A 71,164-nucleotide genomic window follows, 5' to 3' on the forward strand; every position below is an offset into this window, starting at 1 on the left:
GTCAAAGTGGGCAGGGGTGAGGTGGGTTCGGGGGCCAAGTAGGAGCCTGACCAGTTTGTTTTGGGAGGTCTGGAGCCTTGTTTTAAGGGCCTTTGAGGTGCTGTGGTACCAAGAGGTGCATGCATAGTCAAATAAACCTTGTACGAGGGCTCCTGTTAAAGTCTTCAAGGTGTTTTTGTTGACCAGTGATCACAAAATGGTAAATGGTGCATTTATATAGCGCCTTTATCCAAGACGCTTTACAGAGATTGTGCATTACACACAACATCCACATGTCTGCCAGAAATAGTTTCTGAGATCAACAAACTTGACAATCTATGCAAGACCACAAGACATAAACCATCCAGCTAGGCCTGCCCTCTATGATAGAATAGGAGGCTTTCAAAAAAAGAAAGAAAGAAATCAGAAGTTTGCTAATATGCAAAACAGTTTTACAAAATATTATGAAGTAGCATAGTAGGGGGTCCTTGCTTTGTCTAGGAGTCCTTGGCCTGAAACACATTGAATATAGATAGGCTAAAGCCTAATTATCTCCACCTGGCTTGAAGGCAAGAGGGAGATCATGTTTTTGTCCCGCTCTGTGTGACTGTCTATCTGGGGGTAATAATCTCACCAACCAAAGGACGATTCAGTGGCAAATTTATTTTATTTAAAATATCCAAGGAAGAGCATTTTGTTTTTCATGTGTAGTCTATATCTTTTGAGGGGCGCTAGCCCCTCCTATGTCCAGCTTTGTGCGTGCGTGACTGCGTGTGTACCCGATAGCGATGATTTGATTGGTTGAGGGCTTAAAAAGTGAAGATAAAAAGTGAGGACGCCAAAAGTGATTGGCTGGAATGTGGTCATGTATGATGATGTATAATGATAAGAGCGCCCCTCACTTCACACAAGTGTGATTTTTATATATTTTAATTAAAATGTATAATGGAATCAGTAAGTGAGGATGAGAAGCGACCTTGTGCAAGTAGGCTAATTAATCTGGTGTCCGTGAGGTCAGATGTAGAGTTGCTGGCCAGCTACATATATGCAGATCTAGGTGATGATGCCATATATGGAGCGTGTCTTGAGTGTACAGGGTTTGATGAGGTCAGATGATGAGGTCAGATCAACATATGGAATTTCAGAACAGGTCAGCTCAAATATATCATATATGGAGCATATATGATATATGGAGATCCAAGGGTTTGATCAGGTCAGATCAACATATGGAATTAATTCTGTACTGGCCATATATGGAGCAGTGTACAGGGTTTGATGAGGTCAGATCAACATGGAATGACTTCTGTATTGGCCATATATGGAGCAGTCTACAGGGTTTGATGAGGTCAGATCAACATGGAATGAATTCTGTATTGGCCATATATGGAGCGTGTCAAGAGATGTGACGGCCGAAAGATGTTGTTTTGTTCTCGTTTCGAATAGAGTATTACATTTCAGTGGCTCCTGTGCAGATAACAGCGGCTGTGCAAATCGGCGTTGTTAGGCATGCTGCATGCATGCTAATATTTTGTGTTATGTGCGACGTCAGACCAGAGCTCTGGTCAGCCTATGGACGTAGCTTTGGTCAGGCTATAAGGCAGGAGGTGCTGGAGGGGCTCATTTGGGTCTGAATGTCCCTGCACTATTGCATGGTCTATTTATTTATTTTTCTCGGCCGGCACTGGTGCATGCCATAGCTGAGCACCATTTACATTTTTCTGCGCAATAGTCAGTTTATTGGCTGCAGACTAACTAGATCAAGGTGTCAGATGGGCTAATACACAACAATGTGAGTCATGACGTCCCGTCCCCCCCAAATAATGTTTCTGCTCTTTGCGTCCTGACGGCACGACTGGAGACATTATGAGAAGACAAGTTGGACATCGCCACAATGATCTGGTCAATCACAATAATTAGTTAACACCAGAGGCACTTCGGTATACCTGCTTCAGCAAGCCACTCTGCCACCATCATCGGGACAAAGATGTTTGTGTTTGGGGGCCCTGAAGGCATAAGGACCACTACAACAAAATCAAAGAGTGTTTGACACAGAGACTAACCACTGGCTGAGCATGCCTTCTGCTCAGCTTCTTAAAGAAGGGTGTGAGGATCATTCAGAATTTTCTTACAGTAGAGATCATTCAAGCCTTTGCCTACAATGGAGAGCTGTACATATTTGGTGGCTGCAACGATCAGACTTTGAATGTTCTGTGGAAATTCAAACCTTCGCCTGGAAAAAGATCAAGCCCAAAGGGAAAGGTCCATGTAAAAAGTCTGGGATGTGCTGTAGCATGGTGTGAGATCGTATCATCCTCTTTGGAGGATACACACCCCATGTCTACTATACAAAACAAACATGGTGAAGCATTTCATGTCATGAAAGGTGCTATAAAGTTGTATTATTCTTTTATAATAATCTTGCTATCATATCAATGACATTTACATCTTAGACTTAAAACCTACTCTGAAGACATTACGCAAACTAGCAGTTATTGAGTATGGTCTCACCCGTGGGAACTGGCAGCCACGACTACCAAGTGTGCTTGTTGCCGGCGAGCCCACTAGAAAAACCACAAAAAAACAAAAACCACAAAAAAAAGAAAAAAGCAAGCCCACTAAAAAGACAAAAAAGTTCTCACAACTAAATAACAGCTTGGCTGCCCTAAAATCTTAAAATCATTGTCAAATCTGTCACAGACACAAAATTATACTTTGTTGCATGATGGTGTTGCTCGCTGAAAATACTGGATTTTTACTCAGATATAAATCCATTTTTGGTGAACTTACAAGGGTATACCAGAGACAAATGCTAATTGGTCCTGCTGCCTTTCCTGGAGTCACCTCTTCATTGGATACAACCATACAACTCCCAGTATTCCATGCATATGAAGACAGAATTGAGAACCAGACTGGTTGTGAGTTCTGTGCTATCCTGACAAAATGGATGGCATGGAATCAAAACTATATACTGTCAGACATTGCCAAATGTCTTTGTGCAAGGCACATCAAACTTCTGCCCCCCTTCAAATAAACCTGAGAATTTGTTTTTTGCACTTGACTTTTATTTCCATATTCATCCATCATGTAATCAAGGCAAATGAACACAGTCAACACGCACACACACACACACACACACACACACACACACACACACACATGCACACACTGACACACTCACACTGACACACACACACTGACACACACACACACACACACACACACACGCACGCACGCACGCACACACAATTTATAATTTATAATACAATGATCGCATTTCATAATAAACAAAATTGCATCAACCAAATAAAAAGAGAAAATATATTTGTGTAGGAAGCTTTGTATGCATGGGAGTACTGTAGGTAAGATATGCAAAAGCATTGCCTTGTATAAACTGATAATGAAGTAAGCTTCTGATATATTATGGAAATTTTGGTCACTGCAGAGCTCCCTGGTTATGTATACTTTAACATTAAAATATATATCTATATATACATAGCTAAAGTTGAGCGCAAACACGGATAAGGGACCCAAAGTCAACAGCTATGTCATGCCAAACCCGCCATCCTCACCACTGCACCGCCGTCCTACCCACTGCACTCACACGGCAGTGACGTCACTAACTTACCCTCCGCGTCGTTCCAGATCTATCTCCTCTGATCGCCGAGCCTCAACACCACCCGCGGAACAATGGTCATTGCACTACCACCAAAGTCGCCTCCCTTCCACACTCACGCCGGCAATGCATTTCTTTACTACAAACACTATCGCCACAAGCACCCACACCCCCGCACGCACACACACTCACACACACACACGCTACTTGCACACAAACTCGCTTACAATTCGCGGACCTGGCAACACTACATCCGGCGACCTCAAAACCTACTCTAGCGAGGCCTTTAACCTTGAACTGGTGAATATGGATTGGTCTGTTGAGCTCAGGAGCACACTAGTCGAAGAAGCATGGCTTGGCTTCAAAACCAAATTTACATCAGTACTAAACATCATGGCTCCTTTGAGAACCATCATGGTCAAAACCGGCTCGGAGCCATGGATGAATTCGGACAGACTGCAATGAAAGCCAGAGACAAAACATGCTCTGAACTTCTTAAATGCAAGTCCAAGCATATAGCCAAGCGCTTCGACAGTGATCTCCTAAAAACCCAACGAAACAAGCTCAAAAAGCATTGTAACTACCATGACCAAATCCGCAAGAAGAAACTTTATCAATGATAAAGCAGAGGAAAACAAAAACAATCCTCGGGAGCTCTGGACGCTACTAAACAACCAACTAGGCTGCGGTCAGAAACTAAAAACCAGGTTTACAAACATAAACATCAAATCGAACGACACCCGGGCCTCATCACTGACAAGCTTGACGTAGCCAACTACTTAAACATTACAAACATTGCAACAACGCTGGTTAACAAACTGCCCTCCTACTCTGGGCCCTTTGGTGTAGAGAACATCAAAGCCATTTTAAACTAGCGGAGGTAGGCTACTTAAAAATGAAATTACCTACCTAGGTTCCATCCTGGAGGCAAATCTTTCTGGTGATAAAATGGCCAGCAACGTAATCAAAAAGGTCAACCAAAGAACAAGATTACTATACAGGATCTCCTCACTGGTCGACAAAAACACCTTGAAGACCCTATTGGGAGCCCTCGTACAAGGTTTCTTCGACTATGCTTGCACCTCTTGGTACCACAGCACCTCTAAGGCCCTTAAAACAAGGCTCCAGACAAGGCTCCAAAACAAACTGGTCAGGCTACTACTTGGCCTCCCTCCCCGAACCCACCTCACCCCTGCCCACTTTGACAGGCTGGAATGGCTTAGGGTTGACGACAGAGTACAGCGTCTTGCAATGGGTCAGGTGCACAAGATTCGATACACCACCAAGATACCCATGTACCTGTCTAAATACTTCCTTAATGTCAGCGAAGTCCACACCCACAACTCCAGAGGGAGCTCAACAAACCATGTGCAACCCAGATTTGCCACAAACAAGGGACTAAATTAATTTTGTTCCTATGCGGAACGCCCTACCAAAGGGCACCTACGGACGGGTGCAATTCGAAACTGGCCCCCGTAAAATATGAATCCCCCACCCACCCCTGTTCCCCCTCACTGTATATATTTTCTTTTCCCTTTTTACCTCCTTTATGACGATGATTTCCTGTTTTTTGGCTATATAGAAGTGTACATATTGATGTCTCTAAATGTTATGATGAATTGAACAAGGTGGACCCTCTTGTAAACAAGTGTGCTTTATTAGGTCGTCCACTCACAATTAACAGTTTTTTGTTAATTGTCAATTGTGCTTGAAATGTACTGTAATTCTGCAAACTGTTAATCAATCAATCAATCAATCAATCAATCAATCAATCAATCAATCAATCAATCAATCAATCCAGTTGGTTGACTTGAGAATCTTGTTTGCTTGAGAAAAAAAAAAGACTAGTCGGCAGAGTGACCATAGGTCGTGACTCGTCACGTGGTGGTCACTCATTGGTCCTGTTGTCTTGGAGTTGCGGATGATCTTCATTGGATACGATTCACGAACTTCAAGTCCCAGCATTCCATGCGCATGAAAACAACGTTGAGGTGGCGGGTAGGTGACTAAACTACTACAATGAAAACATAATATACACGGTCTATATATTTATCCATTTATTAAACATCTCAAGACACACTTGAGACGTACTGAATTGTGTGGAAAACTCATGCATAACGATTTTGCGTGTAAAGCTTTTGCACATTTAGCTTTACACGTGTGTGCTCTAGCGAGCTAGCGAGCTAGCTTAACTGTATGTTTTGATCAGCAAAGTTTGCAAATATGAAAGAATGTCACATAGGTTGCATCAATTCTGATTTTAATATTGGTTATGACGTGTTCCTATAATTCATGCCCTCCTCTCCTCACTCAGAAATGAGAAAAGGCTGGGAATTAGTGATTTTCAGCATTCTGATTGTTTCATTCATTGATTGATTTATTAACAGTTTGCAGAATTACAGTACATTTCAAGTACAACTCAATACAAAAACCGTTAACAGTGAGTGGACGACGCCATAAAGCATTACACTTGTTTACAATAGGGCCCACCATTTTCAATTCATCAAAACATAGGCCTACGAATATACACAACAATAGAGGGTATGCGCGTGCCATCTTCATCATACCAGGAAGTTATGCGGGAATGCCTACCGAGTGGCAAAAAACTACTTCCTGGCCTTGACAGCCCATACATCCTAACAGAAAAGTCCTATTTCATTGCATGAAATGACTTTAAACAACATTAAATTATCTTTGTCAGAAATTGTCACTCGATCTGCCATTCACTATATGCATGCGCATACCCTCTATATAGTCAAAAGGAATCATAGGAGGTAAAAAGGGAAAAGAAACATACAGTGAGGTGGAACAGGGGTGGGTGGGGGATTCAGATTTTACGGGGGCCAGTTTCGAATTGCAGCGTAGGTGCCCTTTGAGAGCAGTTTTGAAGGAGTCAAGGGATTCGCATGTCTTAATGTTAATGTTGGTAGGGCGTTCCACATTTTTGGTGGCATAGGATCTAAATGAATTTAGTCCCTTGTTTGTGCTGAATCTGGGTTGCACATGGTTTGTTGAACTCCCTCTGGTGTTGTGGGTGTGGACTTCGTTGACATTAAGGAAGTATTTAGACAGGTACATGGGTATCTTGGTGGTGTAGCGGATCTTGTGGACCAGTCACCAGACCCATTGCAAGGTGCTGTACTCTGTCGTCAACCCTAAGTCATTCCAGCCTGTCAAAGTGGGCAGGGGTGAGGTGGGTTTGGGGAGTGAAGCCAAGTAGTAGCCTGACCAGTTTGTTTTGGGAAGTCTGGAGCCTTGTTTTTAGGGCCTTAGAGGTGCTGTACACCAGGAGGTGCAAGCGTAGTCGAAGAAACCTTGTACGAGGGCTCCTGTTGGGGTCTTCAATGTGTTTTTGTTGACCAGTGGGGAGATCCTGTATAGGAATCTTGTTCTTTCTGGTGATAAAATGGCCACCAACGTAATCAAAAAGGTCAACCAAAAGACAAATGTACTCTTCCCTCATTATCATCCCATTATAAAAAATGTAGTGTTGCAAATTGTGGCCAATCAATCATCCGTGTAGAAACGTATGTTTGTATATAACGTGTATAATCTATATATCATTTTTAGGGATACCTTTATGTATACAGGTAATGCATTGAGACCTGTCCTGAGGTCTCATTCTGAAGAGTGACCTGGTAATAATATACATTGTTCCTTACAGAACCAATAACAAGCAACGCTATATGATGCAGTTGTGAAGAAGAGAGGGTGTATGACTGCTATCCAACATCCAGTCACTTCGCCATAGAAGACACAATGCCTTACCACTGTGTGGCTTACGGATGTGGGAAAACGGTGGAAGATGGTGTAACTCTGTACAAATTCCCCAAAGACCCAGAGGAGTTCCGAAAATGGGAGAAACAGGTGCAGCGGACCCGCAGCCACTGGGCCGCCACATCCAGGTCTCACTTGTGCAGTGATCATTTTGGCAGGGAGTACTTTGACCTTAAGCAGCCTTATTCCATGCTCAAAGCAGTGGCTGCTTCCGGGACCTTGAGGCTGAAGTCTGGGGCTGTACCAACAGTGTTCATCCGACCCGCCTGCTCCACCTGTAATGGAGTGGGCTGCATCGAGTGCCTGCCTCCGATTCAAAGAAAGCTCATAGCATTGGACCAGACGGAATCCAATCCCGCAGTAAGTCATTGTTTCAGAGAGAGAGTGCGATGAGTACTTATTTTAAAATTGGGTTGCAGTGTTTACTATACGAGTCTGTCCTTTTCTTGTTATTTTACTGTCTGAGCTAGCCCCAAATGGAACCTTTCCCTCCGCTCATACTGTATCTCCAAAAGGTAACGGTCAGTGCCCCCCAACGCTCTTCCAAGAACATGCAGGTGGAAAATCCAATTCAACATCTGCCCAGGGGAGGCAGTAATGTTGCCTCTGCGGCCACAACTTGTGTAATGTCTGTGTATAGTGGAAAATATGTGCTGCTTCTGAAGCGCGGCGGAATGGTAAGGCGGTGGGAACTCATCTACAGTATGAGCGGAGGGAGAGGTTCCATATGGGGCTATGTGATTGAGTATTAAAATTAACAGTTTTTTTTTTTAAGCCTCGTACAAAGCCAACTCGAGTTGTGACAAATCATGACAACAAACGGGCCGAATAAATAATTAGTAGAAAACGCTTTTTTTGTTGTTTTTCTTCTTTGTAATTATTTGTTCGGCCCAAAATGTTGTTTGTTGTCATGATTTGTCACAACTCGAGTTGGCTTTGTCCGCGGCGTAAACCTCTTGAAATAAATACTTTTTGAAAAGCCTATGGAGAAAATGAACGGGGTCTCACGTCGTCATGAAAGTGGGCGGGACTGTGACGCTCTATAGTGCTTAATTTGTGCCTTGTCGCATAGGCTTTTATCCCTTGGCTCTCCTACACTGTCTTCCTCCCAGCTCCTACGGTCACCTTTAATAATAATATTGAAACAAAAATCCAATCTAACCCTAGATCAAAGTTGGGGGTTTAGAAGGAGTTACACATGCACCCTTAACAAAATAACACACAGCACTATAGACCGATTCCGTAGCGCGTTCATGGTCGCAGCCTACGTATTTCCTGTAGGCGGACTCGACGTAGCTGCGGGGATAAAACCCTCACCAGGCGCACCTCTTCCACTACAGTGAACGGCAGAGTGACTGATGTTAGTTTGCCTCAAACTTTACTCCTTTACCTGCTTTTTTACTAACACTAACATTACAAAGATGCCCAGAACATCGAGATGAACCTTTGTAGTTTATGGCTGCTCCAACAGTAGTGGCAACATAAAAAATAAAATAAAACGGAATGTCTAATAGCCACCGCGGTGGCTGAGACCAGAGCCATTGAGTAATGGTTCAGACAAAGCAGGGAAAGATACATATCGCCAGTCTTACCCAATACCAAATCTTTCTGTTTTATGAACACAAGGCTGCTGTATTTTATACCTCATACTAAGCATTTAAAGTATGAGGTATAAAGTACACTGGCGTTATGTATCTTTCACTGCTTCGTCTCAACCATTACTCAATGGCTCTGGTCTCAGCTACCGCGGTGGATATTAGACATTCCGTTTTATTTAATTTTTTATGTTGCCACTACTGTTGGAGCAGCCATAAACTACACAGGTTCATCTCGATGTTCTGGGCATCTTTGTAATGTTAGTGTTAGTAAAAAAAGCAGGTAAAGGAGTAAAGTTTGAGGCAAACTAACATCAGTCACTCTGCCGTTCACTGTAGTGGAAGAGGTGCGCCTGGTGAGGGTTTTATCCCCGCAGCTACGTCGAGTCCGCCTACAGGAAATACGTAGGCTGCGACCATGAGACCAGCTACGGAATCGGTCTATAGCAGGACTCCAGACCTTTTTGTTGGTTGCACTGGTGCGCCAAACATTGTCAAATGTAGATGCACCCGCAATCCCGCATATCATTTATAATGGATGCACCCCCATATACAGTACACACACACACAGACCTGGTAAATGTAAGGTGCAACCAATGGCCATTTTCTGTTGCATTGGACATAATATTTTGGTTGCATGCATGTACGCCCAAAATGGGTCTGCATAGACTCAACCATTCCTCACACTCTAACCATATTTATATGTTTTTGTCTCAACAGAGCGATGATGACGTGGCCCCGTTGGAGTTAGATGAGGCTGAGCTAGGAGGCGAGGAAGTCGGCGAGGAAAAAATATATTTTCAGTCTCGAAAAAAGGTCAAGGAAGACAGACCAGGTAAGGAGCAAATGTCAACAGGGGAGCAAGAACTTGAGTTTACACTACCAGGTACTGGTAAATATGCCTGTACTAGTATATGTATAGTAACTGGTAGTATAGGTACACTACATATATACTATAACATTGATTAGACCATTCCAGGTCCATTATTGTTAAATATATTTTTACATGGTGGCTATATAAGTGTGCAGCCTTTTCTTCACTTTTGACTTATTGTTTGCTGTAGTATAATATTGATAACATGATGCATAAAGTTTAAGGTTACAATGTTATAATGCACATGAGCGAACAGCCCGACTCAACCCATATGATGTGAAATCCAGGTAGAGAATGAAACCTAACACAGATGCATTCACTCCCTGCTCACATGCTTGGTGTGCTTGTTCACCCATTTTGGGCGGGAACTCCTTTTGGTGAAAAATTGTGAAAATATTTATTTAGACGTTTTTTTTTTAATTTTGAGGTCAGGCCAAAATGGGTGAAGAGCAAAATGGCTTCTGTGTGAATATGGTCAATCCTTGGTGCTACCATTCTTTTTGTGCTCCAGCTGTGTGCGAGATGTGTGGTACCGCTGGGAACACTGGTACATTCTTCTCCAAGACCAAACGCTTCTGCAGTGTCTCCTGCTCACGCTCCTATTCCTCCAATTCTAAGAAGTCCTCCGTACTGGCACGTCTACAGGTCAGAGAAATGGAGACGCAGGTCATCACAAATAATGGAGGGGGAGGGAAATTAATAATTTATAAATCAATGAATTTAATTTAACTCTTTTACTTCCTATCTCTAATATGTTCTCAACTGGGATCACAATTGTTCATTGGTCAAGAAATAATTAACCAATAATATTCAATTACAAAATATTTCTCTATTAAAGTGGTTCTTTCAATATCTTTCAATATAAAAATGTATCTAATAAGTTGTACCTTCCGATACTCTTTCCATGAGTGCTTTGCCCGTATTCCTCTACTACTGTGGCCTCAATCTAAACTTCCCCTCTGTCCCATTAACTACTTAATCCCTATTTTATACTATGCATATGACAATGCTACCTGCTAGCTTGTAGATTTTTTGAAAAATCTTCCAAAAAAATGAATTGTTTGATGACATCCCCAAAATAGGAACGAGGTAATGCGGCTGAGCGATACGACTTCAAATTGATATCACAATTATTTCAAACGTTTGCCTCAATTATGATTGAATATATGAATATATTATTATTTTTGAAAATGGCAGATGTACTACTTGCTCATTAATTGCCTTTGTCTCCCCAGGGAAAGCCCCCATCAAAGAAAGCAACAGTGCTGCCCAAGGTGCCGGTGGCCAAGGCCCTTCCCATCACTGGACCCGGTGGTGAGAGCACACACACACACACACACACACACACACACACACAGTCACACACACACACACACAGTCACACACACACACACACACATTTTCACTACTATTTGTGCGAGATAATGATCACATTTATAATCTTTCTTTACTTTGGAGTTTGGACTACGGTTGCATGATTGAAAATTTGTGCTGGCGGTGAACATTATAATGTATTATAGATGTGGTAGGTGTTGTATGGTGTTATGATATCACTAGCTATGCAGCTCCTTTTTCGGAAATTTACCGCTGATTTCAAAGCCTTCCATGGAATTCTCGACCATCCGCAGAATAGTAGAATGTCCGTGGAATAGTTTACTCCCGGGATACTATATACTAGGTACTATAATAGGGATTTGTACATGGTGAAGTGTCTTACAACACTTGATTTATGTCCTGAGGGGACATAAATACGCCCTCTAAAGGGTTATTTCTGAAACAGAATCTGTGTAAATGGTTCCTACTGAAACTGAATCCATGTCCTGAGTCCTGACAATGACAAATTGACAATGCTAAAGCAGAAAAGAATAAATATTACACCCACATTAAGTATCCTCTAGTGTCTAGTCTAAACTGTAGTTACTGTGGGCAGGGTTTGAATGACAACCTTTGCAACCAAATCAAATACTTAAAACATGAATAATAATAATCGATCCCCAAAAACGATTATTGGAATCTTTGATTATTATTCATGAAAAATAGATACAATAAAAAATGAAATAGCTTGATAACTGGTCATTTTAGGTTAAATAAATGAATGTCTGCGGAATATTAACTAAGCTGCGGAATCAAGGATTGTTGTCCGCTGAATTAGGAATGTTTGCCGCGGAATCGAGACTTTTTTCCGCGGATTCATGTGGGGACTATCTAGTATAGTAAACTATACTAGAAAATATTTAGTCATGTAGCAAATGTATTCCCTGTCAGAACATTTCTACATTTTGACTTATGACCCACCAGTTGAGAAACGCTGAGTTTTTATCCTTTTAGTCTTTTGTTTTTGCATTTAGATTTAGATTAGAGTGTGTAGTGAGACAGGAAACCTAGGGAATAGAGGGGGGAGACATGCAAGATGGATTTTACCCTGGGTCCTCACGACTCACAAGGAGTATGGTCAGTGTACTAACTGACACTGATCCACCAGGCAGGCACCGCTGAAACCCTTGAGTTTATTCAATACAGGCATATTTGCCCATCTTCTCTGACTGTCAGTAGTATAGCTTCATGAGGTATTTGGTTGTTTAACCTTGTCTAACCCTGTGTGGCATGTTGTTAATTTGAAACTACATTTCTATTCTAACCTCAGGCTTTGATTGGGGGTCCTACCTGGACAGGGAAACATCTGTGGCTGCTTCTGTCTCCTGCTTCAGACATGTGAGTTGGAACTGGGAGGAGATTCTTTATCCTCTCTTTATTAGCCATTGCTGTGTGTTCTTATATGAGCAATTCCTGTTAATTATTTATTTTATTTTATTTTTTGTTTCTTTTTACCCCTTTTTTCACCCCAACTTGGTCGTTGTGCTAATTGATTATTCCCCCATTTCTGTGTTGTCACTGCTGTTGTATCCTACTGACTCACCTACCAGTGAGGAGCCCCAACAGTGAGGGCATAGACTAGAGCAGGGGTCGGCAACCCAAGATGTTGAATGAGCCATTTTCGACAAAAAAAAAAAATTCAAAATCTATCTGGAGCCGCAAAAATGTAAGCCTTAAAATGCTTATATAATGAAGACAAAAGGGCTGCAAGTGGATATTAGCCTATCTATCAAAATAAAAAGTGCGCTATGGTTTAACTTTCATTACGGGCACGTTCGGAAATAGCGCACTGAGCGCACTGTGCAATGCAAACTAATATAGGCGAGTGCGCTTCCGTAATTGTTGTTGTTTTATTTATTGTTTGATAAGTTTGTCACTGCAGATTTAGCCATGGTGCGTCATGGCAACTGCAGCCTGTTTTACGCAATCGCTACATTTACATTGTAAACGTGTACATAAACATTCAAATTCCAAATATAAAGTACTCGCCACGTGTGCCACTGGTGTTAAAATGTTGCTGGTACAGCGATTAGCATTGCTGCATCCCGCGTTGTTTAATAAAAAGCATTTTTATCCGAGCTGTTATTTTGCCATTGGCTTTCAACTACGCGCCCCCAACCGGTGTGCAACTGTGGATTTCCCAACCCCGTTTGAGAAAAGTAGCCGGGGCGCTCGGATAAAAATGCTTTTTATTAAACAACGCGGGATGCAGCAATGCTAATCACTGTACCAGCAAATTTCTAACCCCCGTGGCACATGTGGCGAGGACCTTATATTTGAAATCGGAATGTTTATATACACGTTTGGACTGCGATTGCGAAAACAGGCTGCTGTTGCGTCATGGGCTACTGCAGATCAAGCATACAGGAAATCCATCTGCATTGGCTGTGAAGGCATAAGCGTCTGTCCACGAATTGTTAAATCCTCTGTTTTCGTCTGCTATCTTTCTTTTTCTCCCTGTAGAAGCCATAGCGTAGCAGGCACCAGCCTCACACACCCACCGGTTTGTTTATAATAGTGTCTGGCGCGCAGCATGCGTCGCATGCTATGACGCGAATTTTAGTTGACATTATTGAAACTTAATATTTATTCTACACATTTTTACAAATTTGGGAAACTTAAGAATGTTTCTGTCACGTTTTGCCTCCTACAGAAACCATAAATGAAAAATAAAAATGTGAAAAAATAAACTTTATACATTTTCATCGATTTTTTTGTAATGCTACAGAGAGCCACCAGGGGAGTGCTCTAGAGCCGCATGCGGCTCTAGAGCCGCCGGTTGCCGACCCCTGGACTAGAGCCTATGTCCTATCCCTCCCAACACTTGACAGGGAGTTTGTTTGTACAGACGCTCGACAAAGCCGGATGCTCCACGTTGAATTTGAACCCACAACCTCTGCGATGGTGGGCAGCTACTTTACCACTGCACTACCGGAGCGCCACCCCATTGTTAACTCATTCTGACCGGGCACCCATTTTGGTGTCAGCATCATGTTATGCTTTAGCTATTTAAAAATAGCAGATCTACAAGCTCATATCGCGCCACCGAGTGGCGCGATACGAGCTTGTAGGTCTGCTATTTTTGAAAAATCGAAGAGCGACTGACATTTTTAGAATCTGATCTCAGGTCAGAATGGGTTAATCAGACCAGTGTGTGTCCAGTGGAAACCTCGTATGAATCTGATCTCAGGTCAGAATGGGTTAATACTTGTAGGATCACAGGAACATTGACTGAGCACTATCTGCACACATAGAGTCCAAAGAGTCCTTGTATTATTGGTGCATTAGGTAACTTCTATAGTTGCCCATGTCACTCTGGATAAGCCGATGAGAATCACTGTATTGTAAAATGTGCCAAACATTTAACTGAAACAATCTTCAATTCCAGCATTAAACGCAGCCGATATCCCTGACTAAAAGGGTTTTTCTCTGACTCTTCCCTTCCTGCAGGCTCCCCTGTGTGCCCAGTGGGATGATATCACTGTAGGGATGAAGGTGGAGGTGCTGAACACCAACGCAGTCCTGCCCAGTAAAGTCTACTGGATCGCCACTGTCATTCAGTTAGCAGGTCTGTACTGTACACCTCATTCATTCATTGAGCCATTATAGCAAAGTAGCACTTCTTAAGAAGTGACGGTTTACATCCATACATACAGAAATTTAATTATTGGTGTCACCCTGGTCTACCTCTCTGTCCTTGTCTCCAGGATACAAAGCTCTGTTAAGGTATGAAGGCTTTGATTACGACAGCAGCCATGATTTCTGGTGCAGCCTTGGTTCAGGGGAATTGTACCCAATCGGTTGGTGTGCAATGACCAGCAAGTTGCTGGTTCCACCTCAAGGTGAGTATTCACTGATATGCCCATGTGTGGAGATCTCTGTCAGTCTTTGTCCCTTTTCTGCCCATATATGGATATCTCGTTACCTTGTATGTGTATTTGCCCCTTTAGCATGCATTTTATAATCTGAATCACCTTGAAACAAGCAAAGAAACCATGAAAAGGAAATTTCTCTATAGATGTGCAGCAGTACATCCCTGATTGGAAGGAGTATCTGATGAAGAAACTGGTTGGAGCCTTCACTCTACCCGTCGACTTCTACATGAAGGTAGGCATGAGTTTATTTTATTTATTTATTTGTGAGGGGCGCTAGGCCCTCCTATTTCCAGCTTTTGGTGTGTGCACAAACCTTGTACTACACAAAGTAAAAATAAATGCGGAGCGCCCCCTAGTGGTCCTTGGAACAATTTTAAAAAGGAAAACATTTTTAGAGAGCTAATGAAAGTTACAGGTATGGTGTGTGAGATTATCATAATGACTGTAATCATTAATCATATTCAAGGGCTTTTGGAGAGAAATGAGACAGTCACTTTAGACTGTGTGTGTGTGTGTGTGTGTATGTGTGTGCATGCGCAATCATGTTTATGCTCTGTCTGTAGCATATACTTGTATAGACTTATATCACCCTTTGCTCAGTGTTTGAACTCAACATGCATTTTGAGAACTCACAAATTTGCGTGCACACTGTGCGGCCCCACACACAATCATTCTACAGTTGTGGCCCCCGGCCTAATCTAGTTTAATACCCCTGGTGTATGATGATAAGAGCGTCCCTCACTTCACACGGGTGTGATATTTTTATATATATATATATAATATATACCTGTACCTTCCTAGTTATTTGTATGTATGTATATGTGACGTATACATTGCACTTTCCTGTATGTCATGGACTGATGATGTATATTAACATTCTTACCCAACTCCTTATATTTTTACACTGCTTCCTAACTGTACTGTTATCTATTGTATTGATATATAATATTGATTGTATTGTATTGATGTCATATTCAACCATAGGCCTTAATATTGCCTATAGTTTTTAAGGGGTGCTAGCCCCTTCTATAAACAGCTTTTGTCCCCACACGTCTCAAGATTTGCCATTGACCACAGTAAGAGAATTCCGGTCAAATGTCCGCTAAAGTTTGTCCCCGCCCGTCAAGATTTGCCATTGACGATGAACGGAGAAATGGCGCCAGAATTATTTTGTTATTAAAACCCTCTGGCGTCTCACATTTTCTTTTAAAATGCAAATTTTGGTCATGGGTGGTATGGCCGACTTCGTACTGTAGCCTAGGGGATATTATGTTATTTTAACAGGCTTAAAAACACATCTTGCAGACAGAGAGAGCTTTTCAACCGAAAGCCAACTATTAGGGAATTTGAGCACTGATGCCACACAATGTGGGACGCCTGAAAAGTCTACGAAATGAGGGACTGTCCCACGCAAAGGGTCTGGTCATAGTTTGCAGATAGTTTATGAACTAATTTCACACTGAAAAGTATCAGTTGGTCATTTGTGCAATAATGCCCTTATCCCTACAGTTGGCAGAGAGCATGAAGTGCTCATTCAAGCCAGGCTTGCGGGTGGAAGTGGTGGACAACAAGCACATTGCCCGGACGCGAGTGGCCTTGGTGGACAAGGTGATCGGGGGCCGCCTTCGCCTGCTGTATGAGGACGCAAATCCTGATGGACCAGAGAAAGTCACCCCAGATTTCTGGTGCCACATGTGGAGCCCGCTCCTCCACCCGATCTGCTGGTCCAATAAAGTGGGACACACCATTAAAGCCCCAGGTTTGAAGCCATACACTTTTGTTAGCCAAAGTACAAATGTTTCAACACTAGGGGAAAATAAATAAAGAGAGAATAGAAAAGAAAGACGACAGGGAATCTGAGGCATAACGTTTTCAAGTGACCTTGATGAATGATTTTCTACTTTTCTACAACTAAGGCACCCACATCCACACAGCAATTCAACCCTGCATCGTCATGTCATAATGGTATTTTATTCTTATCTTCCAGCTAAGAGAACAGAAAGTGGTCTGTCTCGGAAGGGTCCGCCAGACACATTTGCCATGCTGTTTAAAAGGGTAAAGTGAAGATCCCCAATTCCCCATTGAAGATACAAGACTAAGCCCAAGCTCTTAATATGATACAACTAAGTATAAATCGGGTGTTAGTTGTCATGAAGAGAAGGTCACAGGATAAGTGGTTGTATCGTCTCTGCTCCACAGCCCAGGGTGGTGTACATGGCAGGAGGATTCTTTGAGGAGGGAATGAAACTAGAGGCTATAGACCCCCTCAACCTAGTTAGCATCGTTGTGGCTTCTGTACACAAGGTAAGAGACCCCTGCCATTATTTGCCTCGCATTGGCTTGATTGTGTGAGTTGTGACACTCTTGTCCTCCTTGTCTGTCCTGTCCGTCTGTCTCTCAGGTGTTGTTGGACGGCTATCTGATGGTCAGCATAGATGGTGCTGATCCAAAAAACGGTGGCGACAAATTTTGTTACCACGCCTCCTCTCATGCCATCCTGCCCACTGGCTACTGCCAGAAGAAGAAAATTCCCCTCACAGTACCGCCAGGTACTGTACACCCCCATTTGTAAAATGATTGTAGATTTCAATAGCTAAATTATAACATAATGTTTAAAACACCAAAATGGGTTTAAAAAACTAACAAAACAAGGGTGTAAGAATGTTGTCTTGGCGTGGCTTCCATCGGCATCTCTGACCAGGGACGGATTAACCCCTACGAGGGCCCCTGGGCCGGTAATATTTGCAGGGCCCCCTATAGCGCGTATGACATTTTCATCATCTTTTTATTTTTTATAACTTACATTTTTATTGGTTTTTAAGACAAGACAGAAAAAACGAACTTACAATACATATAACACCACAAACGTACAAAAAATAAAAAACAGAAAATGAAAAAAAAAATAAAAAAAATAAAACAGGCATCGATATTGCGTTTCAAATTTGTTACATACATTTTTCTAGGCATTTACAATTGTCTCTCATTCCCCTATACCAGGGGTCGGCAACCGGCGGCTCAAGAGCCGCTTGCGGCTCTTGAGCACTCCCCTAGTGGCTCCCTGTAGCATTACAAAAGAATCTATGAAAATGTATAATGTTTATTTTTTCACATTTTTATTTTTCATTTATGGTTTCTGTAGGAGGCCAAACGTGACAGAAACATTCTTAAGTTTCCCAATTTTGTAAAAAGTGTGTAGAATAAATATTATGATGGATTGCCTGTATGCTTAATCTGCAGTATAGCCCTGAAACATGACTGTCAGTCATGACGCAACAGCAGCCTGTTTTACGCAATCGCAGTCCAAACGTGTATATAAACATTCCGATTTAAAATATAAAGTCCTCGCCACATGTGCCACGGGAGTTAGAAATGTGCTGGTACAGCGATTAGCATTGCTGCATCCCGCGTTGTTTAATAAAAAGCATTTTTATCCGAGCGCCCCTTTTCTCAAACGGGGTTGGGAAACAGTTGCACACCGGGTGGGGGCGCGTAGTTGAAAGCCAATGGCCAGTAAATAACTGCTCGGATAAAAATGCTTTTTATTAAACAACGCGGGATGCAGCAATGCTAATCGCTGTACCAGCAACATTCTAACACCCGTGGCACATGTGGCGAGGACTTTATATTTGGAATCTGAATGTTTATGTACACGTTTACAATGTAAATGTAGCGATTGCGTAAAACAGGCTGCAGTTGCCATGACGCACCATGGCTAAATCTGCAGTGACAAACTATCAAACAATAAATAAAACGTGGCAAGCCATTCACAGACGGTGACTATATGAAGGAGTCATATAGACGTTTTATTATCTCCCGGGTTGCAACGAAACAGCAAAGCAGCAGCCAGCAGTGGTGGAGTTTAATTAGCTGCGATCCACTTCTTAAAAGTTTGCTCCCTTCTGCCTTCCCACACACTTGTGTGGAAAACATGGAATGCTCTTCCAGACAATTATGTGAACATGAAGAAACTCGCATTTGGAGTATTATCCATCTTTGGATCAACGTACTTTTGTGAGCAGATATTCTCAAACATGAACTACATTAAATCCAAATACCGCACACGCCTCACCGATGAGAGCTTGCAGTCGTGTGTGAAGATTAAAGTGACATTTTACATGCCCAATGTTGAGAAGCTCTCCAGCGATGTCCACACACAGAAATCACATTAAACGGGTAAGAACACAATGCAAAAAACATGGCATAATAATGGAGGGTGCGTTGACTGCGTTCGGAAATGCGCACCGGGAGCGCACTCGCCTATTAGTTTGCATTGCACAGTGCGCTATTTCCGAACGGGCTTGAACCATAGCGCACTTTTTATTTTGATAGATAGGCTAATATCCACTTGCAGCCCTGTTGTCTTCATTATATAAGCATTTTAAGGCTTACATTTTTTTTGCGGCTCCAGATAGATTTTGAATTAATTTTTTTGGTCGAAAATGGCTCATTCAACATCTTGGGTTGCCGACCCCTGCCCTATACCCTTAAATATTGTCCATTTATACCATTTGTCCTCCATTTTTTCTTCTTGTAGCCTCAGACGGTGTGTCAGTTTCTCCATAAAATGCATCTCCTGAATTAAGTCCTCCCATTGTCCCTGTGTTGGAGGTTCCATCTGTCCCCATTTTCTTGTGACAGCTTTCTTTGCTGCCGCCAGTAAAATGTTTACCAAATATCTATCCTCTCCTCGAATCTTACCCCCCATCAAGTTTCCTAAATACAAAACATCACACTTCATAGGCACCTCATATCCCAATATCTTTTGTATCTGCTCATGTATCATTTTCCAAAACTCATCCATTTTGGGACATTTCCAAAACACATGTGAGTGATCCACATTCGCATCCCCACAACCTCTCCAACATTGTATCTGTTGCTTCAACTGCTTACTCTTGATTTTTGGTTTAGTTCTGCTTCCCATTTATTTTTAATGTATTCCGTTGAATGACTGCCACTCATCAGAGTTGTATATATTGCTGATATAATTCGAATCTTATTCCCCTTGTATATATTTTTAATGATTTGGACAATACCATTCACTTCTATGGAGGGCCTCCCTTTGACTTCCTTAGTGTAATAATCCATTAGTTGTAAATACCTGAAGAAATCATGTTTATCCAACATGTATTTAACACTCAAATCTGTGAAACTCTCCAATGCCCCATTTTTTCATCATCTTTTTAACCTACATTTAACAAAATCAACAGCCAATGAAGGGCCCCTGGAGCCCTTTTCAGGGTGTCAAACCTAGTACCTCACGGTCCAATTTCCCCGAAGGGCCCCTGGGACACGGCCCCACTGATCCAATGGCTAATTTGTCCCTGTCTCTGACATATTATATTGATGATGCCAGCCTTGCCCAAACATTATGAATACACGAAAAATTCAAGGGGGTGACAAATTTCTACCACCAGGTTATGACTCTGAGACGTTCACCTGGGACAAATATCTGCAGGAAGCCGGAGCTAAAGCTGCACCAGCACGGCTATTCAACACTGTAAGTTGACATTGTCCTAACCAGTAATTTTCCTAAAAAGAAATAACAAATTATTATTATTAATTACTATCTGATTGTATCATCAGGACTACCCAGGACATGGCTTCTCCCCCAACATGAAGCTGGAGGCGTCTGACCTCATGGAGCCGCGGTTGGTGTGTGTGGCCACCGTGAGGCGCTGTGTGGGCCGCCTGCTTCTCATTCACTTTGATGGCTGGGATGAGGAGTTTGACCAGTGGGTGGACCACCAGTCCCCAGACATCTACCCTGTTGGCTGGTGTGATGTCACCGGTTACCAACTCCAACCGCCTTACCCACCTGGTAAGGGTCTTTATAGTGGTTCTACAGCGGTACAGAGCCTACTAACAATATAACAAGGGTCTGATGTACCCTCTATTAACAAAGCACACAGTTACCTCTGTTAATCCAGAGGCCTTTACTATAAAGCCTCTCCTCTCTTCACTGTACTTACCTTAGTCCAGCACCAGACAGGAACTGGATGTGCGCTAGCCACCTACCTTTTTTACTATAAAGCCCTCATACTGTATAAGTGCAGTTCTGGGCTGGCATGACTGAAATTCCCATGCTGATATCTGACTGTAGTCTCCATCCTTGCCTTTAGTGTATACAGTACACAAATACACAAGATCTGATGGTTTATTCTATTTCATATATTTACATGGTTGGCTTTAACTGAGCAGGTTAATGGTTGTTGTGGGTGTTGATCATATCTCACCCACTACTCTAAATTCATTAGAAATCACCCAGCCCTCTATTAATGATATTATGGTGTTTATCATAAAACAGTTCTTACTATCTCACAACCACCAGTTACACCCCATTGAAGCAACCAATGGAAAGATAACAGTTTCAACTTTCCAGAGATGGAGAACTACAGTACAATATCCCAACCCCCTATGGTATTGTCAACTTAATATTTTTTCTATATAAAACTGACAGATTCTTTGTTCCCTCTCTAAGACGCAGCAGAGAACCAGGCAGTGCGCCCCAAGAAATCAAAGCCTAACGTGTATAAGGGAAAGAAGAGTAAGTTCTTCCGCCTCAAAAGCTTTTTGTAGTGTACTAAACTTTGCACTGTTGTGTCAATTCCATACATACACTACTAGAAAACCACAATATCCGTACAAGGTGTACATATTACACTACTGTTTTGATCACGACGGAGGCGTGGCTTTCACTAGTAGTGTATGTACAGAATTGCCAATCCGTGTTATTTCACCGTGTTTGGGTGAGATCGGTTTGACATTATTTACGATTCTGTGCTATTGGGTTACAACTCGGACAACGTTCGCAACGGCAACTCGCTCAGTGGTGGTTCAAGTTCGCATGAGACGGCGACCTTCCATCGCGGTCGATCGTGAGGATTTCAGTGTAATAAAATACTTTTGGGTTTTCTAGTAGTGTATGTATGAAATTGCCATTCCGTTATAAGAGAGCTGAACCAGAAGGCAAAGCTCGATCTACTTGCCAGTCTTCATGACCAAAAGAACAGGATTGCGGATACAAGCGGCTGAAATGGGTTTTCTCGGGAGGTTGGCAAGCATCTCCCTTGAGGGTGAGCAGGGAACAAACTTAACGTTTTGGCTTGCCAGTCAAAGTGGCTGGTAGGTTTGAAAGTCTACCAGCCAGGCAGATTTATTCCTGGTCATTTTGTGCAAAAGTGTCGCTTTAGGTAGAATCACAGACGGACAGCGGAAGACAATTAAATTAAAAAATCTCCTAATTTCTTTACACGTTAGTGGTTGGTAATGTTTTCGTTATTTATCAGCCAAAGAGAAGATGTACTCGCAAAGTTCGGTTGATGTTAATTTAGTTGGAGACGGAGAATGAGACTCGAGTAGAGCCGCTGCTCCTTTATGTAGTAAGGAGACAGTTGAGGTGGTTTGGGCATCTAGTAAGGATGCCCCCTCGTCGCCTCCCCTGGGAGGTTTTCACACCCAGCTGGAAGGAGGTCATGGAACAGACCGAGGACCAGGTAGGGCGGGCAATATTTCCCCTGGAATTCCTCAGAGTCCTGTTGATGGCTGTGAAAGAATAGAAAGGAAACTACTCTCCCTCAATGAATGACTAATGTCTCTCTACTCGTCTTGTTCCGCCACTCAAGGGAAAAGGAGGGAGAAGAGAATGGGCCTTGCTAACCGCATCGAACAACAGTCTGACGAGGATCACGGTTCGTGCCAGACTCCAGACCTCCAGCATCGCGGCGGCCTATCTGCACCTCCAGAACCCAGCCTGGTTGTACCCAAGACAGAGCCAGAAGAGCAGGAGAGTAAGTAGAATGAAACAATGACAGTGTTTTTGTGGCATTAGTCACGAATGTTCTTTTCTTTGTCCATATCGTCACTGTCGGACAAAAACCTTGTATGTCCAAAACGGTTACTTTCTAGGAATGTTAAAAAAAGAACCTGTGTTCCAATGGATCCAATATAGTTATTTATTCGCAAGCTCTTTTTAACAACTATCTTTTCAATGGTTAAATATTTATAAAACCCACCGACTTTCAAACTGGCGTCCCTATTGTCAACGAATATTCCATATTCAATTTTTTTACATTAAAAGTAAAAGAAATAAGATTTTAAAACAAGATATTAATAATCGCAATCATGATTTTTGCAGATTACTTACTGGTTGACTTCAAATTACGCCCCTACCTTGCTCACAGCACAGAATAGAAAGCTGCACTGAATGCACACAACACGGGAATCACACCTCACTTTAAGCTAAAAAACTTAAAAACTGTAGTTGTCCTTCAGGGGTAAAACTCACTTCATTTCTTAGTATGCCTCAATGTTGTTTAATCAAAACCATTACAACATTGTAAACTATGCTAAATCTGACTGATTAGAAATTGGTTGGATTATAATTTCACGTTTCATGCCAAGAAAAGATTGACGCTCAGTGCATCACAGATGCATGTACGTTCTCCGTAACTTAAATTTGTTATTAAAATGAGGCTATAGAATAAGATATAAAGCAGAAATCCTTCATTTTTATCTCGTCAGAGCCTCAGAGGAGCATGTTTCTCAGCACCAATCACTGCGCAAACAGAGAGAAGGGGTCTGCTGCCTTAAAAGTGTTATACAATATTTCATATTAAAAAACATGTTCGAATATAATCTAATGGGTTGGTTGTTCTATGAAGAATATTCGACTGCCAGACAGTGATATTAAACAAAGTTTTAGTCATAGACTGAAACCACCTCTCCCATCCCGTCCCTCCAGTCGTTGCTGTGCAGGTGAAGGTGGAGGAGTTGGAGGTGGAGTGCCCTATCTCTGCTCCGTACATTCCCATCGCTCCACTGCCTCTGGCCACTGTGAAGCAGGAGAGCCAAGCGGAGGCACAGTCCAAGACAGGGGAATACGAGGCAATGGAACAGGGAAAGGCGGATGGCCAAATGAAGGAAGAGAGTGACACGAAGGCTAGCGACTTAGTGGGAGGAAGAGCGTGCTTGACGAAAGAGGAGACTGCAAACGAGAGAGACGCAGAGCCGAGCGGAAATGAGGACAACGTCGACTTAAAGCAGAGACAGAAGTTGGACCAAGAAGAGGAGACCAGAAGCACCCAGAGCACCCTGGAAAAGAAGTTGGACGCAGGAGAAGAGGGAGGGGCCGGCACGGGGTGGCTGGAAGTGCAAAGAGACGAACGGAAGACTGGAGAAAATATGGAGCCGACTGCAGGGCAAAGTGTGACAGAGCGAGAGCAGAGAGTGGAAGATGTTCATATGACAGAGCGGGGACGGGAGGAGAGGGAGGTCCAACGTGGACAGAGGGAGGGATACACGACAGATGTAAGCAGGACAGACAAGTTGACAGAGCAGAAACAGAATCTCGACCAAGAAGTGGAGACCAGGAGCATCGAGAGCCCTGCGGAAAAGACGTTGGACGCAGGGGACGGTACTGAGAGGGCAGAAGGGCAAAGCAACGAGCAGGAGGCCACAGCAGATGTGGAGCCGACTGCACAGCAAAGTGTGGCGAGCAGAGAACAGAGAGTGGAGGATGTTCATATAACGGAGCAGGGTAGGGAGGAGAGCAAGGCAAGCGAAGCCCACCACAGTGAAACATTAGGAGACGGACATGGTCATGGGACAGACCAGAGCGGGACAGACTTGATGGAGCAGAACCAGATGGATGTAAATGACACAAAGAAGCAGCAAGAGGAAGCAGAAGCAATGGAACACTGACATTTTGCCTGATGCACAAGTCTGAAAGTTTAAAAGAGTATAGATCTTGATTGTAATTAAGGACACTACGGACATTCTTCTGTTGTATTATGTTTATTCCTTCTTATTCTTTTACATCACGGTATGATAATGGTAAATATATTAACCATTGATTAAAATACTGTACCAACGCTGTTGATTTGAAAGATGCTTGAAATTACATTCACAAAACCAGTAAATGTAATACTTTCTGTAGAAGAAGAGGCTATCCATTGACTATATTCACACGGTGGCCATTTTGCTCTGGCGTCGTATTTGCACGTTGGGAGAAGTGCCACCGCCGAGGTGCCCAAGTATGACTTGAAATGGCTACTGCGTGAATATGGTGAATAGTCAATCATGGGCCCTTTTTTAAACTAGCTCCTCACCACTCGGCCTACACACTTCCAACCAAGAGTGTAGGGCGAGTGGCGAGGAGCTGATTTCAAAAAGGGGGATAGTGTAGTGGTTAAGGTAAGTTAGCCTGAAGCTGTAGATGCCTCAGAAGTAAATCATGTTCCCTAGAAATGCCTAAAAGGTAATATATCGTAAGAGACCATTCGGTTGATCATAATGAGATGTATTTCTAAACGACTATAAGCTGGTGACTTCTATCACCAAAGCCAATTGACCATTCTCTTTGGCAAGATCCAAGAGCCTGCTTGAATGAAGCAGCTCATGTGGTTGTATTTTCAGCTGTAACTGCATGGCTAATTGCATGAAGGTAAAGCAGTGCATAATTGTAGAATACCTGATCTGGATAAATAGTTTTGATTCCGCCCCCCCCCCATCTCTTCCACACACCACATACTAATGAGAAAACAAAGAGAATGACTTATCAGTCAACTTTGTTTGCCTTTTAAAGAGGCATACATGTTAAGTTTTCTTGGCTGGCGGGTTTAACAACGGAAATGTAATAAAAAGCAGAGCTCAATGTGTGAATGAAACTTATCTCAGGCGGAGCTGTGCACAGTTCACTGATCTTTGGTACAGAATCCAGAGGGTGCCCACTCACCCCCCCCCCCCCCCCCCACAGAGCACCCGCATCGAATGTTCTCAACCGATAATCACCAGTAGGTTACTTATCAAGACTATCTTATCGACCTACTGCATGTAGTCTGGGAGACTACTGGCTGTGATTAGGAAACACAGAAGTGACTGCGCTGCTCCGTGCTTGCGCTTAGGTTTGTCGTTCTCAGTAGGCTCCCAGCATGAGCAGTAGATCGATAAGATCGTCTTGATAAGTAACCTACTGGTGATTATCTGTTTATTTTCACTCGAAACCGCTACACAGAGGCAGTTTCAAGCTGTCTTGCTTCTATTTGCTGGTTTCTTGGTGGTCAGGGTGTGACTCTTGCGAGGCTTGGCTTTCACTTTGAGCATTTTGGTGTGATGAGGGCCATTGAGATGTGCTGGCTTAGGCTTTGTGGACTTGGGCGCCTTGGGGATCTTTGGGGCAGGCAGGACGGGGGCGGAGGGGAGACTCTCACCCCCAGGGCAGGCCTTGAAGATGTGGACATCCTTGACCCTGCGACCCCGGAGCTCAGGAGGGTTGGCACAGGTGGCGCGCACCTTCAGGTTGACTTTCTCTATCCACCTGGAATAAAACATACCAAGTTACATTGTTCCAACAATACGAATACTTTATTGAAACAGGAAAGGCCACCAGAGGGCACAAATTGGAAAGGAGAGGAAAATGGGGGGGGAAACTAGTGCAATAATACAAAATACTTGCCATCCCTATTTTGTGTGTGTGTCATTGTCAAAGATCTTTACCAAAGTGTGATCTGCAAGCTCACATGTCATGTTCGCTTGCAGATTGGCAATAATTGTTTTTTGATGTTCACAATATCATCACTATTGGGGGTCCTTGGTGTGTAGTCTTCTGCAAATAGAATGTGTACTATGTCTGTTTTAAGGCTGCAAAATTATGACCAGAGAACCCGCCCACTCATCTGCTCCAAAAGTTTATTATTGAGACGTTTTGAGCCAAGGCTCTTCATCTGGTCAAAAAGACCAGATGAAGAGCCTTGGCTCGAAACGTCAATAATTCTCTTCTCTTTTTCTGATGTCACTTTTGAACCCAGCAGCACCTCCATTAAGTGATATGCGTATCTTACTAGTTTCTGCAAAATTATGACCGACATAAATATCGTGATTATCAATCAGAATTATTAGTTTGATTTCGGGGGAAATATCTAGCATCTTGAGTATTTTATATCACCACCTGAAGGAAATTCAATTGTTTCAGTAGTATATCCTCCTACACTCATACATGTGTCTTACATGCGTAGTGGCAGCAGGGGGCAGTCACAAAGCAGGGGGTTTTCAGCCAGGTTGATGACCTCCAGAGAGGTCAGGGGGTGTAGATCTGGTATCTCCTCTAGCTGGTTCCCTTCGAGGAAGAGACTCCTCAGACTGGGACCCAGCCCTGCCAGGGCATCCTTAGACATCTGAGGTGGCAGAGGGGAAATGGTACAGCATGCTACAGGAATGATGTTTGTAGGCCATTGCAGAAATGACCTTTGCCGCTGTTAACCACAGACCTTACTTGCTATTCTGCATACAACAAAACCCCTATGGGTTAAAAAAGAATCGGCGACCTGGTGAAGGACCTCATTGTACGGACTACGTCACGTGAAGCTTGGCCAATCAAATCAGATGTTACCTTTGTGAAGCAAGCCACCCACCCACATGGCATTTATTTTTGAGGGGCACTAGCCCCTCCTATATACAGGTTTAATGTTTGTTTTTCCTTAAACAAACATTAAAAACGCCATTGACATGGACAGAGTTTAATGTTTGTTTTGTCTGATAATTACGTCATAAAAGATGTATATATAGCGCCCCCTGCATATGCAGGGCAGGCAGATGAAGTCTGGCTAAGGCTAAGGCTGATTAGCAGCCTAGGTGCCCGGACGTCTACGGCTCTACGCCAGCCTCCTGCATTTCAAGAGGTTGCAGTTGCCGTACATTTCTTTACATTTAGTTCAAAGTCTTTACATTCTTCCAAACTAAATAAGCTTAGCTTATTTATTTTTTGATTAATAAGTCACGTAAATTGATCCTTTCTCCTGGGTTTATTCATTATCTTGTGAACAGCATTCCCTCTCTCAAGCAGTTTTTCAATGGGCTAAACATGCCAGACACCAGTATGGTCCTGCCAGAAACTGTGTTGAATCTTGACACTATTTGAGAAGCACATCCAAACATGGTCCCCTCACCTTCTCCAACCCCATGTTGTTCAGATACAGCTCCTTCAGTGATCCAGCTAATGGCAGGAAAGCATTGGCGGGCACCCATCGGATGGGGTTCCCCGACAGCCTCAGGTCCCCAAGGTTCCCTGCTTTACCCAGAGCCTCCGTTGGCAGCTCTTTCAGCTTGTTCCCTCCCAGGTGGAGTGTGTCGAGGTCGGTGGCCTGGTCCAAAGCCCTGTGGGCCACCGCGCTGATAGCATTACCGGTGAGGTAGAGGCCCCTGAGACCCTCCGCCCCAGCCAGGGTCCCGGCCTCCAGCCTGGTAATGGCGTTGTTCTCCAGGTGGATGGCTAGCAGGCCGGGTAGCAGGTTGAAGGCTCCCTTAGGGAAGCTGGTGAAGCGATTCTTCTCCAGGTGGAGGTAGGTCAGCTGGGGGAGACCTGGGGATTGTGTTTGTGTGTGTGTGTGTGTGTGTGTTTGTGAGATTCAGTTTGACAAAGGCCTAAATGTAGCTCCTCTCATCTGAGAATTTCATCTTTGTATGTACATATCTATATCTATGAATCACTAAGTAAATATTGATCTAGCCTATCCATTTGTTAGATGGATGAATTGTATGAAGTACCTTTGAAGGCATCAGGGCTGAGGGAGGTGAGGTCATTCTCTGATAGATACAGGTAGACCAGCCCCTTCATGCCGCTGAAGGCTCCGCCTTCCACCTCCACGATCTTGCAACGCTGTAGATGGAGCGACACCACCTGCGTGAGGCCAGGGAAGTTGTTGCTGGACAGATAGTGGAAGTTGTTGCTGCGCAGATCCAGGAGTCGCGTGCTGGGAGAGAAGCCACGCGGCACCTTCGTGTGGCCACGGTTTTCGCAGGACGAATGGTGTGTCTCACCCTGGGGGAAGAGGCAGATAAGGAGCAGAGAGAGAGAGAGAGATCATTTATATCAAAGCCAATTTTATACCAAATATTATTTATATATTGTGACATTCGTGCAGGAACTGTAGGATAACCAATTAACTTCTGTATCGTTACTATACATTTAACAAAGTTGTATTTCTTCAGCACTTACCTCACAGGCACAGTTGGCGGGACACTTGACCTTGTTTTCGGGCTCTCTAGTAGGCGGGGGCGTGTTCCTGGTGGCCTCTTCAAACTCTGCCTTCAACATGGCCTCGTGGCTCTGGCAGCGCAGGTCTCCAGGGTAGAGGGACTCTATGCTTTCTCCGGACAAATGGCCCGGTCCTCCGCAGGCCCCGATCAGCTTCACCTTACCAGCGATAGCCCACTCCCTGTGGGTGGGACGGTGGGTAGAGGAAGAAAATCAAATCGTGTAGATCTTGGGATGCGCATGGGAATGGTGTGGCATCCAAATCTGGGCACGGTTTCAGCCCCGATCAGATATCCATTGACTTCCATTATATAGTTGTGTAAAAATTTAAAACAATATATAAAATACTTCTGTGTACTACTAGCAGTGTGCACAAAGAAATTGGCACTGATCGGTCCAGATTTTGAGAGTATCTCCACATATCCAGACAGAAAACTAGAGCCACACTGTAAAAAGACACAACAAATGCCTTAATTTGTCAGTATCACTGAATGGTTTGATGAATGACACTTTGTATAAAGTTTTTATACAACAGAACTCGGATCAAAACACACAAACAAACCACTTTGACGCTTTGTGAACATGTATATGATCGATTTGCACAATTTTTTGTGAATATTTTAATATTTTCAGAAAACACGCCCCAAAATACGGACAGCAGGTTTAAGAACTGAATTGGTCTCGTTAGTGACCCATGCCAACGGGTGTCAGAACACCACCTGAGGGGGCGCATGTAGCAGTTGCAGTAGATGGGGTTGCCCGCCAGGTTGAGGCGCGTCAGCTTGGGTGATCCGGCGGAGAACGGCTGAACAACACGCAGCTGGTTGTGGCTGATATCCAGGTGGGTGAGGCTGGGAGACATGGCTACGGCCGTGCTGTCCAGGTCCTGGAGGGACATGTGGTCCATTAGGAGATGAGTGAGCTTGGCCATGGACACCACCTCCTCCCCCAGGTAGGTCATAGGGTTGTAGCTCATCTCCAGGCGGGTGACCTCTGGCAGTCTGGATGACACGAGAGGAAGGAGGAGAGCTGAGGTCGGTTCTAAAAAAAAGTGTCTTCTAAATCCAAACGGTTTTCTGTAACTATGTTTCTATATCAGTGGTTCTCAAACTTTCATGTCAAGGACCCCCAGAATTATATGTAATTGGCCACCGACCCCCATCTGAAAATATGTTGTTCCAGGGACCCCCCAAAAGCAAAGATATGAGTTAAAGGGGCATACCACTCATTTTCACCATTAATATACCTTTGAGTTGTTGTGAGGAAATAATAATAAAAAAGTCCCCCCATTCTGTGTTTCCTAGAACTGTAGGTCTCAAAAAAAAATTAACATGGTGAATCACATCTTGATGACATCATCAAGATGTGATTCACCATGTAAATCTCACCTGTGTGAAGTGAGGGGCACTCTTATCATCATACATCATCGTAGATCATCTCATTCCGTCCAATCACAATTTGCTTTTGTCTTCAATGTTTGCGTTTACACAAACTCAAAACTGGCCGTTCATTGTCAATGGGATTCAATGTTTGTGTTTGCACAAACACTCAAAACTGGCCATTCATTGTCAACACACTCAAAACTATTGCCCCTCAAAAAACCACAAGAGTCAAATAACTTATACTCCAGTACCATGTATAAGGCCTTATTTATGAACTTAACTTGACTTGACTCAACAGCCCAGGCTTGACCGCACAGCAGCATACCTGGTCATGGTCTCTGTAGGGAAGAACTGCAGCTCATTGTGGTCCAGACTTAGTCTGGTCAGTGTGAAGAGACCAGCGAAGGCCTCTATGTCCAGGTAGTTCAGAGAGTTGTGGCTAAGACGCAGCCACTTGATGTTCTGCATACCCTGGAAAAGTATTTTGCAATAAATGTCATATTATTATTTGTAAATATTATCAGAATCAGAATCTTTAAAACAACATTTTACAAGTAAAAAAAGTGTCACAGTTCCCATCGTGTTATTTTTCCAAGAAAACAAAGAAAGAGATCAAGGTTCCACACACAAACAGCACACTCGTAGGGTCTCTCTAGCAACTGCTGTGTACTGTGCAATATTAGTGATGACCTGACGAAGATGTAACTTACACATCGAAACGTTGTCACTTTTTATTTGCACCCTGTTATAATAAACCAAGGGCCTAAATCGTCTGAGCTGCTCCAGTGCCTTCTTGTTCGCATGTTATCTGTCCTGCTTCTGAGATGCACCAGACTGGCCTGCTATAGGCTAGAGGCGCGGTTGGAACTCCCTTCTACATATATATTGGTGACTCTGTCTCTATCTTTCTAGTATATGCATGAACTGCGTTCACGCTATACATTTGTGCTTGTAGTAGGTGTATGTGTGAGTGTGAGAATACCTGGAAGGCCATGTTGGGTATATAAACCAGCCGGTTGTGTGTGAGGGAAAGCAGGTTGAGAGAGCCCAGCTGAGCGAAAGCTCCAGTCTTGATCTCCTCCACGCGGTTTCGATCGATCATCAGCTGCTTCAGGGCCGACAGGCCGTCAAACGATTCCTGCACACCACAGAAACAAAGAGTTATTATGATTAGTTTAGTGGCTTGAATCCCACTCAGTCAGTGCCATCAGCATGCCTCCCACCACCACGTGTAGCTCCTGTCACTCTCCACTGTTTAGGATATAATTTAGGTATCGCAAAGCGAAGACAATTTCCAGAACAGCATCTTGTAGGAATAATATTCTTTATAAATGAACTCATCAATGATATAATAAAATTGTATAGTGAAGATGAGAGAAAGAGAGATGGAGCAGGTCTCACCAATGAGGTGCTCAGAGAGAGAGAGAGAGTTTGTATTGATCCAACCTGGTAGAGAATCTCTATGTTGTTGTTGGCCAGGTTGAGAAAGACCAGGCGTCCCAGGCTGCGGAAGGCTCCTTCCTTCACGGTGCGTATGTTGCAGCGTTGCAAGGTCAGGTGAGTCAGGTAGGGGGTGTGTTTAAATGCCCCCGTGGGAAGCTCCAGGATGTCATTGCCCCTCAGGTCCAGCTTTACAGTGATCTGTTAGCAACAGACACATTAGTATATTGGTTAAATAAAACCATAAGTGCTCCTATAGTCTAGGCCCAAAAGATTGTGATCTACCAGTAGATCACTAAGGTTGTGCAGGTAGACCACATGGGATGGCCTAAAAAATGTGTAATTTAATTACATTTAAACTTGATTGACTTCAAAAGGAGCCTGCGGCGTCTCAAACCCACAATGAAATAGGCCTACTTGCTTTTCAAGAGGGTTGCACACAAATGTGAGTAGTATTACTGTTGAGTAATTATACAAAACCCTACAAATTCCATTTCCTTTTTGGTGAGTCGATCTTGTTGACCTGGTCATTTTGAAAGTCAAAAAAGTGTGGCCACCCCTGGTCTAGGCCAAATCCTGACAGAACAACTCCTTGATTCTAATCTACACTATGCTCTCTCCATAACTAGGGAAAAGTGGGAATCGACTGTCCACACAGTAAAATCCTGAGTGTTAATTTAACCCAGATAAAAAATAAAATAAGGAGAAAGTAGATGTCCATTTAGCTGCTGGAAGATTTTAAACAGAGTATTACTTTGTACAATTGGATTGTACCACCCACCCCTTTTCCCCCTCACTGTATGTTTCTATTCTCTTTTTACCTCCTTTATGATGAATTCCTGTTCTGTTCTTTGACTATATAGAAGTGTCTATTTGTATGTCTCTAAATGTTTTGATGAATTGATCAAGGAAGGTGGACCCTCTTGTAAACAAGTGTAATGCTTAATTGGGTCGTCCACTCACAGTTAACAGTCTTTGTATTGAGTTTGTGCTTGAAATGTAGTAGCCTACTGTAATTCTGCAAACTGTTAATAAATATTTCAATCAATCAAAAAGTCTAAGAAAACAAATGACCACATATTTGAAGTTAATTATCTTGTGAAAAAGGTTCATATGAAACATAACCTCATCTATTGTTGGAGGAACTTCGGTCAGGTTTTTGTTGACGCAGGTGACCGTGAGCTGGATCGGGTCGCAGACGCACTGCTTGGGGCACTTGGCCAGATACGCTCCGGGCACGAAGAAGAGCAGAGCCAGTAGCGGCCAGTAGAGGGCGTCGAGAGAGACCTTGGAATACATCTGAGAGAAGAACCCATTCACAAATCAACGAGTCACTCTCCATCTTATGTCTTAACTCTTCCCCATTTAATGTGTAGCATATAGCCTATACTACAGCAGCACTGTAAAGGTGCCTGCCACTGTGTATAGGCTAAATTTTAATTTATGCTCCTGCTAGTCGATACAAAAATAAATCTCAATACAAATCCCAGATTTTGTTACGGGTTGTGATTTTGGCAAGATCAATGGAATGCGTTATGTCCACATTCGTTAGAGGCTAGTAGTCAGAGTCTGATAATTATAACACCACACCGAGACGGAAGCTTGAAAAGCTTCATGCAGTTCCACACTGCTTCAAAATGCATGCATTAAAAAAATAAAATAAAAAAGAGATAGACGTGATATATGGGCCGAGGGAGAAGACTAAAGTTAACTCTTCTTTACTTTAAAGACAAGCTAATCTAAAATGGTTTATATTCACGTGCATGCATGGTGCCCCTGTGCACAGACAGCACTGCAGTCAACTTAGGCTAGTATATAAATACCCCAGATAAAAGATCCCAGATGAAAAGTCGAATCGATCCAATTCAACCCTTTTCAAGATAAAACTCAACAAATGCTCATATTTCTAAATCGGTTTCTGCTATTAAAGCGTTATTTGTTTATTTGGTATCTCGGACGACTGAGCGCAGAGAGAGGAAATGTTAGTATGTTTTTGTTTATATTATACGAAAGAAAGAGGCAAAGAAACTGGAGACGGTGGAATTTCCTATAGGGCAAAGCCCGCGTGTCAGTGTCCCTCGGGGACCAACAGTTAGACCGCAGTGGAGCTGGCACGCTGTGCGCGCACAAAGACGCACAGTGTATTCGTGTCGGGCACCATCCGGAGTAGCGACTCATGGAGTGTCCTGTAAATAAACCCCAGGAATGGTAAGTGACTTAAGGCTACTTTACCTCGCAATGGCTGTAACCATATACCTGCCGTAATTCGCATTACATTCTGATTACATTAAACGTTGACATTGCCGAATGCAAATGCGGTGCGTAAAATAGATATAGCATAGAAACGGTCGCGTTTTTGTGTAAGGACTGGAGTCGACCACGATGGAAATAAGTCATCTAACACATGCACCTTTATTGTGTGTATATCCTCTTATTGTTTTAAATGTATGCTGTTAATAGCCTAGCCTATAGAGGCCTATACTTTTCAAAGAAACTAAAATTATTTGCGCACTTTTGATTTTCACGTTCCCCTAAAATGTATAACATATACATATCCAGTTTTCTGTCAATTCGGTTACATGCATATAACCGTCAACTTCTAGATTTAGGTCTACTAGTAGGCTACACAAAGAAGGCCTACTGCTACATTCTAATTTACGCGTTGAAGCACTCACTTTGCACCGGTCTCGGTTGTTCTGTCCTCCGGCTGTTTGCTACTTGTCCGTAGATTCTCTCACGGTCTCTGCCTCTCCGACGCTCTTCCCCTGGTTGTCCCCCATCTAAAACAAACTCAGCTTATCCCTTTCATTCAGTCTGCCCGACCCCCCGTCTTTCTCTTCACTTCTGCTGAGTTCCAAGAGCGCGCGTTATTAAAACAATGACCTGGGCCGAGTCATGACATAAAATGCCTGCATCTAAACCTCCATAACATTAAACATCGTTGATTAATCAACCACCACTGCACCAGTGTTGGAAAGTAACTAAAGTAACATTACTTTCAGAAATATAATATAACTTTTTTCCAGACGCCTACTACTTTCACAATTTGATTAATAATATTACATTTGATTTACTATTTTCACGTCTAGATGCAGACTCCAGAGCCGATACAGAAACGGGCAGTCATAGAAATGTGTTATCCTTATGTTCACTGTGCATTAGATTGCATTGAAATGCACTGGCAGGCAGGCACATTTTGGCCTCATTATGGCCTTGGCCTTATTGGCCTAGCTCTAGCTGCACTTTGTTTGGAGCTAACTGCTTTAATAAAAGGAAGTTGTTCAAAGATTATGTTTCATTATCAGTTTGAGCCCAGGTAGTAAAGCCCAGTAAAAGTCTTAGTGTTCGTTTAATTCAAATGAGTGTATATAGGCAATAGGCTATAACCAAATGGACCTATATCATGTCATGTGTAGCCTATACAGTATACACTTTTCAGAGTTAAATAAATAATGAGGATTTTACAATGTATAGGCTGCTGAAAAGGGGGAAATAAATTCAAAGTAAGACTTTTGGGCACAAAAGATGCAATACTGGGGGTGAGAAAACAAAGTAATAAGGAAAGTATAAATAAGTTACAGTAAAGTAATATTACTTTTTTAAAGTATAACTAGTAATAGGTAGGCTAATATATTACCGTTTTAGATTACTTTTCCAACACTGTCTTAAACCACTGATTTGAAGAAACAGCATTTTTATGATTAGTAGCCAATATGCACTCACACAGGCGTCAATGACATACGAAGAAAAATGAATGGCTACTGTATTTTGGGGGCGAGCGTTTTTGTATTCTTTGTTAATAAGTGTTATGTATGGATATAAATACAATCCATCCAATGTTATTAATTCATAGACGTATAGACTAGATTAAATATTCAGATTTCAAAGTATATTCCTTTTCCTATTTTCCCTATATTCTAAAACATATGAACAATATGAGAGATGGCTGGCATTGGTTGGGGCTGTGGTTCTTGAGGGCCCAAACTATACTGAATGGTTTTCATTATAACTATTAACTATCATTATACTGCTAATGGACATTTATATCTGAGACACCATGCAGGTGGATGTCATTGCGGAGCAGCATAGCTGAATGGTGAGAGCCTCAGTTGTCGGATTCCTTGGCCAGTGAATGTGTCGAATATGACGTGGGTCAAAGTGTCCTTGAGCAAGACACCTAAACCCTAACTGCTCCACACCCTAAACGGGCAGTGATCAGCTGGGTTAAGCTGAGACCTAATTTCCCTCGCCGGAGCAAGTATAGGTCAATATTGTTATTTAACCAGTTATGGAATTAGTTTCATTCCAAAACATTCAATCTCACATTTTGATAAATAATGTCTACCTTATTTATCAGTCTTGTCTTCTGAACTGTAATTTTAACAAAAATGTCCTTTCTAATGTGTTTATTTTGCCACCTTGATGTCTTAATGCTTTAATTGTTGTGTGAAGCAATTTGAAATGCCTTGTGTTAAAAATGACTTGACTCATTATAAAAATCCATTTTGTTCTGGGAAGGAATAATTTACCCATTTGCTGTTGCATACAAAAACATACACATTTTGTATTGGCCCTTTGGCCATGGGCACTGCAGTGTAATGACTGTGTATAGTGCAGGACAATGCGCACACATACTGTACATTCAGGTCCATACCGGTAGGAGGGAATGCTCATGCATGCAACTCATTCCTGCTCACAGTCTGATGCACTGAGCGTTCTGACCCAGCTGAACCCTGCCCAATGACCAACAATAATATGGGTTTGATTTGACTGACAGGCCCGCAAAAATGCATCCTCTTTCCCCATCTTGAAAATGTTACATTGACCTCACTAGTAGACATATACAACTTTGCGAAGTCCATCATTAAATGGAATGCTTCTCTAGTCTAGCCTGAAATGCAAAGCAAATACAGTGCTTTATTTCAAAATCAAACTGCAACCAATTAAAAAAAGTCTTCTAAATGCTTTTAGTTATCGTTTATGAATAATATGAAGACAAAGTTATCCTCGTGTTGGCAATGACTATTGTTAGACACTTTTTCTTCCAAAATATGTTTATTGGAATTTTTAACAAACAAACATTCTCCATGGGGAGTCGAATACAGTCACTTCACAAAAAATAAAACAAAAAAAGCATGTCATCAGAAAATAAAGAACTGCAACATAAATCAGTGCCCCCCCCCAAAAAAAAACAGTCCTCTATCTATACATTACAATAAATGTACACGCCCCCAAATAGCCTGCCTTCTATCGCAATGATTCACAAGCATAGCTAGCCCTGTATGTCAAACTTTTTATATATATTTTCCCGTTTTGTACAAAAATATAAATATTTAAAAGCAGAGAATCCAGGTTTCTTTAATGTGCCTTTAAATGAGCGTCAATCCGCTGCTTATGTCCCCCATCCCTTTTTCAAGTGTAAAGGGCTGTTTACACCAAGCATTCTAATTATAATAATAACAAGGGATGTGCGGCGCCGATGTGAATTTTTTGGCCAATACCAAGAACCGATAATATCAACATTGATGTTATGGCCTATAACCGATATTATCTATATAAAAACAAGTTCAAATTGTGTCCTTTCTGAAAAACACATGTAAACACTGAATTTGAAAAAGCAATGCCTCTTTATTCCAAAAGTGATGCAATATAAGATGAAAACAATGGCTACGTTTACATGAAGGGTGATCATTCCGAATAAATACTTCCGAATAAAATACATCCGATGTAATGTTTTTTGCCACGAGTTTACATGGGAAATGGTCATTCCGAATGAGTGTTTATATGGAGAAGTGATAGAAGACATGATACATGTTAATTCACGTGAAACTACGCCATCTGTTGGAAACATAAAATATAGGCAGTTCATTCATTGTGACTTTCAGACGAAAGACGACACTTTGAAATCCCATAATTTCATTCCGCAGTAGTTTTGAGGCTGCTGCTTGGATAAGGACGGACATACTATGTTTACCGTCTTTTTATGTGTAGCCTACTTTATTATCTACAGCACGGCCAGGGCACGCAACACACTGATTATTATTGTATCGGGTCGCTCGTTATTTTTGAGAGAGAGAGAGAGAGAGAGAGAGAGAGTGTGAGAGAGAGACCGTTGAACACACACACACACACACACAAAATGCACGAAATAACGCGCTCTATGTGCAAACTCCTCGGCGCGCCTTGGATATGAGGCTTATGAGCGCCTTGGAGTTGGAGCGCAATGGAAATGAGCATGCTCAGAAAGACCAGAATTAATTTACATCCGAAGCAGTGTATACATGAGTCCAATTTTCTTTCAATCGCATTGAACATCGGAGTAATCCGGCCAGTGACATCGGAATGGTTTTTAGATCGCATCGAGCGTTTTCATTCGGATGTAAGTTTTTGTAGGTGTTTACATAACAACGTTTAATAGGATTGAACTTCTATTCGGAATGAAAAGGGGATTTAACTGCTCATGTAAACGTAGCCAATGTATGAGTTTTACAAACTTTGGCCCATATCCAAACAAATCGAGAGAGAAGCCGATAAACACAGATCTGAGGAAGCACACCAGCAATACTGGTGTGTAGATTTTGTATTCTTAATCGGAATTTAAACAATTTACTGTAAACATACTATTTTATTTTTAAATATTCCAACTTCACTTTGTCTTAGTTATATTTTTGGTGTGGCTTCCACTTCAGTTAGAAGGATATTTAAAACTTTATATCCACTTTTCATCCAGGCTAGTCACTTGCATCTCGGAGCAGTTTTCCCCAGCAACCACCCTGCCTTTCTCCTGTCACAACCAATTACCACTATGGAAATAAGCTTGTTCCGAGCTTTCTTGTGTTTATCGTTTTGACTATTGTTGTGCATCTGTCATAAACTGTACATGCAATTTGTCAATACAAATTTCAATCAATCAATTTAGTGCTTGGTGTGAATAGGCCTTAAAGCTTCCATTTCTTTGTTGGGAGACAAATCACGCAGTGTCCGTCAGTGCAGTGTGTGTGTGCGTGTATGTGTGTGTTGGGGGGGTGTAGTACTGGCAGTGGTTGAGACTGGTGGTGAGGTGTACATGGACTCAGTATTCTGGAGAGCACCTTTTCTCCAGGGCCAACTGCAGGCGCTGTGTGGCGCCACCACCTGACTTCAGAGCCTTGTAATTCCTGGCACAAAATGACAAGAAGTGACATCATCATGTCATCACAGTCACACGAGAAATACTTCCACAGGCATAGGTATTGATTGCTTGAGTTAAGCTGTATTCCATTCAAGGTTTCAGTTAGCCGGTATATGCCGGCCATTGAGTGACTGTTAAATATATACCATTGCTGGCCACCGTGGATGGTTGAAAAATGCTATTTTAATAAAGTAACATAATAATCAAATACGTAGTTTACAACCGTTAAAATCACGTTTCTATGAGAATACATTGACTGGTGAATTGTCATTCATTGCTGCTACCCAACATTTGCAGCACTTGGGAATTATTGGGAAACAAAATAATTGTCTCAGAGACTTTCAACAAGTCAGCAAAACACTTTAAAGGACTTATAAGTTACTTACTTGGAGAGGAAGGTGTGTAACAGTGAGGCATGGTCCTGGGGGAAGTATTCCTGTTGGACGGCATGTTCCAGACACAACAGATGGCCTGGGACCACAAACAACTTCCTGCCATTCCCCTCACCCTGAGAAACACAATCATCAACACACAGGGTCGGTAGGTCGGTTAGCGCTTGAGGATCTACAAATAGAAATATACTATACACATTACATTGTGCCAGGTGCATGCAGGGCTGCAGCTCTGTTTTTTAAGTTTATATATATATATATATATTTTTTTAGATATATGCGTTTTTTTGTAATAGTTTGTCACACAGCGCTGTCATGTAAAAGACTGGATACTTTCTCAAGTTTGGAAATGTTTCCAAAATAGGAATACTACTATACTATATTTAGGATACTAAATGATCGAGTATATTTCAGAATTGAATAGTTCAATTAACTGTTGCACCCCTAGTTGCATGTATACCTTGAGCAGCCCTGTCAGAACCATTAGGCTGGAGAGGAAGCAGTAGGATTGGACGGCTGAACCAGAAAAGAGCCTCTCAAACACTGCGTCTATGGGACAGAGACAAACAGCAATGCATGGGTTAAAGTGCAGGTTAACTGTCAGTTCAGTTCTAACAGTGGTCTGTTATTTTACAGTGGCTATAATTCACTCTGGATAAGAGTACTAGCTCATTAACAAAAATTGCAAAAACAACTGACAAACTGAATTGTGACACAAAGTGTAGCATGTATTCGTTCTCCATTTACCAATGGTTTCTAGAACCACTTTCTTGGTCTCTGGCTCTTCACTGTAAACAGAGGATATCTTCAGAAGGATGTCTGCTGCCTTGTCTGTGTCCGACACTTCCACCTGAGAAGAGAAAATCTAAATAAGACATACGCACTAAGAAACGAAGGGAATATGGACAAAGCGTTCCCCGGGTCTAACATGGACGTAAAATGAAGCCTGTTATTCCTGCACTGTAAGTCGCCATCTTTCTAGATCCGTTTTGGCCCAGCTGGCCATTGGCTGGCTCCGTTTTGGCCCAGCTGGCCATTGGCTGGCCCAGACAACGAGGCGGGACTTCCCCCCTTCTTCTCCGTTGGTTTTTATTTTGACTCGAGTGGGAGGGGAATCCCGATCATAGACTGTAACGGTAGCCACGCCCCTCAGAACATACACGACTTTATGGTCATTTTTTTAATTAATGGGACCATAATTTTCCAAAAAGAATATTATGACATTAGAAATGAGACTTTAAACTAGTGACTGGAAGCAGAAAGTATTCATGACCATGTTTATTAAGGTAATACAATCTAGGTGAAGTTGGGCCCAAATACATGGACTTCTATGGGGCTATGGGTTTTTCTGGGTCCAATGACAGCGCCACAACAGGCCATATGAACTATGATTTCCTTAGTGGCTTCACAAAATATCTGTCTGACTGCCCCCCTGTTCCCACACGATATGCTGCTCTTCTCTCTTTTTAATATTTTAACTAAAAGTGAAACTAAACGTTTTTGCCCATACAGGGAGTTACTAAAAGGAGTACCAGGGCACACTTTTCATAGCCTAAAAATCTGAGGGCACACCTAGATGTACGGTGTGTGTGTGTGTGCGTGTATATGGGTGGGTGACGTGACATGGTGTCCCTGGCTGTCCTTAGTGTCACTCATGTATAAATAAGAAATATATTTGTCAAAAACCTTCTGAATATTGTGCAGGACATTATGGTCCATGTGAACATACTCAAGATTAAAACATTTCATTCCTCATTTCTTCAGAATTGTCAACCAAACACAGCAAAACTCATATGGTGCGACTGTCCTGGCCTTGTTTCTCAAAGTAGGAACTTAAATAAAACTAAGGAAAAAAATGCTAAAATTCTTTTAAAAAATTCATAAATATAATATAGATGTCTATTTGTGAGCCTAATCTCACTTCTGATCAAAAATATTTTGTCCCCCAAACCAAAATCATATTGTGTGACACCATTTTGGGAAATTTCAACAGGCAATTGTTTACACACCCATTGGGATAGAGAGGTACTTCTTCAGTAAGGCTGTTCAGCACTTGCATTACAATAGCATGACAGGTGTCTGTGGTGAATTATCATTTTAACATTTTCATAAAATACGATCTTGTTGGAACGCTGACAAATGCGACTCTTCCAAGTGTCTGTGGGTGTGACACCTTTTTCATTAAAAAAGCTTAAGGTATTAGATTTTTTGGTCATAATTACATGTAAATGTAAAGGACAGGAACAAACTGCAGGTTGAAAAGACCCTCAGCTCTGAACTCGGTAGAATCTGCACCTGGCTCGCTGATAACAAACTATCCTTACACCTGGGAAAAACTGAATCCATCCTCTTCGGATCAAATAGTAAACTCAGCAAGGCAGATGGCTTCTTGGTTAGAGTGGGTGACAATATTATCACACGAAAAGATCAAATTACCTACCTAGGTTCCATCCTGGAGGCTAATCTTTCCGGTGATAAAATGGCCACCAACGTAATCAAAAAAGTCAATCAAAGAACAAGATTCCTTTACAGGATCTCCTCACTGGTCAGCAAAAACACCTTGAAGACCTTAACAGGAGCCCTCGTACAAGGTTTCTTTGACTATGCATCCACCTCTTGGTACCACAGCACCTCAAAGGCCCTTAAAACAAGGCTCCAGACCTCCCAAAACAAACTGGTCAGGCTCCTACTTGGCCTCACCCCCCGAACCCACCTCACCCCTGCCCACTTTGACAGGCTGGGATGGCTTAGGGTCGTCGACAGAGTACAGCATCTTGCAATGGGTCTGGTCCACAAGATTCGATACACCACCAAGATACCCATGTACCTGTCTAAATACTTCCTTAATGTAAACGAAGTCCACACCCACAACACCAGAGGGAGTGCAACAAACCATGTACAACCCAGATTCGGCACAAACAAGGGACTAAATTATTTTCGCTCCTATGCCACCAAAATGTGGAACGCCCTACCAACAGTCATTAAGACATGTGAATCCCTTGACTCCTTCAAAACCGCTCTCAAAGGGCACCTACGGATGGCTGCAATTCGAAACTGGCCTCTGTAAAATCTGAATCCCCCCCACCCCCTTTTACCTCACTGTATATTGTATCTTTTCCCTTTTTTGCTTCCCATTATGATGAATTACTGTTCTGTTCTTTAGCTACATAGAAATGTCTATTTGTATGTCTCTAAATGTTTGTATGTCTTTAAATGTTTTGATGAATTGAACAATGTGGACCCTGTTGTAAACAAGTGTAATGCTTAATTGGGTCGTCCACTCACAGTTGACAGTCTTTGTATTGAGTTTGTGCTTAAAATGTACTGTAAATTCTACAAACTGTTAATAAATATATAATATATATAAATAAATATATTGATATTTCAATCAATCAATCAGACATGCAGTCCTGCTCTGTAACAAGCGACTGCTCCCGTCTCACACTAAAGTGTCACTGACAGACGGAAGCGCCATGACTGTTCGGTGAGGCGCCTAGTCTACGCCCTATATGCTAACGTAACGTTAGCGTCATAAACTGCACTTGACTCTTGAAGCCTGGTCATTATAACGATAGTAAATAGATAATATAGAAACGTAGTAAATAGATAATATAATGCATAGAAAATAGACAATATAGAAAATATGGCAGCCAAAGCCATATTTGTGAAATGGGGAATCGACGTCATCCACTGACGTCATCCGTTGATGTGGCCAGTATTTAAAACATCTGGAAACGTTAAGTAGTTTGAATTGAGTTTGAATCGGTCGAGTGCGGTCATTTTTACTGAGGAAGATCGAGGACCGTCTCATTGGCAGAGGAGCTAAACATCTTCTTTGCAACGTCACACCCAAACGTCCACAGCAGCTTCACCTTCACAGTGAAGGAGCACTAGGTGAGGGCGTACGCTGCGGGCCATCAACCCGAAGAAGGTGGCGGGTCCTTCACCAGGATCTTCAACCAGTCCCTCGCCCAGTCCACTGTCCCACTCTGTCTGAAATGTCTTGTATATCAGGCGCAACAAAGGTTCAAGTTCTTGACAAAATTTCAGATCTACAAAAAGTAGAATTTGCAAAGGACCAAGAGCCGAGGTACGGAATGAAACTACTGAGGTTTGTAGTGGAAAGGCTGCTTCACATCGACAATGATGTGATTACAATACTACGAAAAGATTTCAACCCAGAAGATGATGACTATGGAGCGCATGAGTATTTCAATAGCGATCGTATTGTGAAACCATACAAGAAACATAAGTCTACAATCTACAATTTGGGAAATCTAAATTATTCCAAAGCTATAAAGCTACCAAAGTGTGTGAGGAAGTTCTATGACTTGACCCTAAAGGAAAAAATTAAAAGTGCTTCGTAAATTAAAATGTCCTTAGAGGAGTACAGGCTGATGTCAAACACCGATAGGCTACTACTCGTAGTCCCAAAAGGACAGATTGGTAATGTTATAACTGTGGATTCCGTGTATGTAACACAGCACGTGTATGATTCAAAACTTTTCGATTTCAATAAGAGTTACCGCCTCTCGACCAATTTGTTAAAATGGATTCAAGAAAACTGATAATGGCACGGTGGCACAGTTGGTAGTGCTGTCGCCTCACATCAGTGCCCATACCCGAAGGCGGGGTTGGCGAAAGGGCCTTTCTGTGTGGAGTTTGCATGTTCTCCCCGTGTCCCCTAGGGTAGGTACCCTCACATGTTCTCCCCGTGTCCCCTAGGGTAGGTACCCTCACAAAAAACATGCAGTAATCCTGGTCACTAAACTGCCTCCCCCTGGCTAGCCAAGGGCGCCTGATGGAGGGGAAAGGAACTGGTCTCTATACTGCCTCCCCCTGGCCAGCCGGGGCGCCTGATGGAGGGGAAAGGAACTGGTCTCTATACTGCCTCCCCCTGGCCAGCCGGGGCGCCTGATGGAGGGGAAAGGAAGTGGTTGGAATAACGTGTTCCTTCCACGCGCTACGTCCAACCAGGGAAACTCCCCCCTGTCAGGTGTAAAGGAGCAACTTGGACACTCAGGCATGCAGGAAGCATGAGTTCAAGTCCGTTGCTCTCCCCTTGTCCCCCATATATGGGGACTAGGTTGCTCTCCCCTTGTCCCCCATATATGGGGACTAGGTTGGTCTCCCCTTGTCCCCCATATATGGGGACTAGGTTGCTCTCCCCTTGACCCCCATATATGGGGACTAGGTTGGGTTGGGAGAGGAGAGATACATGTGACACTCCTGTTCTACGTGTCAGCACCACTTCGACACATCATGCATGCCTTGTTGTGGCTTGAGGGTGGTTCCAGGGTGTGGAGTGTTGGGTATCTTAGCAATTCCGAATGCGCTGTCCCATTGGTCATGTGCTCGCGTCATGAACCGATCCAGACCCCTGCAGGTCTGTAAATATTCCCTGACCCGACATTAGAATACGTAACGATGTCCGTCCCGTATCCGTTAATTGCAAGATTCGTGACAGGCTGCAGGCAGTTGAGAGTTGGGACGATAGCACTGCTCCTTCAGTGTCGTTGTTGCTGAAGATTCAGGCGCAGTGTCTTGCAGAACCCTTCCTGATACCGGTTGGACCTCCGCTTGCTGTTCGACCGCTTGCTCACACTGTGTGCTGAGACGAGGAAGTAAGTCTAAGATGCACAGCTCATCCAGGCGACAGTCCTTTTCCCCATCTTCTTCACATTCCGCTCCTCCACAAAGGAGGATATGATGATCTCCCAGCATGCAACAGCACATCCCATGTCTCCCAGATGGGTGTTTCCCCTTGGGCTCAAGCTTCTTCCAGGAGAATGTCTCTGGATTGAACTTCCACAAATCCTCGAAGACGTCCTAAAAACTCCATCTGCGACCACCAAATATGTAGAGTTCTCCATTGTAGGCAAAGGCTGAATGTTTTGTGCGTCCTTCTGGACGAAGCTGTGTAGAAGACTGTGAGAGATGTTCTGGACGAATCCAGCAGTCAGACTCTGTGTCAAACACTCTGATGTCATTGTACATTTCGCCCCGACGTTTGTAATCTTTTGGTTCTTCATATTTGCTAGGCGTAAGGCTGTCTTTTCCGTATTTGCTAATCCTCTTCCACCATTCTTCACAAGACTCCTCCTCCTTCACCACCTCCTCCTCCTCATCATTATCATCATCATCATCATCATCATCCTCCTCCTTCTCCTCCTCCTCATCCAAATCCTCGTTAAAACTCTCATCGACGTCCGCACTCCGATATCCCCCAAATACAAACATCTTTGTCCCAATGATGGTGGCAGTGTGATATTGTGAAGTTGGTGGATTAAAATATCCTCTGGTGGAAACTACAGACCAGGCCTTGTAGGCCGTGTTGAATTTATAGATCCTAGAGGATAGGTGGCCAAATATTCTATTTGTCCATTTGATGAGCGTTCCATAAATATACATGGTGCCCATCGAGACGCATGCTGAATGACCTTCCATTTCGTCTGGAGCATTCCCTTGAGCCAAAGTCATGGACCATGTGAGTTCATCAACATCAAAGGCATGAACTGTCTTGTCAAAGTCATTTGTGTATGTGAATCCTCCCCAGAGGTATATTGTCCTGTCTATAAGCACAGCTGTGTGGTGGATGCGATTGGAGGGAGCGTCGCTCTCCACTTTTCCTAATGACCATGTCCACTTGTCCAAAGACTTGTCTTTGATTTCCAGGACATGCACATCCATCGGTCCCATCTCCACATGTCCTCCCTTTTGCTTTTCCTTATCCTGATGACTTCCTCCAAAGAGGAACACCTTGTACCCCGTTGTCACGGCTGCACCGAAGGAGAACCTCTTCACGTCTCCATCCCAATGTTGCACCCAGTGCAGCATCGTGAGCACCACCTTGGATCAAAATGGAATCCCTCGATTTCTTCCCGTTTCCCACGGTCTTGTAGAAAAGATCTTTCTGGATTCTTTGCTTATTAGAGGTGGGGGGGAACTCGCTGTGCAAGAACTACTCTACTCCAATCTTGAGATTATGACCAAACTAGTTTGACGGACTGAGTTTTCCTGGGCGCATTACACCTTCTTATATAGTCTATTGTGATGTCACGAAAATCTCCACCAAATCCGGTGTTGTGATGTCACGTGAATTTTGACCAATCCAGTGTTGTGATGTGAATCTTCACCAATCCGGTGTTGTGATGTCATGTGAAGCTTTCGGGTGTGGTTGGCCAATCAGGCCTGTATGATAAAGGGGTGTCTGGGTACTCCAGTTGATTCTGTGTCCAAAATCACACTTGTGTGAAGTGAGGGGCACAGCGAGGGCAGTATTTATATCAACCAGATGACATCTTACGTTGTCATTTACTGCCCTAAACAAACATTAAAGTCCATAGACTTGGCTGGCGACCGGTTACTTTTCATTAGGCTCTAAGCAAACCTTTTAAAAGGAAAGCCTGGGGGGGGGCTAGCGGCTACCACCTCTCAGGGGGGGAGGGGGGAGGGGCTAGTGGATAGCGCCTCTCAGGGGGGGAGGGGCTAGCACAGGATTCCCCAATTAATTTTCCTCAAGGGCCATATTTTGACTAGGGTACCAGGCTGGGGGCCGAGTCGGCACGCACGAGGTCGAGGTCTTGCCCTGAAAATCAATTATCAGGGCAAGACCCCATTTGAAAAGGACCCCCTGGGTAGGTTGTCGGTCTATTGACAGTAGGACCAATAGTATGTCTAAACTAAAGTCTGTATACCCGTCTATTTTATGTCATGATGATGTACGATGATAAGAGCTCCCCTCACGTCACACGGGTGTGATTTGTATTGAGCTCAAAACATTGTCCCTCACCTCACTCATATCACCTCATCTGAGTGAGCCTCAATTTCTTGAAAAATGCAGCTAAGATTGCGTGCACAAAGTTTTGTGATTTGGATGAGATCACAACGCTGCCTATAGCGACGGGTGAAGCGACCAGGTAGCGACTTCTCGTGTTCTCGTGATTGGAGGGTTTAACCCATTCTGACCTGAGATCAGATTCATACGAGGTTTCCACTGGGACACACACTGGTCTGATTAATACATAAATGCGATAATTCTCGAGTTTGGCATATATTGTGTTAAGAAACGTATCATTCATTTATTACGTTTTCATACCGATTTGTTATTGGCATTTGAGTGGCATTACTGTAAATATATTGTGTAATTCACCCCCCCCCCCCTTTTTTTCCCTCACAGTTCTGCTCGGTCTATACAAGGTGTTACAAACATAGAGAGAGAGAGAGAGAGAGAGAGAGAGAGAGACAGTAGAGCATGAGAACGGCATACTGATTTTGACTCAGTGCTGACATCAGACTGATGTGGTAAAACCCATTTACGGATAAATACAATTGGCCTGGTCATCATGACAAAGCCCCCCCGCGACCTGACTACGGATAAGCGGTTGAAGATGGATCATGACAAAGCAACGTATAACAGGTTGTCTGCTCAAGGGTAGGATGTATAGAGTCGGCTAAGCATCCTGGTTACGTTCTAATTGGACACCACAGCAGCGGGTTCTAACCTAGGCAGCCAGCACTAGTGCGAGCTATTTTTCATATAGGCCTAGAGTATTTTAAAGAGTGGTTGAGAGAAAAAGAGCCACTGGCAGGCTGACAGACAGACAGACAGACATGTACTGCTGGCCGGTGCCCATGAACAGAGGTCCAGTGCAGTCAAATGCTTGCTTGCTTGTGCCGCCGTGCCAGCAGGGGACAAGGTGTACCTCTTTGGAGGGCTCTTTGACGGGAAGAGCTACGACGTGGATCAGACCGATGTGCACGTCTTCGACTCTGTGTCCTCGCGCTGGACGAAGTTTCCTCCGGTGACGAGTGGAAAGAGGGAAGGACGTCCCCTTGAGGTTCCCCCTGCGCTCTGGCGCCACACAGCCGTTCTGATTGAACATAGAGTCTACGTCTGGGGAGGTGCGGTGAATTGCAAGATAATAGAGGATGCCAGCACCATGGACTCCTACAGGGGGGTCTTCTGGGACAATGACGTTCTTCATGCATTTGACGTCGACGGCCACAGATGGTCGAAAGCACAACATTTCTGGGACTGTTCCGGGGGCAAGGGTCGGCCACTCGGCCTGTGTCTCTGGGAAGGTCATGTTTATCTATGGAGGAGGGAACGCCGGGCTCACCGGATACAATAAAGACATCTACAAGATGGTCACCACCACAATGGTCTGGTCTTTATGAATGAAATGTTTCTTTAAGATGGTCACCACCACAATGGTCTGGTCTTTATGAATGAAATGTTTCTTTAAGATGGTCACCACCACAATGGTCTGGTCTTTATGAATGAAATGTTTCTTTAAGATGGTCACCACCACAATGGTCTGGTCTTTATGAATGAAATGTTTCTTTAAGATGGTCACCACCACAATGGTCTGGTCTTTATGAATGAAATGTTTCTTTAAGATGGTCACCACCACAATGGTCTGGTCTTTATGAATGAAATGTTTCTTTAAGATGGTCACCACCACAATGGTCTGGTCTTTATGGATGAAATGTTTCTTTAAGATGGTCACCACCACAATGGTCTGGTCTTTATGAATGAAATGTTTCTTTAAGATGGTCACCACCACAATGCTCTGGTCTTTATGAATGAAATGTTTCTTTAAGATGGTCACCACCACAATGGTCTGGTCTTTATGAATGAAATGTTTCTTTAAGATGGTCACCACCACAATGGTCTGGTCTTTATGAATGAAATGTTTCTTTAAGATGGTCACCACCACAATGGTCTGGTCTTTATGAATGAAATGTTTCTTTAAGATGGTCACCACCACAATGGTCTGGTCTTTATGAATGAAATGTTTCTTTAAGATGGTCACCACCACAATGGTCTGGTCTTTATGAATGAAATGTTTCTTTAAGATGGTCACCACCACAATGGTCTGGTCTTTATCAATGAAATGTTTCTTTAAGATGGTCACCACCACAATGGTCTGGTCTTTATCAATGAAATGTTTCTTTAAGATGGTCACCACCACAATGGTCTGGTCTTTATGAATGAAATGTCTCTTTAAGATGGTCACCACCACAATGGTCTGGTCTTTATGAATGAAATGTTTCTTTAAGATGGTCACCACCACAATGGTCTGCTCTTTATGAATGAAATGTTTCTTTAAGATGGTCACCACCACAATGGTCTGCTCTTTATGAATGAAATGTTTCTTTAAGATGGTCACCACCACAATGGTCTGGTCTTTATGAATGAAATGTTTCTTTAAGATGGTCACCACCACAATGGTCTGCTCTTTATGAATGAAATGTTTCTTTAGATGGTCACCACCACAATGGTCTGGTCTTTATGAATGAAATGTTTCTTTAAGATGGTCACCACCACAATGGTCTGGTCTTTATGAATGAAATGTTTCTTTAAGATGGTCACCACCACAATGGTCTGGTCTTTATGAATGAAATGTTTCTTTAAGATGGTCACCACCACAATGGTCTGGTCTTTATGAATGAAATGTTTCTTTAACACTAGCAAGGCTGAAAAAAAATCACTCCTACTCAGTCTGACTATATCGGCCCATTCGACCGCTCTCCCCCTTTATCCCCCGCACCCCCGCACCACTCGTTCACACCTCTTCAGCTGGAGACGTCATTGTTGCCTACACGCACTCACTTTTATTTGTATTTTCTTCCCTCTCTTATGAATACATTATTATACACCCAATGAAAATGTACACTTCACGGATTATATAGGCCATTTGGAATTAGGACAATCGGTAGAAAATTGGCCGAGAATAGCACAATAGCACATTAATTGTTGCCTAAATGTACGCACTTTTCTGAAAATGGTTAATCTGCAAGCTGCCCGACATTTCCTTTTCAACTTGATATGTTTCGTAGAGAGGGCATACACAAGCCAGAATTCCGTAGTTTACATGGTATTTTGAATTTTTTTAAATGAGCAAAAAATAAGCGAGTTATGTAAAGAGGGGTGGAGGGAAAAAGGCGATTATTTGGCACAATCAATCAAATATATATTAATTACATCGCGTAGCCTATAATGTTTCCCCCTCTATATAAAAATGACAATATATAACTCTAATGTCGTATTTCGTCATGTATGTGAACTATAGGCTGCTTGTAATACTGTTGGTCAAAGTAACTAGTAGTTGGACAGGCTAAATATAATAGTAGGCTATAAGCCCGTTTTCAGCTAAATGCGGAAATGTCCAGGCTAAAAAACTTATCGAACGGGAGTCGTGTTAATATTTATTTACTCGTCATTGTCATGTTCACTCCAAATCAGCAAGTATTATGTAATAAATCAATTAATTTCGTGGCTTTTTGTTCTCTTTTCTCCAGGCTCATATACCCGCATCGAGATGAGCTAGCTCTGCGACAGCCGTGCTGTTTTCAATTAAATTACTTGCAGTATAATATTAATAAATACTACATCCTATATATATTGTTTGTAGGCTTACATAAACTATGCAATATGCATGTAGAAAAACATTTGAATGATTAGACAGACAAACAATATATATAGGATGTAGTATTTATTAATATTATACTGCAAGTAATTTAAGAACAAAAAGCCACGAAATTAATTGATTTATTACATAATACTTGCTGATTTGGAGTGAACATGACAATGACGAGTAAATAAATATTAACACGACTCCCGTTCGATAAGTTTTTTAGCCTGGACATTTCCGCATTTAGCTGAAAACGGGCTTATAGCCTACTATTATATTTAGCCTGCCCAACTACTAGTTACTTTGACCAACAGTATTACAAGCAGCCTATAGTTCACATACATGACGAAATACGACATTAGAGTTATATATTGTCATTTTTATATAGAGGGGGAAACATTATAGGCTACGCGATGTAATTAATATATATTTGATTGATTGTGCCAAATAATCGCCTTTTTCCCTCCACCCCTCTTTACATAACTCGCTTATTTTTTGCTCATTTTAAAAAATTCAAAATACCATGTAAACTACGGAATTCTGGCTTGTGTATGCCCTCTCTACGAAACATATCAAGTTGAAAAGGAAATGTCGGGCAGCTTGCAGATTAACCATTTTCAGAAAAGTGCGTACATTTAGGCAACAATTAATGTGCTATTGTGCTATTCTCGGCCAATTTTCTACCGATTGTTCTAATTCCAAATGGCCTATATAATCCGTGAAGTGTACATTTTCATTGGGTGTACAATAATGTATTCATAAGAGAGGGAAGAAAATAAAAATAAAAGTGAGTGCGTGTAGGCAACAATGACGTCTCCAGCTGAAGAGGTGTGAACGAGTGGTGCGGGGGTGGGGGGATAAAGGGGGAGAGCGGTCGAATGGGCCGATATAGTCAGACTGAGTAAGAGATATATGCCTAAAATCATATTTACAAAACGTTTCAAATGGGGAAAAAAACAGAGATGATTTCAATCGAATATTTAGACAAAGTCATGCAAGGGGAACTTTCTCTGGACTCCATGGGCTGAGAAAATAAACATTGAAATCTCAAATTCGGTCAGAACGGCTGCTCAGACTTCCTAGTGTTAAACATTTGTTTTAAACATTTTCACCTAAAATCTGCAACTATCCACAATAAATTGTGTTTAATTTCGTTTTATTCAGTCATTGCCATGTTATTCAATGTTAAAGCAATTTTCCTGTTGCTGTTTTTCCTGAGTAATTGTTTAATCAATCTGTAAAGTTCAGTACTCACTAATAAGTAGGTTAAAACACAGTTTGCTTTGAAAAATGAAGATATGATCATACGGTGTGACACTAAATAATTTGGTGTGACGTTCCAAATAGTGAAAAAATCATACCTTTATTAATGATGAAACCATTAATGTTTATGGATTACATAGCAAATATTCTAAGGAAGAGTCACAAATATTTGTGTAATTTTAGAGAAAGTTTTGTCACAATAAATGCAAAATATATTGAAAGACCGATAACATGGGCCTCACATTGAGTGTTGATTACGAAAATAATATACAGATTTAATACATTTTCACAAAACTATAGTGGATCACAGGTTAGTTATGATAAAGGACTTTGATAAAGTGAGCAACTTAAGAAAGTTGTACTCCATTTTCATTTTATAAACAATTATTGTCATGTCACACCATATGACGATTTTAGGCACAAGTACAACAAAATGCTGAATAAATTCTGATTCCAATAAAATATCTAAAAACAAAATATGTTTCCATAAAGATGAGAGTGAGTAGAACAAAAGTAAATCATTTTTATTCCTGTTATTTAAAGGTTTTAAAAAAACACTTTTTTTGGGGTGTCACGTCACTGACCCATATATATATATATATAATTATATATATAATATATATATATATACAAATTATATACACACACACACACGTATGTATGAGCTCTGCTAATTACACTTTAGTCTAAACGAATTCACTGAACAGTTCACAAACTGTCCAAAAGTAAGATCTTACCAGATCATGTTGAATACAAGCTCTGCCCCTTCAGAGAAGCAACAACTTGTAGACGCATCACCATGGGAACCAAAAAGGGGTGGGAACCCGTCGTCGAGGGCTGTTTGCTTAATGATTATGACTGCTACGGCGATTGCGTCATAGCAGCTGTACTTTTGCCTAGCTGAGCCGTCCTGAAAACCGCCATTGCTTAAACTCCCTATTGATTCTTCTGAGAACGCACCAAATCTCAGTGTGTTTGAGGGAGTGTAGTTCAGCGTAGTTTTCTCTCAATGCCCACCTGTCGTATTAGAAGTGTTCTCTCCTCTCCGAGCTGAAGAAGCTTTTCACTGGAAGGGCTGTTCAAGAACGATTCTACCTCTGCCTAGTGGAGAGAAATGGTCACATTTAGGCATCAGAGCAGAAATACAAAGATGTCTTTCCCCATTCTCTCCCTCTGGGTGTATGCGTGCTAGATGCTAATGCTACGATTAGGAATAAATCACCATGTTATCTACGTAGACCATAATTACTTGTAAAGTATGTTCAGGGTATTTAGCATAAATCATAGTTTTGTTTTCAATTAGGTTTGTATTTTGTGCAAAATGATCATGTCATTATTCCTTGTACCACTGGATTCTTCAAATAATTGTTTTGTTTTAAATGTTAATATATTGTATTTATATTATTATTATCCTATTTGTTACTTGTATTGTTAAATGTTTGTTTTTAAATCTTGTCTATGGCCCCTAATTGGTCAAGGACAGCTCTGATGCCTTGGTACATAAAAATGCAGAATGCAGTTTGGTATTGTATTAAAATGTATTATAAGCAAAGTGGAGATATGACTCAAATATATTTATTACGGTTCAAATATGGTAATGTAAATGTTCTGCTGCCTTACTGAGCTCTGAGGTTTTGTGGGGCTGCTTTCTCCATTTGACACTCCATTCTCCTTAACATTTTCATCACTCTCTCCATCTTCTCCATTTTCCTCCACTCCATTTTCATCCTCATCTTCCTCTTCTTCTTCATCATCATCTTCATCGTCAGGTTCTCCTTCATCATCACTGTATGTGTAATGGAGAGGTAACAAGATCATACATTTGGATGGGTAATCTTAAAACTTCTCTGAATTCACATGGGGCACACACACACATTCATACCAACGTTACCTGAGAGAGGCCAGCATGTCTCCTCTGTCCATGCTTTCCATAAATTCCGTCAGAGCCTCACAACCCTCCTCTCCCAGACAGTTGCCTGTTCAGAGCCACAAATGCTGTTAGTAACACCCCCTAAATAAGACTTAATACAGAATTTATTTAGCCTAGATTAAAGTTGAAAATCACTCATGTGAAGTGAGCGGTGCCTTTTATCGTGATGATGATTCCGTGTTCAAACACACCTACACACAAAGCTGTGCATAGGAGCGGTTGCACCGCTCAAAAAGTGAAATTAAAAGTGAAATTAGTTATTATAATGGCGATCATTATCGTTATAATAAATATTACTAATATTTCTGTGGTCCAAATGATTAATTTGATATAGATGACATTTACAATACTACTTTACAACTAATATAGTGTTGTCAGTGATTATATATAAATACTGTATAGCTTGAAAAGAAAATCACGTTAAGAAAATACTACTAAATAGTACATTTCAACTAATGAGTAGTGTATACCATTCAGATCCACTTTTTCCATATGAGGTTTGTCTGTGACAGCCTGTGCCACAACGAGAGCTGCAGTCTCAGTGATCTCTCCATAGGACAGGTTCAGTTCCTGAACAGCATACAAGACAAGTCACATAATTCAGCATTGCACAAACAATGCTCAGGGGCACTTGATGTTAGGCTGTATGTAGGCTGACCTTGAGAATCGGCAGCCCCTCTCTCAGGACAGCCGAGAGGGCAATGGCTCCCTCGGAGCGGACCAGACAGTCACCAAAGTTAATCACCTGGACATTCCTCAAATGCCTCAGAGCCTGGAACATACAAAAGATACACACATTTTATTTTATTTCATTGCTTTTAAAAACGTTTACGTGGCAAGAGTGCACTATAAAATGCTGCTCACCACCTACAAGGCACTGCACAACCTGGCTCCCCCCTACCTCTCTGCCCTCCTCAAGCCACATGTCCCGTCCCGTTCCCTCAGATCCAGTGATGCCAGCCTCCTGGAGGTCCCCAAGACCAGGCGCCATACCTGGGGCGACAGGGTCTTCTCTGACGTGCCCTCCCTCCCTCCCTTCAAAACTGTCTTGAAAACCCACCTGCTCTGTCTCTTTTTTGTTTACTTGTTTTTATTTTAATTATTGCTCACAACTTCATAAACTCTCTTATGTCTTCCTATGAGTATTATATTGTATTGTACTTTAACATTTCTGTACACATCATCTATCTCTCCCATAAGCTTTATTTTATTTTTTGTCTGAACCCTCATCAAGTCATGTTTCATCCAATGCGGTCCGTACCCCAAAATGAGTTTGACACCCCCGATCTAGACTTGTGTTTTGTCCTGGAGAAACCCCTAGTACTTACAAGTACATTAAATTGCCATCCTACTGTACCTGTGCCATGGCCAATGCTCCTCTCTTGGTGAAGGTGTTGTCATTGAGGTTGAGGACACAGAGCTCTGGGTTATGCTGCATGGCCAAAGCCAAGGCAGTGATGCCTGGGTGGGTGATGCCATTCTGGGGCAAGTGGACCTCCTCCAGGCTGCCTATCAACTGTTAATGGAAGACATAAACGGAAAAGGGGGGAAGAAATGAAGGTGGAATACATACAGTATGAGGTCGTAATATAATGTGTTGTAGTGTGTATTTTAATGTTTAACTGAAATGCATTCGTTAGAATTAATTTAATATGATTAAATTATTCTGTATTATTTTCTGTATTCTGTATAGATTATTCTGTATGACCATGGATATATCATGCCCTGACAAGTTTGAGTGCAGTGATCTACAGTTACTGTGCTTTTACAAGGCCAAGTAACGGGTACAGAATGTGTTTTACCTTGAAGGCCTTCGCAAGGGCCGCGGCACCTTCATTCTCCAGCCGGTTTCTCCCAGCAATGAACACCCTCAGTCTGAGTGCTGCTCCCTGGGCTGAAGACTCCTTATAGCACTCAGTCAGTGCTGCTGCCAGGATCTACAAAACACATGTCATGAATACACATGTTGGTCAGTCGCGATAACATTTTACAGTACCAGCCTTGCCCGACTGACAGTGGCTTGTCCAGGCAAAACTCAAACGGTAGCAAAATGACAGTTTTACTGTACTTTTAGTCTGATCTACCATATTTTTCTACCTTATTTTAAGTGTAAGATATAGGTCAAACAGTGTGAAAGCAGACGACTGTGTTTTCAATTGGACACTTACACAAACTAGCAAAGTCAACATGAAACGTATACAGTAGGTGTAGAAAAACACACATATCCTCAGATATTACATGGCCCAGGTGAGCTCACCTTGCCTCCTCCGATGCCCATGCCACAATTGTTGAGTCTCAGCTCCCTCAGTGAGTGGCAGGATGGGCTCCTCAGCAGGTGTTCAATGCCCTTCACCCCATCTGGACCAAAGGCATTGTCGGACAGGTCTAGCTCTGTCAGTCTGGCCCCTGCACTCATCAACGCACCTCCCAGTGATCTCTGGTGAAAAGACCATTTGAGATCAACATGAAATGTCTGTCAAGTGCCTTGGCTTAGTGAGTCAAATATATACAGCCTCATTGCAATCAAAAGAAGCAAGAATATGTGAAATCAGCTGGTTTCGAGTCCTCAATAGGAACGCTTTGATGTCACCCCATAATAAAAAATACAAAAGGTTGGTTGCTCAGCCACTCACCAGGGCAGTGGGTATTTCAGAGCGAAGTCTTCCAGTAAACATGTCACTCCAGAGACATCTCTGAAAGATGAATGACACAATGTTACATGCGTTGACAGAACTCAAACACCAAGCCTTTAAGGAGTGCCAAGCTTGTTATGCACAGGCAAAAAAAAAAAAGAAGAAGTGTAGAGTACCTGAAGTTCGTCTTTGTTCTCCAGGGCTTTGGCAATGGCTTGTGCTGCTTCTACTCCGACCGTGTTCCCCTCCAAGCGCAAAGCCCGGAGACCTTGGTACTGCTCAATGTCACGTACCAACTCCTTCACTGGATGAACAGGGACAGAGATCAAGATATCAACAGAGGTCAATGTGCGACAAGTCCTATGTTTCATAGATGTATTTGTGATGGGGTGGACGGGGTCCTGTAATCAGAATATCATGTTTAATCCCCACAATCGTCAAAGTGTTCAACAACAGCAATGTACAGTAAGTCTTTCAAAGAATTAACCTTTACCTACTGACTCATTATAAGTTATCTGGGTAAGAATGCCATGTTAGTATACTGCAGTTGTAAATGTAAATCTGATCTCAGATAGTCTCACCTGTCTCTGCATTGTCCAGTTTGAGTCCCAGACCTTTGTAACTCAACTCTCTATCTCCGACATGAGTCTTGGACAAAGCATCAGCAAGCTGGGCAATATCATCTGAAGCCATTGCGTTGCTAGGGAGTATAGGGAGGCAGTGAAATGCAGAGGATAAACAAAAGAACATGCCTGCAGTGATACCATGGAGTAACAGGATAGATAGGTGGGCACTAGGGACATCTGGGCATCTCGATATGCCTATTTTGCCCAAAATGTAAAATATATATATATATTTTTGGAAAACATTTCTAAGTAAAGTATACATGATTAGAACATGCATGCTTAAACCTTCGACAATTAAGGTCTAACATTTTTAATCCTGTATCCATTCCATACATACATATTACTTACTGTACTTGTTGTTAATATTAAGACATTATAGACGCAATGACTGTATTACAACGCAATTACACTGACATCTCTGGCTAGTAGTGTCTGTCACGCAGCACTGACTGACTGACTGGCTATACGGAAGCTATCCTTGAATTCAACATGCGAGTGTTCGTTTGGCCATTGGTCGTAAAACTAATGTTAGTGTTTTTGATCAATATACGACCCTACATGAAGCCTAGCCTAGGCCGTACATTTTCAAAAATACTTTACCAGGACGCGAAACTTCCAGTTGTTATGTTGACGGCGCGGTGAACACGCTGTGCTGGGTTCCGTTCCGCGCGCCACTTACGTTACAATAGGTTACAATGTGTGTGACGTCAGTTCCACAACTTCTTCGCTGACCACAGCGTACTGTTGTGTGTCTGTCAGCATCGGCGCCACACCATGGCCCGGCTGCAATCATGTATTAACAGTATCTTTATTGGAGATTCACAGGCAGACTGCAGGCACATGCTGTCTGCTAGTAAATATAATGTTGTCAGTGTGTGATGATTATTATGGTAATGACTGCAATTGATTGATTTGATTGATGTTGTTATTTCACAAGTATGCAGAATGGGTGCACTGTGCAGAATGGGTACATTTCAAACGAAAGTAGGCTACAAGTCAATACAAAATACCATGATAAATCATTACACTTGTTTACAAGGTGGACCCTAAGTTGTAAACAAATAATGCTTTATTGGGTCGTCCACTCACAGTTGACAGTTTTTGTATTGATTTGTGCTTGAAAATTATGTACTGTAATTCTGCAAACTTAAATACTTCAATCAATCAATCAACAACAGCTGTCCACCACCCTTTTCAATTCATCAGAAGCTTGTAGATCGGCTATTTTCAAATGGCCGAAATGTATCTGTATTCTGTAATGTAGGATGGAAGTGATTAATAATGTCTACAAAGTAACTAAAGTTTTTAATGTAGTGGAATAAAAGTACAATATTTGGATCTGAGATGTAGTGGAGTAGAAGTAAAAAATATTGGAAATTCGAAATACTAAGTAAAGTAAAGTAGGCCTATATATCTCAAAATTGTACTTATGTACAGTACAGTAAATGTACTTAGCCTACTTTACACCACTGAAAATTAACAGTGGTTGCCACGAGCTCCCTCTAGTGCTGAAGCACTTCAAAGAAACTTGTTGAGATAGTTTGAAAGCTTGTCGCGCAGCACTAGAGCCAGGCAGCTAGCCTAGCTGTCGTTAGCCAGGCAGCGACCATAACGATCAAAACTCATGTACCGTCCAGATGCTACATCCCGTCATCATAGGGACAGTGGTGTCACAGACATGCGTGCGGATATAGCAGCCGCAGGGTCTGATATCTGATCCGATATAATTTTTGGTTAATTCCCAGACGATTATCGACAACGCTCGTTTCCTGAAAAGCCGAAAAGAGACAAACAGCTCGGTGAGTTGTGCTCGACAAGGCCTCCGTCTATCTCTGACCTGGGCTGGACGGACCATTAAACAAACATGCAGCTCTCTACGCCTATTACTAAACTAGACTAAACACCACAAGTTGTCGCTGGTGACGAGACAGGCACAGGCTTCTCACATTTATCAAGTATAATTTAATATTTGTTATTTTAGCATTAATTGGGGGGGCTCTGTGAGTAGCCTGTGGCTAGCGTACGAGCTAGTAGCTTTAGCTAATCCCAAGCAGCCAAGAGTGTGGTAACATTTACATTATTTATTGCCATGTCAGGATGTTGTAGCAGGTGATAGTGTGGTCCTGACAGACAGGCACACAACTAACGTTAGCTCAGCTAACAGCCATGCACATGCAGTCACTTTAACACGTTAGTTAGCGAACTTGTTGTTAAGGCTATTAAGGAACAATAATACTTAACAAAATAATGCCCAGTAGGTGTTTGACAGGCTCGAGTCTTGCATTTGATTGAAGACGCTAGTGGCAATGCACACTGCACATGCCATTAACCTAATGTTAACCTTTAGTCACCGTTAAATATTAGCTGTCACTGTTTGTGTTTACATTGACGTGAGCGCGAGGATTGCTAGAAGCAAGGCCAGGCTTGGTTGGAATGAGAGCCTGTGTCCAAATATTATCCTCGCAAATTATTACAAAAACGTATGTATCTACTAATGATTAAACTAATGCATGCAATTATTTAATGGCCATAATATAATATTACAATGTTGTTCTCAGTCTACAAGTTAGCCCCAATATGTTCCCTCAGTCCCTACGCTCATTCTGGAGCTACAGAATGAGTGTAGGGACTGAGGGAACATATTGAGGCTATCTACAAGTAAACTTTGTCTTTACCCTCAGGTCATGGATCCTGAGAGACTGAAGCGACAAGAGGAGATTCAGAAATCAATGGGCTTCATCCAGTAAGTTAACAATAACATTGTTTATTATTTAAAAAACTCTGTAACCAGCTAACTCATGTAGAAACACTGATATCGTTCTGTGACTGTGTGGTTTTTATCCACAGGTCCTCTCTACCCTTCCCAGAGCCAGAGACCTATGAGGTATTACACTTTATCCTAATTTAATTGACACAGTTCTTTATTTTGTGTTTGTGCCGTTAACAATTTGTTCACGTGTATAACTTGTGCTTATGTACAATACTGTCGTTGTCTACAACTGGTTTTGCACTGTAACCTGACTTTTCATTCTGTGAAAACCATGGAGTCAGCAGCCAAGATATTAAGTAACAAAGTGTTGTTCCCATTAAATGTGTTCTTTGTCCATGACCCTGTCAGAGCCTCCCTCAACAAATCCATTTGCTGAGAAAATTCTTGCACAGAATCAACTTTCGGAATCTGGCTCCATGTTTGAGCTGCTGTGTTGTCGTTTTTGATTGACCTCAATCTTTCTCTATACGTAGCTCTCACTTTCCCCTTGACTCTGTATCTCACCCTAACCTGCTGAACCTCTCCTATTGCCTTACGTTTTAGCTTTTTATTTTATTTTCTTTCTTTCCATGGTCAGATCTAGTTAATCTCACTACATAATTGTTTTAACTACTTTAAACTGTTTGTGTGTGTCATTTCTTTGTGCACCACTGAGAAACCCTATGGGGGTGTGGTTTAAAAATGAGAATCTGGTAAAAACTTCACTCTCAATGATTAACATTTGTTTTGTGCCCTTTCTTACCTGCAGGCCTTCTTGACCCAACTCGTGTGCAACCTACAGGATGAGGGAAACACGGTGTTCCGAGATGGTGACTGGCGCCAGGCAGCACACTACTATGGGGAAGGAGTCAGCGTGGCTCGCTATGCACAGGCCGAAGCCCTTGTCATTCCCACAGAGCTGCTGGAGTGCCTCTATGTTAACCGGGCTGCTGCACATTATCACATGGTGAGGAAGGACCAGAAGAGAGAGAGCCTATCATTTACCCTCTTGGGGATTAATAAAGTTGTGTCTATTGAATTTTGTATGTGTGCAGTTGTGCACACGAGGAGACGTTTTGAATCTTTATTGTGCACATGAGGAGACAGAGGCAGATTCAAACTGTTCCCGAATACGATTGCCTGGTCCCCGCTGGTCATGATTCACATTGGCCTTGATTCTTCCACAAGTACACTTACAAGTTACTGTATGCAATCTTCTGTTGACCAAATTCGTTAAATGTCCACACCTTTTCTCATGGTTTTCTCTCTGCATCTCTTGTCAGAGGGAGTATGATCGTGGTGTTCAAGACTGTGACAGTGCGCTGTGCGTGTCTGAGGGCAGTCGCAGAGCTCTGTACCGTAAGGCCATTTGTCTGAGGGAGCTGGGACGCCTCAGGGAGGCCTACGAGTGTGGCACTAGATGCCTGCTCATTTCACCGCTTGTAAGTTATCGGCACAAAAGACTAAAATATATTTGCTCATGAATGAAATGTTGATTTTCTGTCACCATTAGTGTTTGTTTATAAATTATGATTCATTCAGATTAAAATTGTTATTTTCTCTGTTCTTTCAAACCTTTTTGCTTTCTTGTTTCATTTCCAGGACAGGCAGGTGGGCGACCTCGCCCAGGAGCTGGCTAATAAACTTGGTCTGAAGGTTCGTAAGGCATACATCAGCCCTCAGGTTGAGTCTAGTAGTGCCACAGGAGGAGAGAATCATGGAGAGACTTCCCCACCCACAGGAGAGGTAGGTAGTACAATTAGAGCTGAATTGATTCCAGTGCAAACCTTTTGCGTGTGTGTATAGATTCACTTAATGATTTTGAGTTCAACAGAATACAATGTTTCTTCTTGTTTTTAGACATCCTCCAATGGCTTAGAGTCTTTGACTGACATCGGACCAGGTATTTTTGCTTTGTTTGTATTGGCAATAGAGATAAATAAACTCAGGAGTAGGCCAAGGAATTAAATGCCTGAACCTTTCACATACAGCTTATGGAATTTATTTATTTTCCTCATTTTGTTGATTCATATTCAAATTTATTTTTTAGGATAAAGCCCTTGAAGGGTACCCTGTCATTTTAGATATTACTCAGATCCACTGTGTCATCAATATCCCTCCATATTTTCATATTTTGTTATTTGCAATGTTACTTGTCCCTATTATGTACAAAATGGGGAACCTAAATTCTACATTGCCTTCAGTACCCATATAATTTCCTTACATTTAATATATTTATTATTATTCTGTTGAATAATATGTTTTCTCGTAAATCTGTTTCCACCTCCTTTATAAATTCTTCTATTGCTTGTTTTTATGTAATTAGGAGGCACTTTGTGTATGCTTTTGTTTTAATAACCACTTTAAAAAAGAAATATGTACTAAACTATTACTAATATCCATTAAATGCTTCTTTCCATTTCCTTCCCAGCAGATCTGTCCAGTGCCCAGTGTATTCCTGCTCCTTTGGCCACGCCCATCCCTGTCAGTGATGACCCTGCGACCCCCGTAGTGACTCCATGTCCTGACCTGTCTGAGAGCCCCAGTAGCCAGGGGCTACCTCCCATGCCATACTCGGTGCCCGTATCCGATCACATAGATGAGTGCAGCAGCAGCGTCATCAACGATGAACTGGACAGTCTTCTGGACTGCATCCCCAAGAAAGTCAGTGAGGTTAGTAGAGGAAAAGGGCTGGATGGATTTGGATACCTTGGTGTATGAACCCTTTAATATTAGCCAAAAATGCTAAATAAATGTTTGGTAAGACTCAAATATAACTATCGTGACTACAGCAAAGAATTTTCAATTTAGCAAACAATTTGCAACCCTGACTCCATTGTTGACATATCTTTAATGTCTATAATTTTGTCCCACAATTTTGCTAATAATCTTTCACCCAGTCAATTATCTAATGTAATCCTGGGAGCTACACTTCTTCTGCCGACCTGGGGGGCAGCGGACTGACCTCATGCTTTCTTCTATGCATGAGGAGTCCAAGCTGATTCTTTCCACCTGATGGGGGAGAGTTTCCTCGGTCGGACATAGCGTGTGGAGGGAACACGTTATTCCGATCAGTTCCTTTCCCTCCATCAGGTGCCCCGGCTGACCAGGGGGAGGTAGTTTAGAGACCAGGATTACTGCATGTTTTTGTGATGCGAACTCTACACAGAAAGGCCCTTTCGCCAACCCGCCTTGGGTATGGGCACTGATGACGCGTAGGAGAGAACACACCCACAGCGTCCCCAGTGGGAATCGAACCCAGGACCTTCTAGCTGTGAGGCGACAACCCTACCGACTGTGCCAACGTGCCCCCACATATCTGTATTTGAGCTGATATTTGCATCTGTGCATGTGTCTTTGGTCCAGAGTCCAGTGCAGGGTGCCATCCCTACCAACCTCCCCAACACAGCGGTGGGTCTTCGGCCTCCGTACTCTCCCAGCCTTCCAGCCCCGTCTTCTCAGCTACCCCCTGCCTATTTCAGCCAGATACCCGCCCTGGAGCCCTACCCCCCGCTGGCCCAGAGGGACCAGGGCTCCACCCAGGCGCGGGACGCACTGGGATCCTTTTCGCCAGGAGCTGGGGATGGAGAGGGGAAAGGAAGTAGTGGTGTGGCAGGAGGGCTGGACTCCCTGTCTGAGTACAAATTGCCTGGTGAGTGGAAGGCTCATCTATGTTTTTTTTAATTATCTTGAAATCTGTGCTGGTCTTTCCACCTTGAATATGGTTCCTCATTATCAAACTGATTTGAGTTGTGTGCATGAATGAACAGTTAAACAGCCATCGATGTGAGTAAATCAACAATTTTGTGTGATTCTCGGCATCGTTGCAGCAAGGCCACAGTTTCTTACTTCAATATCTCTGTCCTTTTGTCTCCAGGGGGGCGAGTGTCTCACAGCTTTATCCCCGGAATACGCAACCATAGCACCCCACACACGGTGAGTAAAACACACACAAAATGACATGCTCTTGCCAAATGACACAGATTAGGGAAGAGCACCAGCTCTCCAGCAGTCAGTAGGAGATTTAAGTTCTAACTAAATCTTTGCCTATGCTGCTATAACACAACAGCAAAAGCGTAGCCTTCGTGGAACGTAGCCCCTTAATAGGGACACAGCTATTGTCTGTTTTCTTTATGGTCCAGCCTATAATAACCTTTGTCCTCTTCTACAGAACGGTCCATCTGGGACCAACCTGTCTCTGCTCTCTAGGAACCCCCTGGCAGCCACGCATGAGTTCCGCCAAGCCTGTCATGCCTGTTACAGCCGCATAGGTTTGTACACAAAGGTCAAAGGGACATTTCTTTGAAACACTTGTGGTTATGTGGTCATTATTTTTATTTTTTTAAAGTAACACACACACACCACCAGGAATGTCTGTTGTCAATGAGTCTTAACATAGTTAAAATGGAGTTTGAAATTCAAAGGGCTGATATAGGATGGGGTGTCTGATAAAATAAATATTGAATCAAATAATTTATAATATAAGCTGTCTGCCTTTGTTGCACACCAAAGAAAGGCCACAGTAGAAGTTAAAATGACCCCAGAAGTGTTTTAAAGCGAAATACCCATTAAACTATTTGCCAGGGCTTCGCAGTGAGTAACGTTATCATACCCTCTTAGGAAGAAGTTCTACATGTAAATCATGTTCTGCATTATCACTGCCATAACCACTCAGGCCTTTGTAGAGACCAGGTGTTGGTGTTGGAGAAAGAGTGGGGTTGCGGAAGGTGCCTGTAATGTCATTGATTTGGTGGTTTATCCGTCACATCTCTGTGATGACAAAAATGTTAACCCATTCTGACCTGAGATCAGATTCATACGAGGTTTCCGCCGGACACACACTGGTCTGATGAACCCATTCTGACCTGAGATCAGATTCTAAAAATGTCAGTCGCTCTTCGATTTTTCAAAAATAGCTAAAGCATAACATGATGCTGACACCAAAATGGGTGCCCGTTCAGAATGGGTTAAAGGTCATGGCCACCAGAGGTACATTTCCCTTATTATCCTAACTAGTTGATTGACTCCTATTATTTAGTTCCATATGACATATGTGGGTTTTCTGTCTGTTAATTGGTATTTCATTCTTTTCATCTGTGTACTTTACTTTAATGTTATGGTTAGGGTCAAAATGTGCTATATAAACACATTTTAATTTGATTTGACAGATCTTTAGTTGAATTTGGCTGTAATGTAGCCTCTTCATATCTCACTATCTCAGGTCCACGAGTAATGGACTACCAGTATCAGCCTGAGGCAGCACACCGCTGTAAGAGAGACGTTCTTCTGTGTCGCCTCAAAAACACAGATGACCCTAACTGGAAGAGGGTCCGGCCCCGACCTGCACGGAACAACTTCCTGGGAGCGTTTGTGCTCTGTAAAGGTATGTTTTTAAGTGAAATGACTGAATAGAAATGATGGGAATTGTTTTAAACAGGCATGGTAATTAATTACACTGGTTAAGTATGTCACTGATGGCTTTAAACCTTTTTTTATAGTCCAGTTTAAAATGAGTTTCCTGCCCTGTAGATGCTGTAATTGTACACAAAACTACCCACCAGAGCATGACATGACAATTTAACAGTGCTGAGCGTAACTATAGCTGTAGCAGAGAACAGACATGACTAAACGGCACTGAAGTTAATAATTTGTTTTTGACCTGAACACCCTATTGTGAGTTATGCAGTTTCACACATACTAGTAACTTGGTGACGATGCCTAAAGAATGGGCGCGGAGGCCATATAATTGTCTTCTTTTCTCCTGAGCATTTCTCATTCAATTCATTAATTGCTTCACTTCTATTAATGGAGAAAGAAAATGTGAACATAGCTAAGCCATTTTCTTTTCTTTGCTCTCCAGAATGTATCCATCTTTTCTATAAAAAAGCCCTATTCTTGACCTCCTCCCTCTTGTCCTCCACAGAGGTGCAGGAACGACAGGAGTGCCAGTATGGGGAGAACTGTACGTTTGCCTACTGTCAGGAGGAGATTGATGTGTGGACCCAGGAGAGGAAGGGTGCTCTGAGTCGTGAGCTTCTGTTCGACCCCCTGGGCAGCACAGAGCGCCGTGCGCTCAGCGTCACCCGGCTGCTGCAGCTCCACATGGGCATGTTTATGTTCCTCTGTGAGGTGAGAGCCAGAGAGACGCATACGTACAGTTTACTGTATGTTCAAGTTTTTGTATGTTGGAATTAAATTCGTTTTGACACCTGTATATTGGGTTTAACAGATGATACTATACAGTTCTAGAATCTACATCTGTTGGTTACAGTTTTACATTTGAAATTATGTTGCGTTACAAACTCTCTCTTCTCTCCACTGGACAGGAATGTTTTGACAGTAAACCTCGCATCATCAGTAAACGCAGCAAAGAAAACTTAGCTGTGTGCTCAAACCTCACAGCGCGACACCCATTCGACGATAACAAGTGAGTCTGACAAGACTCTTGTCTCTTTGAAATGTACTAATCTCACATGACTTCCCTGTTCTTTCTTATATCTTGTATTATATTGTGGAGCATTGTGGAGCACTTTAACCCTATTAGAGATGATGTAGCCTGGGGTCCACCTATGCTTTCTATGGCAAAACAAACAGCCTGTGTTTAGCCATTTGATTGTTCCTCTGCCATGTATTGTTTTGATTGAAAAGGCAGCTGGGAAGACCTGTTTTAACTCGATTGCAGTGTCTGCAGCAGGTACGCAGCCAAGTTGGTATGATGTTAGATTGTACTCTATAGGCGTACAACGTTACAATTTTTAAAATTGTAATACCGCATTTTGTGCTAGTAACAAGAACCTTGAACATAAAGGAGGAGAGGTCGCACAACTCATATTCACGATGCAAATCCTTTATTTTATTTTATTTCAAGACCAATGTTTCGGCAGAAGATGCCTTCTTCATTGTGTAAGAGAGAACCCGCACTATTGCAATTAACACTCAACTAGAATTATCAAGTCTTATTTACCGTTTATTTAATGTCGAGTACTGACTAGGTCTCATTCTCAAGAGAGACCTTGTTCAGGGGGCCCTAAACATTGATTTATTAACAACAAAAATGGTTTTAGAGTTAAAGCTGCACTATGTAACTTTCCTATTCTTTTGTTTTTAACACTTTATTTTGATTTTTATTGATGAATAAATGAAAAAACATGTGTAAATTTTGTTGTATCCGACATGTAAATATCCCCCCCTCCCCCCCAATAGTAACTTTCCTATTCTCCCCCGGAATTCTACCAGTGAGTTAATGGAGCCTGCCTGCTTGCTCAGGATAAATTGACTATCTCAATATGTCTCAATAGAAGAGCAGGGAGATAAAATGCAACCACTCCAATTGTATAAGTTATATTATGTTAACATACTGTTTTTCAGTATGTCTACTGTATCTCCTTTCTAGAACTTGTTTCCTGATTTTACTTTCTATTAAAACTTTCTATTAAATTAACTAACCCTACATGCAATTAATTTTGTTATTTGTTTTTCTGAAGCATTGCTTCTATTCTGTTGCTGTTAAACGTAACCGTTTAAATTACTTACGTGTGTGTGTGTGTGTGTGTGTGTGTGTGCGCATGCTCCTTCCAGGTGCCTGGTGCACGTGGTGAGGTCGGCCAACGTGCGCTACAGCAAAGTGCGCCCGCTGCATCCGCTGTGCCAGTTTGATGTGTGTCGCCATGAGGTGCGCTACGGCTGCCAGCGCGAGGACAGCTGTTCCTTTGCCCACTCTGTCATAGAGCTGAAGTGCTGGGTCCTGCAGCAGGACACAGGTGAACACTGCAGCACATACTCTACACCTGTGGTTCTCAAACTTTTTTGCGTCAAGGACCCCCCCCCTAAATTGATGTGTATTTGGCCACGGAGCACGGACCCCCATCTGAAAATGTTTTGTGCCAGAGACCCCCAAAATAGAAGATGTATGTGGGAATGGTATATGAATACACACAGCAGGGCTCAGAAAGGGGGCATGTCTGGTTATCTTAGGGCGCTTTCACACCGGACATGTTTGGTTCGTTTAAAACGAACCATGGTCCGCTTACCCCTTTGGTTCGGTTGGTGTGAACGTGCATCCGAACTCTGGTGCGGATCAAAGAAACGAACCATGGTCCGCTAAAAAAGGCCGGACTCGGTTCGCTCCCAAACGAACCACGTAGATGTAACACAAGAGCAGCTAGGGGTACTATGATAGGAGCCAACCAATCATATCAACGCTTGAGGGGTACTACCCGGAAGTCTTCGTCATTCTTACGGGTGCTTCAAAATGCAAAACATACTCTCTCCCCATGCCTTCAGCCTTGGTGGAGACAATCCCTTGGGAGATTTGTCTGGCACTCCTCAGTTTGAATTACATTTCGCTCACCCTAGAGTTTTGGGTGACCAATCAGAGCCCACTATTCAAAGTGAGACTTTTAAATCTATGACGTTGGAATCTGTTTGTAACCGCCCCTTGGAAATACATTTTAAACAAAAAAAAATCAGACTAATTGTATCTACACAGTGATAATAGTCTGGCCATGCCAGGCTATGATATGACAGTTGAGCGAAAACTGTGTTATATCAGTGTCGTGTGGTGTGCCATCACAAGGCCCTTAAATGGAAGTTGCTCAGTGGCATTTTGAAGCACCCGTAAGAATGACGAAGACTTCCGGGTAGTACCCCTCAAGCGTTGATATGATTGGTTGGCTCCTATCATAGTACCCCTAGCTGCTCTTGTGTTACATCTACGTCACGTCCTATTCATTCATGAATTTAACCTGGGCCCCACCCGCCTGCAGTACCTGGTTTTGACCAGTAGGGAGATGACTTCAACATTGCCCAGCCATCCTGGGGGCTTGATGCGACAACACACAGTAGTAGTAAATTTGTAACATCCGGTCGTGGGTTTTGTCTCTTCAAAATAGGAGTTGAACGGGGACAATCCTGGCAATACGAGGTGAATTCATTCATTAATCCTGGCGGGGATTAAGAACCACCAAACTTATTCTGTGCTTCTTAACATCTCTTAGGTATCACCCATGAGGAGATGGTGCAAGAGTCCAAGAGACACTGGCACAGGCTAGAGCAAAATGCACAGAAGCAGCAGCACCAACAGAAGGTAAGGCTGATGCTGGGATGGGGAGGGTTCCAGGTGGCTCGACCAGTTAGCGCTTTGTGTAACGAGTAGTGTAAGCTATTACTCTGCCATAACGTCAACGCCTGTGAAAGAATTAGTGTTTTATTTCCTGCGTGCATGTTTGTGTGCAAGCACAGTTGATATGTAATAATGTCATTGAAGATTGATTGCATCTTTTGAATCAATCTGTCGCAATGTTATCTTCCCCTGTTCCTAACCTCTCTTTCTCTCCGTCTGTCAGCCTATGCACATCTCGCACCATAGCAGCAGCATGGCTGGAGGAGGTGGTGTTGGGGGGATTGGAGGAGGAGACGGTATTGGTGGAGGAGGAGTGCACTCTGTTGGAGGAATGGGTGGAGGCATGGGAGCGGTGGGTTCAGGGAGGGGGCGGGGTCTGAACCTGAAGATGAAGTTTGTGTGCGGCCAGTGCTGGAGGGACGGCCAGGTCAACGAACCTGACAAGAATCTCAAGTACTGCACGGCTAAAGCACGACACAGGTGAGAGGCCCACTTTGACAAGCATAAGGTGAAGACATGAGGTGTCACCGAGTGTCAATGACAGGTTTGACTATGACAATGATGCCATGTGTATCATGCTATGGCCATTGCAGTCAGCAGATCCCAACCCTGTTGACCACCGGAAGGCTGTTGTGTTAGACAGGGTTCTCTAACACCATCGTCAAAACACCAAATGAGGGAATATCTTTTGTTATAATCCTGTTCCACAGGCTTATACAATCTGTGTCAATTTGCATTGAAGCTGTTCTGGCAGTTTGTCGTGGCCTGTCACGGGCTTACTAGGACAACTGTTTGTTTTTCCTTTTATTTTGTCACCTGTCTAATGTCTATATAGGGAGTTTCTGTTCAGGTCCTGTACTCTGGACATACTCTGACCCTCTAGTTATTATTCTAGTTATTAGCCTACACACTAGGTGTAGTAATGGCCTAAATCCACATGACTGAAATATTTTAACCACTGCTCTTGTGCATTATTGAACAGCTTACAGTCTTACACTCTTGTAACCTAATAAGTTTTACTGCAGTTTCATATTAACCTGTCATTTACTCTCTGTGCAGCTGGACTAAGGAGCGACGGGTCCTGCTGGTGAAATCCTTTGAGAAGAAGAAATGGGTTGTGGTTCGACCACTGCCTTTCTCTCGCACCTATCCTCAGCAATATGACGTTAGTCCCTCTATGCTGAGCTCCTTATAATCCACACAACCACTCACACACTTACTTCCCTCATCCTTGTTTTGAATTTAAAGTACTGTAATGAACCCTGATTGAAATTCTGATGAAGCATCGTGCTAGAGCACTCTTGGTGTCCATTTTTATTTTTATTCCTTTTTTGCTCTGAGCGCCAGCTGAAAATATTCAACTTTTGGAGAAGAGCTGCTCATCAATGTCACACTTTGTCCTTCAGGCGGTGTCGGAAACCCAGTTTTGATAGTCTGATATTTACCTTTGTTTCAGCTAGGCTACTTGTGCTAATAATGCAGATGATGACAATGTTTGTGCACAGCATCGGTTGATGATTGTAAACGTTGCAGGCATTAATAAGCCCTCCTCCTAGCATGGTGTACATGATATCCAAAGGGATTCTAAGCTTAAACTGCTTTCTGTGTACCTTAAAACCGTCTTGGGTATTACAAAAATATATTTCAGACAAGCACTTAAAGTGATGACAGTCACTTTAATTCACACTTAAACATTATGGGGGAATAATCTCGTTCCCCTGTAATCATCCTCTAGGAAAAGGATATTACACTTACTGCCATAACCATTAAGGATAAGTGCTTAGTCCAAATGTCTGAAAGGTGCATGCATGCATGCATATTGCATATATACAAGCTCCTAACGCATGTTTGTGTCCTGTCAACCCCCCACCCTGCTCCAGATGTGTGTCCATGTGATGAAACAGAAGAAGTGCCACTATAT

The 71,164-nt window shown here is 42.5% G+C and overlaps 4 protein-coding genes across 6 annotated transcripts in view; 2 read left to right on the forward strand and 2 right to left on the reverse strand.

Moving 5' to 3' along the window:
* The first annotated feature begins 5,557 nt into the window (after positions 1-5,557).
* Positions 5,558-25,590, forward strand: l3mbtl2 (L3MBTL histone methyl-lysine binding protein 2). Its single transcript, XM_083787145.1, has 18 exons — positions 5,558-5,590; positions 7,257-7,729; positions 9,685-9,799; positions 10,350-10,483; positions 11,074-11,152; positions 12,483-12,550; positions 14,663-14,780; positions 14,920-15,054; positions 15,231-15,319; positions 16,597-16,846; positions 17,075-17,142; positions 17,287-17,391; positions 17,489-17,636; positions 20,502-20,584; positions 20,671-20,905; positions 21,566-21,631; positions 22,710-22,874; positions 23,828-25,590. Exons 2-18 carry the CDS (start codon positions 7,352-7,354, stop codon positions 24,784-24,786), a joined length of 3,195 nt encoding a protein of 1,064 aa, XP_083643271.1. The 5' UTR covers positions 5,558-5,590; positions 7,257-7,351; the 3' UTR covers positions 24,787-25,590.
* Positions 25,591-25,682: 92 nt separating this feature from the next.
* Positions 25,683-34,734, reverse strand: chadlb (chondroadherin-like b). Its single transcript, XM_083787146.1, has 11 exons — positions 34,614-34,734; positions 33,064-33,237; positions 31,945-32,139; positions 31,481-31,636; positions 30,824-30,969; positions 29,836-30,117; positions 29,078-29,297; positions 28,627-28,900; positions 28,029-28,441; positions 27,091-27,257; positions 25,683-26,401 (listed from the first exon to the last, which is right to left on the reverse strand). The coding sequence occupies exons 2-11, from the start codon at positions 33,235-33,237 to the stop codon at positions 26,107-26,109; spliced, it is 2,322 nt and encodes a 773-aa protein (XP_083643272.1). The 5' UTR covers positions 34,614-34,734; the 3' UTR covers positions 25,683-26,106.
* Positions 34,735-38,955: 4,221 nt separating this feature from the next.
* rangap1b (Ran GTPase activating protein 1b) lies at positions 38,956-58,115 on the reverse strand. Its single transcript, XM_083788290.1, has 16 exons — positions 57,974-58,115; positions 57,329-57,447; positions 56,924-57,051; positions 56,748-56,807; positions 56,372-56,551; positions 55,917-56,051; positions 55,472-55,630; positions 54,773-54,886; positions 54,585-54,684; positions 54,076-54,160; positions 53,805-53,970; positions 53,202-53,285; positions 40,249-40,351; positions 39,962-40,050; positions 39,496-39,617; positions 38,956-39,095 (listed from the first exon to the last, which is right to left on the reverse strand). The coding sequence occupies exons 2-16, from the start codon at positions 57,438-57,440 to the stop codon at positions 39,011-39,013; spliced, it is 1,722 nt and encodes a 573-aa protein (XP_083644416.1). The 5' UTR covers positions 57,441-57,447; positions 57,974-58,115; the 3' UTR covers positions 38,956-39,010.
* An 821-nt stretch (positions 58,116-58,936) lies between these two features.
* zc3h7bb (zinc finger CCCH-type containing 7Bb) overlaps positions 58,937-71,164 on the forward strand; it is a 15,529-nt gene continuing 3,301 nt past the window's right edge. The window contains exons 1-19 of one of the 3 annotated variants that reach the window (XM_083787942.1): positions 58,937-59,172; positions 60,055-60,116; positions 60,221-60,257; positions 60,892-61,089; positions 61,406-61,564; positions 61,725-61,868; positions 61,983-62,025; positions 62,554-62,795; positions 63,489-63,774; positions 64,000-64,058; positions 64,294-64,393; positions 65,344-65,505; positions 66,046-66,251; positions 66,449-66,549; positions 67,701-67,882; positions 69,119-69,207; positions 69,467-69,723; positions 70,303-70,408; positions 71,124-71,164. The exon at positions 71,124-71,164 is cut by the window's right edge and continues 68 nt beyond it. In XM_083787942.1, the coding sequence (XP_083644068.1) occupies positions 60,058-60,116; positions 60,221-60,257; positions 60,892-61,089; positions 61,406-61,564; positions 61,725-61,868; positions 61,983-62,025; positions 62,554-62,795; positions 63,489-63,774; positions 64,000-64,058; positions 64,294-64,393; positions 65,344-65,505; positions 66,046-66,251; positions 66,449-66,549; positions 67,701-67,882; positions 69,119-69,207; positions 69,467-69,723; positions 70,303-70,408; positions 71,124-71,164 (2,471 nt within the window). In that variant the 5' untranslated portion in view covers positions 58,937-59,172; positions 60,055-60,057. The remainder of the gene's footprint in view (positions 59,173-60,054; positions 60,117-60,220; positions 60,258-60,891; positions 61,090-61,405; positions 61,565-61,724; positions 61,869-61,982; positions 62,026-62,553; positions 62,796-63,488; positions 63,775-63,999; positions 64,059-64,293; positions 64,394-65,343; positions 65,506-66,045; positions 66,252-66,448; positions 66,550-67,700; positions 67,883-69,118; positions 69,208-69,466; positions 69,724-70,302; positions 70,409-71,123) is intronic. The other 2 variants (XM_083787943.1, XM_083787944.1) reach the window with 2 other exon arrangements.

The sequence above is a fragment of the Protomyctophum parallelum genome, assembly GCF_964188405.1.
Source record: "Protomyctophum parallelum genome assembly, chromosome: 17".
In the NCBI taxonomy this organism is placed as follows: Eukaryota; Metazoa; Chordata; class Actinopteri; order Myctophiformes; family Myctophidae; genus Protomyctophum; species Protomyctophum parallelum.

Coding starts and splice junctions, on each gene's coding strand:
- l3mbtl2 (XM_083787145.1), top strand. CDS start 7,352: ATGCCTTACCACTGTGTGGCTTACGGATGTGGGAAAACGGTGGAAGAT. Junction 12,551..14,662: donor CTGTCTCCTGCTTCAGACAT/GTGAGTTGGAAC, acceptor CCCTTCCTGCAG/GCTCCCCTGTGTGCCCAGTG. Junction 20,585..20,670: donor CAGCACGGCTATTCAACACT/GTAAGTTGACAT, acceptor TTGTATCATCAG/GACTACCCAGGACATGGCTT.
- chadlb (XM_083787146.1), bottom strand. CDS start 33,237: ATGTATTCCAAGGTCTCTCTCGACGCCCTCTACTGGCCGCTACTGGCT. Junction 32,140..33,063: donor TTCCTCCAACAATAGATGAG/GTTATGTTTCAT, acceptor TGTTGCTAACAG/ATCACTGTAAAGCTGGACCT. Junction 28,901..29,077: donor CCGCCAACTGTGCCTGTGAG/GTAAGTGCTGAA, acceptor CTCTTCCCCCAG/GGTGAGACACACCATTCGTC.
- rangap1b (XM_083788290.1), bottom strand. CDS start 57,440: ATGGCTTCAGATGATATTGCCCAGCTTGCTGATGCTTTGTCCAAGACT. Junction 40,352..53,201: donor GAACACTTCTAATACGACAG/GTGGGCATTGAG, acceptor TTCTCTTCTCAG/GTGGAAGTGTCGGACACAGA. Junction 40,051..40,248: donor AGTGGTTCTAGAAACCATTG/GTAAATGGAGAA, acceptor TCTGTCCCATAG/ACGCAGTGTTTGAGAGGCTC.